Source organism: Dendropsophus ebraccatus, chromosome 5 (assembly GCF_027789765.1).
Source record: "Dendropsophus ebraccatus isolate aDenEbr1 chromosome 5, aDenEbr1.pat, whole genome shotgun sequence".
NCBI classification, from domain to species: domain Eukaryota; kingdom Metazoa; phylum Chordata; class Amphibia; order Anura; family Hylidae; genus Dendropsophus; species Dendropsophus ebraccatus.
This window is the reverse complement of record NC_091458.1, coordinates 51,540,785-51,612,568: the sequence shown is the minus strand read 5'-3', so window position 1 is coordinate 51,612,568 and position 71,784 is coordinate 51,540,785. Positions and strand designations below refer to the sequence as shown.

General features: G+C 40.6%; 2 protein-coding genes across 2 annotated transcripts in view; both read left to right on the top strand.

Annotated features, from left to right (window-relative positions):
• LOC138793554 (aquaporin-2-like) overlaps positions 1-674 on the top strand; it is a 6,303-nt gene extending 5,629 nt beyond the window's left edge. Inside the window, exon 4 of the mRNA XM_069972166.1 lies at positions 453-674. Within this exon, the coding sequence (XP_069828267.1) occupies positions 453-674 (222 nt within the window). The remainder of the gene's footprint in view (positions 1-452) is intronic.
• Positions 675-11,352: 10,678 nt separating this feature from the next.
• On the top strand, positions 11,353-44,148 carry LOC138792570 (aquaporin-2-like). The gene is made up of 4 exons (XM_069970165.1): positions 11,353-11,950; positions 34,314-34,478; positions 40,803-40,883; positions 42,353-44,148. Exons 1-4 carry the CDS (start codon positions 11,591-11,593, stop codon positions 42,548-42,550), a joined length of 804 nt encoding a protein of 267 aa, XP_069826266.1. The 5' UTR covers positions 11,353-11,590; the 3' UTR covers positions 42,551-44,148.
• The last annotated feature ends 27,636 nt before the right edge of the window (positions 44,149-71,784 follow it).

The following is a 71,784-nucleotide window of genomic DNA, read 5'->3' as shown; positions in this document are numbered from 1 at the left end:
TTTTCATTCTGCCTGAACCATAAGTTCTTGGGGTGTTCCCCGATGGAAGAACATCATTTGTAGTTTACTAAGTTACATAAACACATGTAACACAGGGTACACAAAATTCAAAAAATATCTATATAATATATGTTATAGCAGGTGCTCTATAAGTATCCCTCGGGACCCTGAGGAAGCTGCACTTGCTACAGCACATAGCGTTGGACACAATATTTTGGTGATCTCAGGGTTATCATTTAATATATTACACTACTTTACATCCCATGACTGCTGCTGTTTGCATTACTACATATCAGTTTACTGTCTATAAGATGTTAGGCTTATTCCTCACTTTGCTATGGAGTCTAATAATTTGTAGCTGTAGTCAACTGGACAAGCAATACGTCTTTATTGGTTCACAGAGTAAAGTAATGAGTGATGGTCATTTTACCTATCATCTACATTATTCCTAGGTCTTCTGGCTGGGACCAATGTTTGGAGCCACTTTAGGATCCTTGATGTATAATTTCATTCTAATACCAAACACCAAGACCTTTTCAGAAAGAATAGCAATCCTGCGAGGAGAGCTGGAGCCTCAAGAAGACTGGGAAGAGAGGGATATGCGTAGAAGGCAATCAATGGAGCTCCACTCACCCCAGACAATACCAAGAAGTGGCATGACTGAAAAAGTCTGACTCCAAGCGAATCGAAGAGAAGAGAAACTAAGGAGGCTAGTTATAGTGCTTGGGGGTGGACATCTGAACCTGTGTCCCATCTTGTAACAAGTTCATTTGACTACATTAAACAGATGTAGGACATGAATGAATGTGTGAACAAAATGTGTAAATAGCTAAATTAAGGCCCTTTTACACAGGTTGATTATCGGCAAGGAGAGTTGCTGGAAATTCTCCTTCAGCCCATAATTGACCTGTGTAAAAGTGTCAGCGATCAGCCAAGGAGCCAGAAAACCCTCCATCCCAGGCTGATTGCAACTTTTTGTGTTGGCTTTAAAAAATGTATCGCTATCGGCTCCACATCTCCCTGTGAACACAGAGGATGTGTGGCTTATAGCAGTATATTTAAATGGCCGCACAAACAATATGGTGATCATTCATGTAGCCCAGCTGAGCGATTACTTGTGCCTTTTAAAAACACTACAAAACGAGCTGATCAGCCCTATTCTTTGTACTTACAGGGCCCCATATCAGGCCATGTAAAAGGACCTTTAACAAACATAGCTTTCCTACTTGTACAGATATCACAACCATTTTATCTGTATTCAGGCTAGCATTTACAGTGCCCTCAGGTTACAAAGATATAATGACATTTAGCTGATAATATCGCAGACAGTGCTGATTGGTTGGAATCAGCAAGCACATGCTACTAGTAAAATGTCTGTAAACGTTCACAGCCAATCAGGGCATCAATCTGGGGGAAAGTACAACCAATCAGTCGGAATAATTGGAGTAGATCCCCTGACTGGTTAGTAACACATGTATGCATTACACTATTCCAGCAGCTCTTTCTCAGGCTTTCATATGTAAGGACTTGTACCACCTCTACATTTATTATGTGCTGATTATTATTTAATATTCAGTCTTTTTTTTTTATTATTTCAGGGCATCATTTTGAGACTTTGGTAACAAAATACTAAATTATTTTATTGTTGTGGTCTTAAGTTTATTTTCAAAACAGCACAAAATGCTAATAAAAAAAATAAAATAAACCATAACAATTGTAAATGACTATATGTGTACAGCCTAGAATACTGAAGGCACATAAGAAGCAATGGCTACCTTTTTTTTTTTTTTTGCAGGCCCACAAAGAAGAATTTTTTTTTTTTTGTTTTTATGTTGTGAATTTTGCAGCTTAAAAACTCATTTATACTGTATATATATTATATATGACTGATAAATGCCTTACATATTACCTTTGCTAAGCTGTTGTTATATTGTGTATACTAGCTAACAGCGTGTGGCATACTTCTTTTGTAAAGTAATATTTAAAGGAACACTCCAGGAAGGGTCTACAGTGTGTTGTGCATAGTGCAAGACCTGAAAGGAGAGTGAATCACCAGTCATGCATTAGCCCCCTCTGGCCCTGTGAGCTTCATAAAGACATATGGAGACGTACAGGCCATTCATGCTGCAGAAGGAATTTTTTTAAAAGATGGCTTTCTCTTTAAGTCACTGTTTTACCCTAACTAGGATTCTCAGAGCATAACTGGGGATATATACCAAGCTCTGAACTGATGAGGGGCAATATCCCTGAAAGAAGAGAACTGACCACTTACAAATCAAAGAGGTGATGGACCCGAACCAGCATGGCTTTGTTGAGGGCAGATCATGCAGTGGAGAGAAGAAAAAAGTACCTGGGTTGGTATCCTGGTGCTGCCAAAAATTCATTTACAACGAGTGGAGTATAAAAAATAAAATGGTTGATTTATTGGATAAAATCAGTAAAAGTATACATAAAATAAGCAATTAAGCATTTTAAGAGTTCCTTCTCCCTTCATCAGGTTGAAATCCCTTCATCAGGTTGCAAGTGGATTTGTGGTTGGCTGAAGGATAGATATCAGAGGGTTGTTGTTAATGTATTCCGAGCAGAGACTGGTTACAAGTGTTGTGCCGCAAGGGTCTGTTCCAGGTCCTATTCTTTTTAATATGCTTTTAAGTGACATAGGAGAAGGAGGTAAGGTTTGTCTATTTGCTGATTACACAAAAGTGTCCAATAGGGTTGATATTCCTGGAGGTGTCAGTAATATGAAAAATGATTTAGCTTTACTAAATAAGTGGTCCAACCAATGGAATCTGTAGTTCAAAGTTTCCAAATGTAAAATAATGCACTTGGAGAGGAGAAATCCTCTGAGTATCGTGTTGGCAGCTCTATATTAGCAAGGACTTCAGAAGAGAAGGATTTAGGAGAAGTGATAACTTACAGCCTCAAAATGGATGAGAGACATTGTGATCCCGCTGTATAGAGCACTAGTGAGACCGTTTATCCCCATCGTTTATCCCCAGTGTTTAAGCCCATTATTCACATAGGGTGAATCTTTGAAAGACTGTTTAAACAAAGCGATGTGCGAATTTTTAGCGAACGACGATTTAAAAACATGTTCAATGATCAAAATGAACGATTTTTCACTCATCGCTTGATCGTTTGCCGTGTTTACACGGAACGATTATGGCTCAAATGCGATCATTATAGCGAAAATTCGAACGATAATCGTTCCGTGTAAACCCAGCATTACTGAGGGCAAGCAAACATGACATGATGATCAAAGAATGTTTAAGGGCAATATAAGGTTCAGGATGGAAGTGTTTAAAGATATCTTTCAGCACCTGGACCGAACCTTAGGTGCTGACATTGGGTAGTAGGTGGTAGTACACCAGTGAGAATGTTACCTTTGGCTATTTTTTCGGTGGAGGCAATGCTGTACAACATCAATTTTCTAACTGTAATGAAGAGTCAAAGAGGAGTCGCTGTGTAGCGTTTGTGCCATGCTCTTGCATACCTCACCACTTATCTTTGCTGCCCAGCATCTTTCCCAGTCTGCGCAGGTGCTACTGATGTCACAATCTTTGCGCCCTCTGCATTCATTGTCATTGTTGACATCAGTGGCACTTGTGCAGTCTGGGAAGATGGTGCAAACATGCAGGAGGCCAGGTAACACAGAATATTAATACAGAGGGAGAAGGAAGGAGGGGTGAGGCATGCCAGAACGTGGCACGAGTGCTATGCCTTTACTCCTCTTTGACTTTTCATTACATTAGGAGAATTGATATTGTGCAACATCGCTTTCACGAACAATATAGCCAACGGTAACCTGCTAACTACAGTACTACCACCTACTGCACACTGCCAGCACCTCAGGTCGGGTCCAGGTGCTGAGAGATCCCCTTTAAGAATAGACCATCAGTGTTTTGGTCCCTGAAAACACAAAAACTGTATCGTAGTGATAGATTCTCTTTCATACTTATAGTTATACTCCAGGAGCAAATACCACTGTTTATGAGATACACATGCTACCATGCAGAAGGAATTAAAATGCGCCTAACATTATGTGCTTTATTATTATCTATTTAAAATGGTTTAGGAAGCACTAAAATAAATAGAGCAAATGTATTTTATCAGGTAAGACACGAGGGAATGATAAGAAAACGATGGATCCACTAAGGCTTAAATTAAAGTAGGGAGGCAGGTTTAGAACAAATGCAATATATTATGTTTATATCATGAGCAAATTAAATAGGGGGCAATAATATTCCTGTTAAGCTAAAACATCATATTCCTAAATCTTCACCCTGTATTATAAACTGCTAATAAAAATTATCTGAGGAGAAACGATCTATCTATGGAATGTTCTTGGACTCAATCCAAAATTCACAGCGGTGATGAAATACAGAAAGCAATGTCTTATCATGATTATGTTTTTACATCTTACATTTTACGAGGCTCCTTAAACTTAAAATCATCTTTATTTTATTTTTATACATGTTGCAAGAATAAGGAACTCATCTTGCTAAGGTGAAAGTCACTTCAGAAGGAATTAATGCAAGTAAATCCCAGGGCTGGTAGAATACAGTCGGGTAGAATCTGGTACCCTGTGCCCACCTCTACCCCTTAGCCTCTGGCCACTACTATAAACCAACCCAATCTACCATTGCCACTATAAATATGTTCACATGAGCAACAGCACTATCTTATTAAAGCATTCTTAAATTTAATTGACCGTAGTAACCATTAAAATAAAGGGGTTTTCCAGGATTAGAAAAAATGTACCTCCACAAGATACATCAACAAGGAATCAATGAAAGCTTCCCCTGGTGCAAACCTTGAAAAAAAAGGTCAAAGGCCTGGGCAGTTCCAAACAGTGGGCAATGTTCTGGCAAAGGTGGGTGAACTCATCTCAAGAATATCAATGCATCAGTCAAAAAGCCAACATAGCATAGTTTTATTGCATTGCTTGACAGCACTATACAAGAGCCAAATAATCCCACACCATGACCACATATACTTTAGTGATCGGTATAACCAGTAGCCATGAAGGCCGTATAAGTGACTACATATACACCCAATGACTCAAAGATGACATGTTGTCTGATTGGAGTTGTTTACTTTCCCTTTTTTTTCCCCTTCTGACTCAGATGAATGTGAAGACATTTCCCAACTGTAAATCGTCTCTGCAGAATATAGTGCTCCCATTAGAGTACAATATGTCCTCACTAATAATAACCCATGCCACTGGCATTTGAATACTGGTGGCTGACGAAGTTGGATACAGCACTAAGGAGTCCTGGAAACCATGGATACAGCCATAAGCCATAGGTTGTGTCCATGGTTTCCAGGATTCCTTAAGGCTGCATCCAACTTTGTCAGCCAGAAATATTTAAATTCTGAGAGATTGCATTTAAGCATGCTCGAGTCGCGCTCATTTCTAGCCTTCATATAATGCCCCCACTTTTTCCCATATAGTAGTAATGCTCCCTGTCTCCATATAGTAATAATGTCCCCTACCCATTAACCCCTTCAAGACATAGCCCTTTGATGCACAAAAGTCCGGGTCAAATTAATGCAATGTTCCTCCCCGCCTTCTAAGAACCATATCGCTTTTATTTTTCCACCTACAGGGCTGGTTGGGGTGTCATTTTTTGCGCCATGATCTCTATTTTTTATTAATATCATACTGCTGTAACAGAAAAATTTTGATTGCTTTTTATTCATTTTTTATGATATATAATTTTTAAAAATCAGCAATACTGGTGTGTCCCCCCCCCCCCCCGTTTACGCCGTTCACACGCTGTGTGAACAATAATGTTATATTTTAATAGATCGGACAATTGCACGCTACGATATGTAATATGTTTATTATTTATTTATATTTATATTTTTATAATGGGCAAGGGAGTATTTTACACTTTTATTGGGAGGGGGTTTATAAGGTTTTTTTTAATACTTGTATAAAACTTTTTTATTACACTTTTTTTTCACTTTTAACACAGTAAAACATGCAATCATTAGATTGCATATACTGATCTATGCTATGCCATAGCATAGCACTGATCAGTGTTATTGGCAATCTATGTTTAGAGCCTGCCTGAGAGCAGACTCTATACATGGATCGCCCATCCGACAGGACGGAGGTAAGGAGCTTACCCCCACCGATCACTCAGTGACAGATGCTTGATCTGTTACCGAGCACCTTAAACCCCGTGATCGGTGTAGATCACGGCGTTGAAGGGGTAATGAGAGTCGGCTGTGGGATCGCAGCTGACTCTCATTACCTGCGGCCCTGGACTTTGATGTAAGCAGGATCGCTATGCTCCTGCTCACATTATTAACTCCGTCACAACAAGAACGTATATATACATTCCTACTGCACGGGGTATGTGCAGTAGGAACGTATATATACAGATTGCTGACTTGAAGGGGTTAATAATGCCCCCAATTAGTAATAATGTCCCTACTGTGCCCCATATAGTAATAATGCCCGTGCCAAACAGGAGTATCTATGCCCTAACTTTGCACCACCTCTCCATCCCTCCTCCCTACCCTCTTCATCATTAGGAATGCTCCAGGCAGATTGCCTCCTATTCCCCACCTGTGGCAGCCCGGCACATGGGCTGGATAGTTAAGGACCTGTGCAATGTTCAGCATGGAGAAAATGTTTTCAGTGGCATTCCTAATGCTGAAGAGGGTGGGGAGGAGGGACGGAGGGGTGGTGCAAAGTTAGGACACAGATACTCCCGTTTGGCACAGGGCTTCAAATTTTAAAGTATTTTTTTAGAATAATAACTGCATCACCTGCCGAACGAACCACAAGACAGATCTTGGATTAAAAACAGCTATCTGAAGGTACAAGTGGTTTGGGGGGGGGGGGGTCAGATTGTGGATACAGAGTCGCTTTAAAGCTTGGTTAACCCCTTTAACAGCTTTTGACTAAAAAATGTGGACCCTAGAAACATTTTGGAACATGAAGAGAAAGGAGGACCACGATCGGCGCTGCTCATGTGGACGGAATCTTTATTAAGAAAGCACAATACAACAGCTTGAGCAGTGGATCGTGGTCCTCCTTTTTCTCCATATGCCAAACTGATTCTGAACCAGAGGGAATCTCCAAGCCAGATTGTGACCTTGGCTGCAGCTCTTCATAACCCTACTCCTGCTGGGGTTTGTCCACTTAATACTTCTATCGATGTTGTGTTCCATGTACAACCCAATCAGGTAAACGGGTGTTTATTCTTCTCTCCTGTTTGGTTTCATCCTGTTTCTCTGCACTTAGCGCTCTCCTTCTTCTTTTCTACAATCCTAGAAATATGACAGTAACAGGGTATCGTATACATGTTATTTTCAGTCTTTGTAACAAGGATACAGTTTGCAACTAGAATTGAAAGACTTCTGCGCTTAATTATTTAAATGCACTGTGCAAAGTGGAAATGTTCCATCCCTACAGGGCATTTCTCTTAAATACTGTATGTGCAGCAAGTGTACTGGAGTAATTCCACTAAATGCAGGCTATTTCTTCTGGATGTTCTACAGATCCTTAAAAATCTGTTGATTAAAACCAATTAATTTCTCTAGATCCTTCTTGGCTCTTAACATTACATGTGTCTCATTTGTGCAGGGTAGTGTATATACAGAGGGCTACCGGTGACACATAGGGCTCCATACAATTTATTTTATGTACCAGTGAGGCATAGGGTCTCCATGCAATTTATGTATTTTATGTAATTTGCTGTTTTACCTAGAGAAAATGTTAGAAAAAAGGTGGAAGCTGTAGTGTGGGCTATTTGTGATTTTTTCTTGTTATTTAGTTTTGACGGGTTGGTATATTAGCCCAGGTTAGCCAAATACTAAAAGAGCTGATCTGCTAGATCTGAGCAGCTACCTAAGTGCTGTAAAGTGATCAGAAAAAAAGTAAGGTAAAAAAACACTTCTGTCTTGCCTCTGGAGAGTCCAGCTGTCTCTGACAGTCACCCTTCTGCAGCTGCACAATTTACTGTGCAGCTGCAGACTTTGCAAGGACATTTAAGAACATCATTCAGTCGTCCACAAGAGGTTAAAGAATCATTTTCTAATCTTGCAAAAATATGGATAATATTTTTCTTTTTTTTACAACTACTTGTGAGATATGTTAACATGGAATATGCATTTTTTTTAAGTCAACCTATTGACTTGCCTGGGCTAAAAACAATATCTTTATGGATCCATTGGAATATTCTGCACATTGAAAAAATAATACCCATATAAAATAATCGCCAAGGAAAAGCGAACAAAACCATTCAAATGTATTAACATCTAGAAATGAGCGAAGCAAATTCTCAGTGATTCGTTCAACAAATTTGCTAAATTTGCAACATGGCAGCTGCAATGGCGGCTACACATGTTAGCTTACAGTACTGTCCTTTGGCAAAAGCCCACTTTTACATGCGCCGACAGCGAGCAAGGAGAGGCGAGCAAGAGCTGGGGGGGTGCAGGGAGCTGTGGGAGGGCTGCCCGGCCGATCGTCAGATTGTTTGGGCAGCCCATAGGAGACAGTCTGCTGCACCGCTCCTATTACACGTAGCAATGGCAGCAAATCGTTGCCAGACTGATTGTTGGCATTTAAGCCTGTTAACAGACAACGATCAGCTGACATTGTGCGTGTCGGCTTATCGTTGTCTTCTATTACACAAAACTATTTTATTGGCCGATATCGCTTTGTGTAATAGGGCCTTTAGACAAGAATACAGGCACCCAGACACCTTTTTTCCATAAGGTGGCACCCTAAATGGTTGCCTAGACAGTCCTATTCCTTGTCTTGACACTGCTCAGCATTACTCTGTGCATGAGTGAAGACAAGAGTAATATAAGTGTAATGTAAAATTTTAGAATTCTAGTTGCCCACGTACATATGAAGTCTCAGTACACTTTTATCCTTTAGCTCACAGGTAATTATCCATTGTTATTCTGCTGCATCAGAAATTAGCATTGGGTGATTTCTGGCGATGTGATTTACCAGAATTATGCAAAACTGATAATAGTTCATAATGAACCTTGTAGTAAAACATTGGATAATCAGGGAAATAGTAGGTGTGATTAATTTGCCAGCATTCCAATCATAAATCCAATTACATTTTTCTATATGTTAATTCTGAGACCTATAATTTGCATATGCCCGATCCATCTCTACATCATCTTGACAATAACTTTATATCTCCACTCTGAGAGCTCTTTTACATGGGCCGATGTAGTGGCACAAATATTGGCTAAGGCTTTACGAACGATCACTGCATCCTGTTTACTTCTTAAAAGTTTCCTCCACGGTCTTTCCTCTTCTTTTTCTCTCATAGCCCCCCAGTGTGCTTGTTGGTGGTGACCACTCAATATTGCAGTGATTCTTACTGTCAATTGCTGCACATACACTGCCCTCAGGTACCAAAAACACACAGTTGTATGCAAGGCCAACCTTAGGGTCCTATAACACGGGCCAATAGCGGCCCGATCAATACTGTAAACTGGACCTATTACATAGCCTGATAATCATTTAGCAAGGGCTGTACAGACATTGGTAGTGATGTCTGTGCAGCCCTTGCCTTTAGTGTAAAATAATAAAAGATTAACTCACCTTACTACATTTCCCGTTCTCTGCAGCTCTGCCTTCTGTTCCAGTCTCTTCACTGACTGGCCATGTCCGCTCAGCCAATCACAGGCCGAGACAGGCCATGGCCAGTGATCAGCTGAGCAGCCGGCAGCCTGTCTTGGCCAGAGATTGACTGAGCGGCCCTGGCTTGTCAGTGCAAAGGCCAGAACAGAAGGCAGAGCTGCAGACAGCGGGGAAGATGGTAAAGGTGAGTTAATTTTTTATTATTTTATATTACAATCATTAGCCATCGGTAGCGCATCGCTCCGATGGTCGTTTCATCAGCTGATTGTTCTCTCTATTACACAGAACGATAATCGGGCCCAAACTGTTAAAGGGAAACATAAATACATACATATAAACATACATACATACCGAACCTATTGATATGTACCTGTTGCAGCTGAGGTGCTCATTCCAGCGCCGGCCTTCTTATTCTTCTATGTGCTGCCATTTAGGAGGTATTTCTTCATAATTTTGATAATTGTTTCAGTGCACTGGGGGGCGCTCCTTGGCCCCTCAGTGCACCGCTCTGCTTTCCCACTGGCTTGTACGTCCCCATCTCCTTTCTCCGAGGAGAGACGTGCCTACTTATCCATAGATGAATATGCATAAGTAGGTGTGAACGTATGAGCCAGTGGGCGGGCAGGATGGTGCAGTGGGGGGCTGTGGAATGCCCTAAGTGCACTAGAAGGACTAATTATCACATTTCTTTTGGAAGAAAGAAACTCCTAAGTGACGCCAGTGGCAAATAAAATAGGTTTACCACCATCAGAATAAGCAGCCCAGCCGTAACGGGTACATATAAGCAGATGTGTCATCACTCTGAAGGGTTAATCTAATAAATCTATGCAGATTCCTTAAAAAATATCTTTAAAATTAAAAGGGAATCTGTTGGATGGTTTCACAGTACCAGTTAGGGGTTACAAGCTCTTCTGCTTGTAAATCCAGCATTTAAGGATACAGAGGATAGATATCCTGCAAGGACAAATATCCGGGTTGTCTCTCTTATATGTACCTAGTGGAATACAGACCTTTAAACCATAAATGATACAGCCAATGTCCAAGTGCCTTCACAGCGGTCCATTAAGTATAGAGCACCTAGGGGACGAAAATACAGTCAATATACATGGGACAATCCGGGTTTAGTACTTAGAGTCGGCAGCCTTATCCCTTGTTGTAAAATCTGGTGCTATAAAGAACATATAATCCCACATATCATCCCATGTGGACTAGTGGTTGTGTAGTTCATGATGGCCAATAGATACTGGGTGAGCTCTATGGAGCACAATAATTTGTGCATAGTGATTAACCACCGTGGCAGTTGAACAGAGTTGTTGTTCATGGAGGAATTCATTAGATTACAGTATTGAACTGTCTAGAATTTTAATAGAAAATTCCGAATACAGACAGTATGAGAATATCCTGCTGGATGGTATTTTATACACTGCACATTGCTTACCAAGCACTTAATAGTAAGTAGATCCATGTTCTAATGTGCTGTAATTGTCATGCTCGTGCTCTCACTCAGCTTGTGTCTAATCCTTTATAAACTGTAATATGAATGGTGCATATGAATCAGACCACATTTACAGTGTAAGATTGCCATGTTCTGGGGAACCTGTTTCTGGCAATTGGTGTAAACAGTCATCATAGTATAGTGTATAAGGAGGATGTAGTTAAATCACATGGATGCAAATACCCATTTCTGTATCTAGCAGAGCAACCAGTGACTTCTTATATCCATATAAATACAGGAGGAGTGACTATTGCAGCCTGGAGCTGGGAACTTTCTGCCTGCAATGGAAAGGAGCTATCATTTTCTGAGGACTGGGTGCCACCCCTTATAACTCTTGCAATCTTTTTGCCTTGTATATAATTTGTGCAGGATACTTGCACGTATCATTTACTGAGATCACAAGAAGACAAACATTTGAAATAGGAACAACCAGGTTTTATCTTTCCACGTTTCTACATTAACCATTGACGATGAGGGAGATGTGCACCGGGCCCTTCACGAGGGCATTTGTTGGAGAACTTGTTGGTACTTTGATATTTGTCTTTTTTGGCCTGGGTTCTGCAATGAGTTGGCCATCAGCACTTCCAACGGTTCTGCAGATTGCCTTCACTTTTGGCCTAGGCATAGGGACTCTTGTTCAAACCTTCGGCCACATCAGTGGGGCCCATCTCAATCCAGCTGTGACGGTGGCTTTCTTGGTATCATCACAAATCTCGCTCTTCCGTGCAGTTTGCTATGTTTGCGCCCAGCTCTTGGGAGCCGTTATTGGAGCCGCTTTACTCTATCAGTTCACTCCTGAAGAAGTTCACGGTAGCTTTGGAGTCAATATGGTAAGTTTTTACGTTCACAATTCTTTTTTTATAGTTTAAGAGGGTGCTTATTGTATATTATCTAATTGTCAGTCATTCATTTATTATTCTCCTTCTGTAAGTGTCTGCTACTGTACATGTATTTTATTATCTAAGATATGTTCTATAATTGCACTTCATGTTCAGAATCCTCCCAGAAATGGCAATTTCTTGCCATGGCAATGGCATTGTGCCCTCCACGAAGTGCTTCTTAGATTACTCTCCTAGTCCCTGAACCTTTCAATGCTTGGATCAGTACACAGAAATAACGTATGTGCAGAATGATCTGCTACCAGACAAATTGAAGCTTTCCTGCAGGCATAACCAAAAGATCCTTTGCGGGTCTGAAACGCATTGCTTGCATAATGAGCCATTGAAACTAACATCATTACTGTGCAGTGTAAGACTGGGTACACACTGCGTTTTTGCTATCTGTTTAGCATATCCATTTTTAATTGGTCACTTTTAATGGACAGAAAAACACTATTTTTGTGTCCATAAAAAAAAACACGCATCTGTTTCGAACCGTTTTTTTTTTTTTATAATGGAAGTCAATGGAAAAATTTAGATCCAAACGGATGACACACAATTGCGTCCGTTTTTGCATTTGTTTTTTCCATGAAACGTATATGTTAAATGGATTGCAATAACGCAGTGTGAACCCAGCCTTAGTCTATACAAAAAGGAAATGTAACATTCAGGAAAGGTCTGGTTTTTCCAGTTGCACGTGGTTGTGCACATATACTATAATAAGAGGTGACATTTTAAACTTTATATATATGGGATGTCTTAAGAGCTGGTTAATTCTACTTTTTGTCTAAATATGATTATGTAAACAGATCTAATACACTAACCTATTAAAATACACTGATAGTTTGATCTCAGGGTGTAAATAGTCATGGATAGATATGTGCCAACCTTGAGCATGCTTGTGTTTGTCTGAACCCGAGAATGCAGCATTTGATTAACGGTGGCTGAAGAAGTTGGTTGCAGCTCTAGGGAGTCCTGGAAAACATTAATGGCTGTATCCATGTTTTCCAATCTGCCCTAGGGCTGCATCCAACTTTTCAGCCATCGCTAATCAAATGCTGCACGCTCTGGTGCAACCAGGGTATGCTTGAGGTTCGCTCGACTCTAGTAATAGAGGCTGGTCCATTTTAAATCATTGTAAAGATTTAATCCCCTTTGCAGCCACAGATGAGGATATGAGGATATGAATCAAAGATATCAGTAGGGTGTCCACAACTATAAGTACTAGTGAATCTGTTAATTCTTTGCTGCTACTTTGACAATGGGCTCTTCCCTAGAATGGTCTTGATTTCCACTACAAAGACAGTGGCGTGTGACGTGGACTAATCCATATCCTTATTTCAGCCTACATTTTCTTGTATTAGGGAATTACGGCCCTGTAATAGGGATTTGCCAGTTGTCAAAATATTGGTAATGTATGTTTTCAGATCAACTTCCAGCTGACTATGTAACAGAGCAATCTAAACATATATTTTCTTATATAAAATAGTGCGGAATTTCCATATTTACATGTAAACCTATGTTTTTAAGAACATGACAAATGTATGTTTAGCTTAGCTAATAAACTGAGCCTATATCCCTCCACCGATGTGTCTGGAGGTTGAATATAATGGGATTCTTTCATAAGTTAATGTCTGTGAAAATATTGTTAAACTAAGAAGGAATAATAAAACGCCCAGCTATAAAAGATGGAAAAGAAACATTGCCAGGAGCACAGTCTGATTATATCTCACAGTTTTGTAAGACGACACAATTAAATCTTATGCTGCTGCAGAGGATGAACGGCCATTGTTAAATGCTGAAATAAAATGGGACAGAAAGAACAAATATCCTAAGAAATTGTATTACAGAGATTCATTGACATTTATATCGGGTAACATTGGTTAGTACTTTGAAGTTAATGGAATGATGGATGTCCAATGCACACAGTGTATAAAATCATGGACGTCTGTGTGGACGTCAAAATAATGATCATGACTAGAGATGAGCGAACCGGGTTTGGGCTCAAGTCCACCTGAACCCGATCGTTCGGCATATTAGCTGAGGGTGCTGAACTTGGATAAAGCTCTAAGGTTGTCTGGAAAACATGGATACAGCCAATGACTATATCCATGTTTTCCACATAGTCTTAAGGCTTTATCCAACTTCAGCAGCCACCCGTAATCAAATGCTGAAAGTTTGGGTTTGGATGGACTCGAGCATGCTCTAGGTTCGCTCATCTCTAATCATGACAATTATTTTCAGACGTCTATTGGAAACACTGGACGTTATTTTTTAGTTTTTAACACACAGGGGGAGATTTATCAAACTGGTGTAGTAGAATTGTCTTAGTTGCCCCTAGCAACCAATCAGATTTCACTTTTCATTCCTCACAGATTCTTTGAAATATGAAAGGTGGAATCTGATTGGTTGCTAGGAACAAATAAGACTATTCTACTTTACACCAGTTAGATAAAACTCTGAGATCGCTAGGGGGTTCGGAGGTCAAACTCCCGATGCTCCCAATCGACAATCTTTTCAGTACAATATAAATATATATATATATAAACATATATATGTAGCACAGTTTATTATTATTTTTAGTTGTAAAATTGATAATAATTAGTAAATTAAGTAAATGGCTTTTCTCTTTATAAATTGTACTCACATATTCCAGTCAAGAACTGAACAATTTTTAGGAAATGATGTTTAGACAATCTCAAACTAGAGCACGCCCTATCTGTCCCCCATGGTGGTGATTTTCATTTTGCTGGACTGGAAGTATTTCCTGTCACTGCTTCGTTTAAAGGGAAGTGATCGTGTCCCTCATGGTGTGTAAATAGTTGTCGTACACAGTTCTCCGACACTGTGATTGGTAGTCTTTGGCATCTTCAAAATAACACTGTTTAATTCCTGTTGCCGGCACCCGTTCCTGGCGCACATTAAATAGGGATAGGGGCAGAGCTAAAGGGGCATATAGTCACGCTGCCTCCACCCTCCTCACACTTGATTGACACCCTGAACTTAAGATGACAGTCAACGGTAAGTGGTTGGAAGGAGGGCAGAGGAAGCATGACTCTGCCCCCATGCCTACTTATCAGGTGCCAAGAACGTGAATTATTTTGAAAATGCAGATGAACAGGGCTAAAAGGAATTAAAGCAATGGCAACTGAGCTGCAGTAACTCATCACAGCCACTACGCATTCAGTGGAGCCATCTGGTTCCTTTCCTATTCATTGTAAATACACAACAGCTAATTGTTGGCGATGCCGGGAGTCATCTCTGATCACCTTACCCCCAAGCTTCTAAAACCTTAAACAACTAGCTTCTTTTGCCAGATGAGGTTTAATCGGTAAGAGAGAATTACAGTACATATTACTTAGGGTTTATGTAAAGACATTGGTGTAATAAATGGTCCTGCTAAGTCCATCATAGCAAACTTCCACTTTTTTCTTTGTATATCCACTCTATTAATATAAGTTAGGGATCCCTCTTGGATAGATATTAGGTAAGAGAGCCCAGCATATAGAAGTTTATAGTATATACCGAAGACAGATACAAAATAACAGATACCTACAAAATGTTGTTTGATGTTTAGTATTTGTTGTTTGCTAAGAAAAGAATCAGAGCACGGTAGATGGCATTCTAGAAAAATTTCCAGAAGACAGGAAAATTGTGTCCTCGCTAATATATACAAAATATAAAATCATTTAGAACTGTATAGAGAACAAAGTTTTAGGCAAAGTAAAGTTTACACGTGGTGCTTTGTGAAGAATTATGCAGAGAGGTAGGACAGAATTTGATGGGTTATTGTTATCATTTTGCTCTTTTTCTATATGAAACTTGCGGCTAGTGGTATCACTGAATGCCATAAAAAGAGATATCACATTCAAGGAAACAAAGAAGAGGTATAGCTCAACTGTGCGGGGAAACTTCAGAAACATGAGGAGGATTTTCGTCAGCAAAGACTAAAAAAATCATAGCCCTTTCAAATCTACCAATCAAATAGATGAGGTAAGGAGAAAAATGATTAGTCTGCCCCAAAACAACACAATTAATTTTGCAAACACCACTACACTGCAGTAAAGTGACCAGTTAAGCCTATAAAAACACAAAAAAACTCAGTGATGAATTCCCCCAATAAAAACGCCATACATCAAACTTAAATACTAAAAAGAAAGCTTAGATCAATCTCCTCCTTGTTCTGTGTTGAGGGTGCGGGCAGTACACAAAGTCACAACGGTTGGCACACAGTTGCCAATTTATATCAACAACCAATTATTTAAATGAACGCACAGTCTGCTCCCAGCAATAATGAATAAACATGTCATTAACTTATAGGTTATGTTTACACATAGTAAAAAAAAAAAAAAGTATCAAAGTACATTCATAATTTTAAGTGAAAATTAAACAATGCGTAAACAGGTGATTTCCCCCCCCCCCCCCCCCAAAAAAAAACCCAGGTCATAAATAATGTGCATGTTAATTATATAGATGGCTGTAATCAATTACGGCCATTATTCTATACTATGCTATTGCATTGAAAATACATACATACATTGAAATTACCTTAAAGGGGTATTCCAAGAAAAATTAACTTGTCCCTTATTCACAGTATAGGGGACAAGTAAGAGATCACAGCATGGTCTGACCTCTGAACCCCCCCGGCGATCTCCGTATCACCCCCTTTGTGTTATGAATAGAGCCACGGGTACGGCACATGACCTGCGGCTTTATTCATTCTTATGGAGGTGCCGGAGAGCGACGAATAAGCACTCTACTAGCTTACTTGGCTCCTCCATAGGAATGAGTAGAGCCGCAAGTGACTTGCCGTACCTGCAGTTCTATTCTTAACACAGAAGCCGGGAGGTGATACCGAGATCGCTAGGGGGTTTGGAGGTTAAACTCCTGCCGCATTCTATTGGATTTCAAAGATAGCTTAAAGGAACACACACACACAAACTGGTACCTAGTGAAGGCCTGGATTGGGCAGTGCATGACACTAGGATTCTATCTTTTGTGTCCACTATAACCTAAATTGTGGTCTGCCTAATTATCCTTGCATTAGGTATAACTAAGTGCACAGTTTTTTGTGTTTGTTTTTTGCTGGAGTTGTTGTTTAAGTTTCTTTTGTGCTTTGTTTTCATGGACTACACCAAAGTCATATATATTCCTGTGACTCAAATTGAAATACTCCCTGTCCTCTAGTCGTGACTTCAGCTTATTATCATTGGTCATCTTACTTTTTCGATGTAAATTATAATTGGGATATGTCACAAAATTAGGCTTTAATGATGGATGACACTTTTGTACTTGTAGGTATGCCAAAAAGAATTTAAAGATCCTAACCACTGCCAATGTTCAGCTTTAATTGACATATTTCTCCACCACTTCCTGATTTTAAGGTGATATTCCAGGTTTGCATCATGACCTTATTCATGGCTGTTTCCATGTCACATGTAGCTTCATAATTATAGATCCTAATGGGCTGAAGTCTAGTTTTCAATTACATCTTTGACTTAGTTTATTGCAGCAACTCCCCTTGATGATCACTTACATGATAATTGGTTGCAGTTGAGCTAGCAATTACCCTTGGAATGGTACTGTTAAATTTATTTCAATACATTGACATTGATTGACATATCAAGGAAAAATACTAAGCTTAAATGAGCCCGTGTGCTTGTAGTGCTGCATTACTAGGGGGGGATCTGCTGCATTCCCTATAGAGAGACCAGTGGCGAAATTTGGTGGGGGCAAAGGGGGCGGTCGCCCCCGGGCCCACTCAGGCAGGGGCCCACTGAGGTCTCAGACTGTTAATGCTGTCTGCAAAAGCTATTGCTTTTGCAGACAGCCTTAACACATGTCTGTAGTGGCCGGGGCCCCCAAGAAGGCAACAGCACCTGACAATAGCGGGCCCCCTGCTCCTGAGGGGCCCGCTCAGCTGTCGGATGCAGAGCCCGGCCAGGGCTGGATCTTCTCCCTGCATCTTCCTGCTTCTTCCTCACACGCTGCTGCTGGCCCCTCCCCCTCACTGTCCGACAGAGCTGGTATGAGGGGGAGGGGAGCTGGAGGGATCCTCACCGTCTATGGCTGCCAGGGAGAGACTGAAGACGTCCAGCAGCAGCTCTGACAGGGAGTGAGGCTGCCGAGTGCTAGAAGATGTCAGGTACTGAGTGAGGACTGTGAGAGGAGTGACAACACACAGACAGACAGACAGACAGAACCACATACCCACCCCACTGACCAAATGATCAGGAGGAGATATATTATATATATATATATATATATATATATATATATACACACACAGTATATGTCTCCTGCTACTCACTTGGTCACTGCTGTTTATATACGGTATGTGTATATATATATATATATATATATATATATATATATATATGACCAAGTGAGCAGCAGGATATATAAGTGATAAGTGACCGGCAGGATATATATACATATATATATATATATATATATATATATATATATATATATATACAGCTCTGACTTGCAACAGCTGGAGGGACTGAGTGTGACATCCTTGCTGTAGTCAGTGTGTAATGGAGGTCACCCAGCTTTCCCAGTGTCCTGTAGTCAGCATAATGGAGGTCACCCAGCTTTCCCAGTGTCCTGTAGTCAGCATAATGGAGGTCACCCAGCTTTCCCAGTGTCCTGTAGTCAGCATAATGGAGGTCACCAAGCTTTCCCAGTATCCTGTCGTCAGTGTCATGGAGGCCACCCAGCTTTCTCAGCATCCTGTATGTCAGTGTGTAATGGAGGTCACCCAGCTTTCCAGCATCTTGTACTTAGTATGATGGAGGTCACCCAGCTTTCCCATCATTTTATAATGGAAGTCACACAGCTTTCCCAGTATCCTGTAGTCAGTATGATGGAGGTCACCCAGCTTTTCCAGCAATAGTACTCAGTATGATGGAGACTGCACAAGGGTCTGTACTAGGGATGGTCCGAACCCGCTGAGGTTCGGGTTCGGCTGAACCCGAACGCTCGGCATCGGATTCCCGCTGTCTGCCCGCTCCGTGCAGCAGGAGGACCGCCTGGAAAACTGGGATACAGCCTATGGCTATGGCTGTATCCCAGTTTTCCAGGTGTTCCTCCCGCTGGATCCGCCCGCTGCACGGAGCGGGAAGACATCGGTAATCATTGCGGATGGTTCGGGTTCGTACGAACTCTGTTCGGACCATCTGTAGTCTGTACTAAACAGAGGAGGAGAGGAGTGTACTACACACGGGGGCATTACTATAGAGAAGACTACACCCCAGAGAGGGGGGGCAATACCACAGAGAGGCCTATACTACACAGAGGCTGCATAGAGGGGGCTACACTACAGGGGAGTTTGTATAGAGATGAGGATAATGCTGGAGCGAGGAGCCTAAAATGTCTCTCTAGCAGATCCTGTGGAGACAAGTCATGGTCGGAAAAGTCTTCATGATGGCCGGGGCCAGATGGAGACCAAAGGAAAAGTGAACAACCTTAAATATAAAAAAAAAAAAAAAATCGCAATCCATGCAGAGAAGCCGCCTTCTGTGAGTGACTGAATGATGTTTTTGTATTTGGTAGAACACCGCTCTATGCCGTAATTAACACACTGCTTCTTCCAAGTAACCCCAATCTTCATGAAAGCCCCCCTTCCTTCCCCAGTGCTGAACTGAGTAAGGTCCGGGGGCCAAAGGCCCCCCACATCGACTCTGATCGCTAGCCTTCCTCCTCATGCAGCACCCACACTCTCTCAGAGGCCAGGCTAACTTGTGTCCCTTTTTTAGAGCTCTTACCATGGTGAACGCTCTCCCTCCCTCTACTGCTTAGCCCTTACCACATTTTCACAAGCGCCCCCAACACATTTGACCCCCTTGCTATACCTGCTCCATCATGTAGTTGCAAATGCAGGTATCTATACACCTTATGCTAAAGTAAGTTAAAGGGGTACTCCAGCAATTTTTATTTTTTAAAATTAACTGGTTTCAGAAACTTATATAGATTTGTAAATTACCTCTGTTTCAAAATCTCAAGTCTTCCAGTACTTATCAGATAGATAGATAGATAGATAGATAGATGATAGATAGATAGATAGATAGATAGATAGATAGATAGATAGATGATTGATAGATAGATAGATAGATAGATAGATAGATAGGAGATAGATAGATAGATAGATAGATAGATAGGAGATAGATAGATAGATAGATAGATAGATAGATAGATAGATAGATAGATAGATAGGAGATAGATAGGAGATAGATAGATAGATAGATAGATAGGAGATAGATAGGAGATAGATAGATAGATAGGAGATAGATAGATAGGAGATAGATAGATAGGAGATAGATAGATAGATAGATAGATAGATAGATAGGAGATAGATAGATAGATAGATAGATAGATAGATAGATAGATAGGAGATAGATAGGAGATAGATAGGAGATAGATAGATAGGAGATAGATAGATAGATAGATAGATAGATAGATAGATAGATAGATAGATAGGAGATAGATAGATAGATAGATAGATAGGAGATAGATAGATAGATAGATAGATAGGAGATAGATAGATAGATAGATAGATAGATAGGAGATAGATAGATAGGAGATAGATAGATAGGAGATAGATAGATAGATAGATAGATAGATAGGAGATAGATAGATAGATAGGAGATAGATAGATAGGAGATAGATAGGAGATAGATAGATAGATAGATAGATAGATAGATAGATAGATAGATAGATAGATAGATAGGAGATAGATAGATAGATAGATAGATAGATAGATAGATAGATAGATAGATAGATAGCAAAAGTAATCCAACAGCACTCCGGAGTAGTGAAGAAAAAAACGTGTTTTTTTATTCCATTTTCAAAGATGCAGCACAGCAAACAATAGCAAACCGGTCTTCAATATACAACGTGAATGTCAGCAGCACTGCTTGAGCTTGGTTAGGTGGGTGCCAGCTGGAGAATCCAGACCACGGATTGGGAAAATAGCAAAAGTAATCCAACAGCACTCCGGAGTAGTGAAGAAAAAAAAAAAAAGATAGATAGATAGATAGATAGATAGATAGGAGATAGATAGATAGGAGATAGATAGGAGATAGATAGGAGATAGATATATAGATAGGAGATAGGAGATAGATAGATAGGAGATAGATAGATAGGAGATAGATAGATAGGAGATAGATAGATAGGAGATAGATAGATAGATAGATAGATAGATAGATAGAAGATAGATAGATAGATAGGAGATAGATAGATAGGAGATAGATAGATAGATAGATAGATAGATAGATAGATAGATAGATAGATAGATAGATAGATAGATAGGAGATAGATAGGAGATAGGAGATAGATAGATAGGAGATAGATAGATAGGATAGAAGTGGATATCTAGCAGCTCATCATATATCTTTGATTGTACATACATGTATAATCACAACCAACTCACCCCTTTTAATGTCTAAAAGCATATTACCTATACCACTATTATTTTTAGGCAAAGATAATCTGGTTAAAAGGGTTCTCTAGAATTAAAAGAAAAACAGCATATTTGTTTTCTTCCAAAAACAGCGCCACCCCTGCTCTTAGGTTGTGTGCGGTATCACAACTTGGCTCCATACACTTTAGTCGAATACCACACACAAACTGAGGACAAGAGTGGTGCTGTCTGTGGAAGAAGGCAGCTATATTTTTCTAATCTTAAAGGGGTTGTCCAGCGATAAAAAATTATTCACAGAATAACACACATTACAAAGTTATACAACTTTGTAATGTATGTTATGTCTGTGAATGGCCCCCTTCCCCGTGTCCCACCACCCGCACCCGTGTACCCGGAAGTGTGGTGCGCTATACATTACCTGTCACGTGCCGCCCACGGTCTCCGATCCTCAGCAGTGACGTCTTCTTCGGGAGGCCAGCGGATCTTCCCGAGTGCCGGCCGCCCTCTGCCGCGTCATCAGCCGCTCAGCCGCGATTGGCTGAGCACAGTTATGCTCAGCCAATCGCGGCTGAGCTTCGGATGACGCTGCAGAGGGCGGCCGGCACTCGGGAAGATCCGCTGGCCTCCCGAAGAAGACGTCACTGCTGAGGATCGGAGACCGTGGACGACACGAGATGCGGTGAGTATAATGCACCACACTTCCGGGTCTAGCGTGGGTGGGGGGAAACACGGGGAAGGGGGCCATTCACAGACATAACATACATTACAAAGTTGTATAACTTTGTAATGTGTGTTATTCTGTGAATAATTTTTTATCGCCGGACAACCCCTTTAAGCCCTTTTACTTTTTTTGTGGTTCTATATTTCAGATGTAGAAACCTCTTACACTGCTCTTTATCCTTATTCACTATAAGAAATGTAGAAGAATATTCCCTATATTATTCAGAAATCCGTGTCACCTGCTGAGATTTCCTATGGGTAACAATGGTTGGGGGCCCACTTAGACTCACTCGCCCCCCCTAGGCTGAACCCCTAGCTACGCCCCTGAGAGAGACGTATAAACCTGAGTAAAAGAGACCCAACAAGTTTTCTGTTAGTTGTAAGGGTAGTTGCAATGAAAATATGCAGCCTCCTTACCTCACTCCTGTCTGGAAACAGAAATAAAGTTGTAGAAGAACAAAGGTACCTAATTTAAGAGGAACTAGGATTGAGAGCGCCTTGCAAGAAGAGCTCACAATTGTGACTTGGTTTAAGAGCATTGCTTTGGTGTAAGAGCTCCCTGGGTGGGAGGGGGAGTGGGGGAGGAGCATGGTCTTTATAGCGTAGTCCATAGCAATGTATTTTGACCCAGGATGTCTCCCTCATCTTCCAAATCATAGCAGATCAACTTCAGGCTGGTGCTTGCATCAGGGGACAGGACTGTGGAGGTAATCTCTTCATAGCTGAAACCCCTCTCTACCCGGACAGAGAGTGCTGTTATACTGTGCCCACATCTGCCCTGCTCATTCCTTCATGCTTCCTGCAGTCTCTGTCAGTCCTTGTGTTCTCTCCCCATTCTCTCCATCCCTGCTATAATCTGCCTGCACTTACACTCAGCTATACACACTGCTGGTATGGAGTGCCTGCACTTACACTCAGCCATTCACACTGCTGTATAGAAAATTTCTATTACTGTCCTCCTGCACAGCTTTGTGATTATCACTTCCTTATTGGTCCATGCTGAACACGTCCCCCTTTCTCATTGCTGTCATGTGACCACACAGACCTCTGACAGCAGCCCTGCTTCTCTATTCTAGTCTGTTTATGCATTATGGAGATCTGCAGCTCCATCCTGTATCTACAAACTGCTGCTGTTTTTTTCAGGTTTATGCACTTTTTACACATTATATTCCACATACACCTTATTTGTTTCTAAATGTTTGTTTCATTTGTTTTACATGTTATGCAGAATAAAAAAAAATATATTTTTGTTGTGTGGAACTAATTGTCTGCAATTCAATAATTTCATTGGGAAAATTTGCTTCGGTTTAAGAGTGATTTGGATTACAAGCATGTTCCCAGAACGAATTATGCTTGTAATCCAAGGCACCACTTTATTCTAGGTAAAGTATTTCTCTTACTAACTTGCCTGCTAGGCAGCCTGGTGGGTCTTCATTTGCAGATGGTCTTAGTAGAATGGGTCACCTGTGAACAGGTGGGGTAATACAGCTCATAAATCACAGACATGAGGGGTTTATAAAGATGCTCCATGTCACAAAGGTGGGCTTTAACAGGTCTGCTGTGGTATATAATAAGGAAGTGTATGTGAGTATAAGATGCAGGTAGACAACACAAGCTTAACTGAAACAACAATCTCTCCTTATTTGTTGTTGTTGTTATTATTATTATTATTATTATTATTATTATTATTTATTTATTTATTTATAAAGCGCCCTTAATTTCAGAGTGCTATACAATAGATAGGGGTAACAAGCAGGAACAGTACAAGATCAGGACTCACTACATGAAGGCAAAAGACAGGCTGGTACATTGGGGAAGAGGACCCTGCCTGCAAGGGCTCACAATCTATAAGGTACAGGGAAAGAAATTGGAGGTAAAGTGCAGCCAGTCAAGTGTGATGAAGAATTATTATAGGTTGTAGCCTAGTTTAAAGAGATAGGTTTTCAGGTTACTTTTGAAGGACTTGATGGTGGATGAGAGTCCGATGTGTCGGGGTAGTAAGTTCCAGAGTATGAGGGAGGCTTGGGCAAAGTCTTGGAGGCAGTTGTGCGAGGTGCGAACAAGGAGGGAGCACAAAGGGAGGTGACTGAAGGATCGAAGGTTGCGTGAGGGACGGTAGCGGGATATCAGGTCAGAGATGTACGGAGGGGACAGGTTGTGGATGGCCTTGTACGTCATGGTCAACAATTTAAAGTGAATACGTTGGGTAATGGGGAGCCAGTGGAGGGATTGGCTGAGGGGAGAGGCAGAGGCAAAGCTAGGGGAAAGGTTGATTAGTCGGGCAGCAGAGTTAAGGATAGACTGGAGGGGATCAAGGGAGTTAGCTGGAAGGCCAGAGAGGAGGATGTTACAGTAGTCCAAGTGGGAGATAATGAAAGCATGGACCAGCAGTTTGGTGGAGTCAGGGGTGAGAAAAGAGCGGATTCTGGAAATGTTTTTAAAGGTGAAAGTGGCAGGAGGTGGTCAGGGCCTGAATATGTGGTTTAAAGGACAGGGCTGAGTCAAAGGTGACCCCGAGGCAGCGGACTTGGGGGACAGGAGACAGAGTGCAGCCATTGATAGTGATTGACAGATTAGAAAGCGGGGTGGAGCGAGATGGGGGAAAGATGATAAGTTCTGTTTTGTCCATGTTGAGTTTTAGAAAGCGGGAAGAGAAGAAGGAAGATATGGCCGATAGACACTCTGGAATCCTGGATAGCAAAGAGGTGGCATCCGGACCAGAGAGGTAGATCTGAGTGTCATCGGCATAGAGATGGTACCTGAAGCCGTGGGATTCTATGATATGTCCCAGGCCAGAAGTATAGATGGAGAAGAGAAGAGGCCCGAGTACAGAGCCTTGGGGAACACCAACAGTAAGGGGACGAGGAGAGGAGGTGGTGTGGGAGTGGGAGAGACTAAAAGTGCGGTTGGAGAGGTAAGAGGAGATCCAGGAAAGGGCTGAGCAAGTGACGCCAAGGGATGAGAGAATTTGTAAGAGGAGAGAATGGTCAACTGTGTCAAAGATAGGTCAAGGAGAAGGAGCACAGAATATTGGCGTGAGGTTTTGGCAGTTAGCAAGTCATTAGCCATTAGCAGAGAAGAGAGTTGAAGGTGTTAAACAGTTGCCTAGGGTTGAGAGATAAGGAAAATATGAGTGAAGAAAAGTGCAAATGAGGGGGGGCAAATGAGGAGATTAGAGAAGAGAATATTAGGAGGTTGTGGTCAGAGATGTGGAGAGGTGTGCTGGTGAGGTCAGATATGGGGGAGAGACGGGAAAAGATAAGGTCCAGTGCGTGACCCTTTTTGTGAGTGGCCATAGATGACCAATGTGTAAGGCCAAAGGAGGAGGCTAGGGATAGGAGTTTAGAGGTGGCTTATTTGGTTGTGTCAATGGGGATGTTGAAGTCGGCCGTGATGATGGTGGGAATATCCGTTGAGAGGAAATGCAATAGCCAAGTGTTGAATTGGTCAAGGAAGGTGGTTGCGGAGCCTGATGGTCGGTAGATGACAGCTACTTGGAGGTTAGAGGGGGAATAGATACGGATAGAGTGTACTTCAAAGGAGGTGAGGGGGAGGGCAGGGAGAGCAAGGGTTGGGGTAAAGGAGCAGTTGTCCATTAGCAGCAGGCCAACCCCGCAGATCAGAGGGAAAAAGAGCTGGAGAGATAAAAAGGTTGTTACTTGGTGTGGGAAGTGGAGGGTTAAAGCAGAGTTTGAGGATAATGGAAGCAAAGGTAAAAGCCCAAATAAACATTGTGAGCTAGGAGAGGGATCAAAGATGAGAATATGGCAGAGTGTTACCTTTGGTTCACTTCTGGTTTCAATTCTGGTATTAATTTTGCTTTTCACACTTAGGCTGGGTTCACACTAAGTATATTTCAGTCAGTATTGTGGTCCTCATATTGCAACCAAAACCAGGAGTGGATTAAAAACACAGAAAGGCTCTGTCCACACAATGTTGAAATTGAGTGGATGGCTGCCAATATAACAGCCGTTCTTTTAAAATAACAGCAAATATTTGATATTAAATGGCGGCCATCCACTCAATTTCAACATTGTGTGAACAGAGCCTTTCTGTGTTTTCAATCCACTCCTGGTTTTGGTTGCAATATAAGGACCACAATACTGACTGAAATATACGTAGTGTGAACCCAGCCTTAATGAAAAAATCATATTAGATTATTTCCACAAATAATCCAGAAGAAAATAAAATTCACTATTTTATAGGTTAGAGCTATGTTAACCCTGAGGTTAGCTTGTGAAATATGCCATAATCTCTGGTTCTCTTTGCTTAGCCATAAGGTAGCGGTTAAAGGGGTTATCCAATTAGGTAAAATATACGTTGAATCATCCCCCCTCCTTGAGACTAACAATTCATTCTATCAGGGGCGTAGCTAATGTCTCCTGGGCCCTGGTGCGAGAGGCCAACTTGCCCCCCCCCCCCTCCTTTTACGACCAAGTAATGCTATTGGTGTGTGTGTATATATATATATATATATATATTATATATATATATATATATATATATATATTATATATATATATATATATATACACACACACCAAGACAGATATTACCAATAACACCAGCATATTGGAAGAGAAAGTATTATCACTGTACATATTACCGCCATACTGTTAGCGACCAAATCCTGTATACTGAGACCAATATTACCAGTATATAGGAAGGAAACATTACTGCCACACCACAACCACTACCATCAGCACCATATTGTTACTGACCAAATCCAGTACACTAAATCACCATATCCAGTCATATAGAGGTGGCCCCAGCTCTACACAGGCTCTATACACCATATACATTACAGTGCAGTTATATCAGGTGACTCACAGGAGACGTCTTCTCTGATCGGAGTTCTTTTCTTTTCATCTTCTCCATCCGTCCTGGGCCGTTATGAGAACTTCTCTGAGCCACGAAACCACAGAATCTGCCAGACAGACATATTAGTCTCTTCACACTGGCACCATCCTCATCTCTCTACAAACTGCACTTCTGTATTGGCCTCTTTACACCCTCATTTAGTGGGTAGCCCTGACTCTATGTGACCCCCTAATAATATATGCCCCCCTCTGTGTATTCCCTCTCCCCCTATGTTGCCCCCCTAAATAGATGGCCCCTCTCCCCCCATGTTGCCCTCCTTATAGATGGCCCCCTCTCCCCCCACCCTCCCTTATAGATGGCCCCCTCTCCCCCCATGTTGCCCTCCCTTATATATGGCCTCCTCTCCCCCCTCCATATAGATGGCCCCCTCTACCACCTCCCTTATAGATGGCCTCCTCTCCCCCTCCTTATAGATGGCCCCCTCTACCCCCTCCCTTATAGATGGCCTCCTCTCCCCCTCCTTATAGATGGCCTCCTATACCCCCTCCCTTATAGATGGCCCCCTCTCTCCTCACCCTCCCTTATGGATGGTCCCCTCTCCCCCCACCCTCCCTTATAGATGGCCCCCTCTTCCCCCCCTCCCTTATAGATGGTCCCCTTTCCCCCTCCCTTATAGATGGTCCCTCTCCCCCCCCCCCTCATAGATGGCCCCCTCTTTCCCCCCACCCTCATAGATGGTCCCTCTTCCCCCCCTCATAGATGCCCCCCCCCCCCCTCATAGATGGCCCCCTCTTCCCCCCTTCCTCATAGATGGCCCCCTCTTTCCCCCATCCTCATAGATGCCCCCCTCTTTCCCCCCACCCTCATAGATGGCCCCCTCTTTCCCCCCACCCTCATAGATGCCCCCCTCTTTCCCCCCACCCTCAAAGATGGCCCCCTCTTTCCCCCACCCTCATAGATGGTCCCCTCTTTCCCTCCACCCTCATAGATGCGGCCCTCCTTCCCCCACCCTCATAGATGCCCCCCTCTCCCCCCCCACCCTCATAGATGAGGGGAGGGGGGGGATGGATGGATGGAGTGAAAAGCTCCAGGAAGGTGGGATGATTAAATGTTTATTTTATCTAACCAGATAACCCCTTTAAGGTTTAAACATACATGCAATTTTACAGATTGGCCTTCAGTGGAATACTTATAGCACCTCAACTTGTCTACAGTTTCCACCTACAGGGTGTGGACTGGTTATTGTAGCTTCCCTAGCCGCTCTTACGTTTTCTAGGCCCTTCGAGAAGCCAATTAAGATCTGATATGCCCCAAATTGCTTATATACACACTGTTTTCCTTGCTTGCAAGGTAACTTGGTTCTCATTACCAGTAAACCTAAAGTAAAAACTAGTTAGAAACCCATTTGATACCAGTTATTTGCTGTGTTTTCTTCACTGGGGTATAAGCCCATAAGCACGGGCTTTGTACAGACTATATACCCCTCACTCTTTGAATGCTTGCTCTACAATAACTAGACCCCTCCTCTGGTGTCAGTGAAAATCATCCCAGCTGGTACTACAGTACCGGCCGGAGAAACTTTATTTGTGCTGAATTGGGATGCTGGCACATCCGTGTGTGCCTGCATCCCAATTCACCATAGCACACAATGGGAACTGCGGCCGGAGCCGCACTTTCCGTTGTGTGAGCTGACAGTTCTGTGCGTCCGCCATTCATTAAATAGCGTAGAAATATGTGGAAGACGGCACTTCAGTGGCGGTGGTGCTCGAGGTGAGAAAAATGTTCAGATATTAGGAAGAGCCCGGCACTCACCAAGTAAATTATGCTCCTTTATTGTAGTGTAGCAAACATATGGTACAAGGACGCGTTTCGGCCAAGCATGGCCTTCATCAGCTTAGGGGTGTACCCCTAAGCTGATGAAGGCCATGCTTGGCCGAAACGCGTCCTTGTACCATATGTTTGCTACACTACAATAAAGAAGCATAATTTACTTGGTGAGTGTCGGGCTCTTCCTAATATCTATTCATTAAATAGCGGCCACACAAACCTGATATGTCAGTTTTTTCTAGAGGCCGGAGTGTATACTGTTGGGGAGATTTATCAAACATGGTGTAAAGTGAAACCGGCTTAGTTGCCCCTAGCAACCAATCAGATTCCACCTTTCATTTTCCAAAAAGTTTGTGAGGAATAAAAGGTGAAATCTGTATAGTTGCTAGGGGCAACTGAGCCAGTTACACCATGTTTGATAAATCTCCCCCTATGTGTATACACTCCGGCTGGGATTCCATTGACTGCAGTGCAACATAAATTTACTATTAATTACGGCCGATGTTGCAAATCGGCAACAACTGCTATATTTCATAGAAAATTTACGTTGTGTGAGCCTTAAGCTGTTTGCTCTGCCATTACACAGCTTCACAACTAGATGTCATTAGAATTCACTTGATACAACACACATCACTTTTACATAGACGATGTAAAAAAAAACTGCAAAACATAAATGTAATACAGTGCAACAGCAATAAAGAGCCGGATTTGACGTAGAGTGTCTGACAACCAGGGAAGAGACTACGTAGTGGGACACTGCAGTAGATTTGTACTGAATTCATTTATGCCTCAAAGAAAACAATAAATTGTTGCTCTGGATAGTTCCTGTCTCGGACAGAGGTGGCAGCAGAGAGCACTGTGTCAGACTAAAAAGAAAAAAACATTTCCTGCAGGACATACAGCAGCTGATTTTTTTTAATAGATTTAATAGAGCTGATTTTTAAGAAAAAGCAAATTACAAATCTATATAACTTTCTGAAACTAGTTTATTTGAAAGAAAAAGATTTGGGCTATGTTTACACTAAGTCAAAAATATTGAAAAGGCGGCCAATTTTGCTATTTTAAAAAACGTCTATTTTAGCCCGCGATTTAACTGACTGCAATGGCAATGCATTGCAATCAATGGAAAGACGGACTTCCAATGCACACAATGTCTTGAATAACAGACATTTTTACCGCGGACGTCAAAATAATGAACTTGAACGTTATTTTTGGACGTCTTTTGCAAACAGCAGATGTTTTTTATTAGTTGTTCACACACAGTTTTTCTTTTGTCACCGTTCTTTCTCTGTTTTTACTATTAAATTCAATGGACTTTTCAATTAAGCCACACCCAAAGGCCAATTAGTAACCAAACTAGAATAATGTACCAACAGCCGTCATTAAACTAAGGGGAGGCCAGGCTACTAAATGACGTTTGTCATTTTAGACTCAAAATGACGGACGCTATTTTAAACGGAGCTGAAAAAAACATTTTGTGAACATAGCCTTTCTCTGTATAACCCCTTTAATGGTTCACTATGATGTTTTTGCTAAGAATTTAACCTTGAAAAAAAAAAAAAAAAGAAAATATATTAAAATAAATTAGATTTAATTAAATAATATAAGCGTTAAGTATCATATTAAGTAAACAAACAGAGTAGCACGATTCTAAGATAGGTTGCATGTGGTATTACTGCTCCATTCACTTAAATGAACTGCAGTACCACATAAAAACTGGGAACAAAAGTAGCACTTTTTCTGGAACAATAGAGCTATGTTTATTTAATCCTGGGAGGTTTTCCGAGATCTGGGTGTATTTAAAAAACTCTCTTTATTGCAGGATGTCTACATTTGTAAATATGCTTACAGTTTGAAAAAACCTGCTTCTGGTACCCCCTCCACTGGTTCTTTAGGTAGCAATGCCATGGAAGCCAGTAATGTCATGGCACTATATAGGCAGTAGGTTAGGGCTTACATTTCATGGCATATTCTCTTTTACATGTGCATAAAAATTCCCAACTTTACCCAGGTGTAAACTGATTTAATAAAACAAACAAACAAACAAGTGCCTTATAACACTGAGACTACCTTTTCTCAGAGTGTAACACAGCCCTGGGCACATTGCCGAAAGACATCCATATAATTATTATCATTAATTATTGTCATCATTAAAGTCAATTAATATAATATAATGTGCAGGCCTCTGTCAGCAACTAGCAAGGTGTTTCTCAAGGTATGTCCACATGGGTTGGGTTTTCCTATGCAGTAGTGGACTATAATAGGTCCATTTCGGGTGGCAGCCCGAGGCCCTGAGCTCCTGGAGGGCCCATGGCTCCCCAAACAGATACATACTTTAAGTGGTGTATTATCTCCAGTCTACAGTTCTGCCATGATTTGCATAAAGATCACTGCTTTTTCATCGCAAAACTGCAGCCAGGAGACAATGCAGTAACATTAGAGAACATACTGAAGGACCTTATCATGTGACAATGATGTCACCACAGGTCCTTAACAGGCTGTATTATGGAGGGAAAAGACTAAAGCTAGTGCTACCAAAGTTACAGTGGGTTAGGGGCCCAAAGTTATAGTGGGTTAGCCCAGGGCCCATAGTAAAGTTAATCCGCCTCTGTGCCTATGCTATATCCAATGTGTTTTACAAGAGCATATGTTGTGAAAATCCAAGAATCCTTAAAGGGGTTATGAAGCACTACAAAAACATTGCCACTTTTCCCCCTCTCTTGTCTACAGTTCAGGTGTGGTTTGCAATTAAGCTCCATTTACTTCAATGGAACTAGGTTCAAAACCCCTCCCAATCTGGAGACAAGAGAGGGGGGAAAGTGGCCATGTTTTTGTAGCGCTGGATAACCCCTTTAAGTAGAGAGATGTGTTTTTGGAGCTACAGAATCGCTTTAAATATAGCAACATAGAGGAGAAGAGTTTAGCGTGTTATGGCTTTTGTGACTGGGGAATTAATCCTATATTATGAATGTGCATCAGTAGTGCTCCATGTTTCACAGAGCACTTCATGAAGATAGCAATCCGATGCGCACTACAACCTGAGCTTTTTATTTGCATCGCGGATCACGGACACTTACACATGTCATTAAAATACGTTGGTCCTATGTTGTGTCCACAACTGTGGACAGAACTACATATGTGTAAATAAGGCCTTGGGCTGCAACTGGTTTTATAAGAGCTAGACTGCTGTGGGGAGTCTAAGGGATCCCATAGATATACCCCTTAACCCTCACAAAGAGGTATGGACCTTGCTATAGAAAGATCCTTAGAAGTGTTACCAGTAGTGATGAGTGAATTTTGGAGAAGAAGTATGTGGTGAGGTCCTCAGGTGTTGAATACTGTTTTTTCTTAAAGCAGTATTGCCAAATAAAACTTAGACACATATGTAAATTAAATAACACATAATCATTTAGTTAATATTAAAATCAGCATTAAAAACATTGGGTAATAAGAAATCAATAATACAGGGTATACACACAATAGACAACTTTATAGGACAATATATAGATAAAAGTAGGTAGTGTATCTGAAAAAACAGAATTTTGTTTGATCGAATAGATATTCGATCGAATGGTGAGATATTTGAATATTAGATATTCGTACAAATATCCCGTGAATATTCGATAAATATTCGATAAGTGTTCAAATCCCCCAGCTCCCAGTTTGTACCTCCAAGTGGTCGAATAGATGTTTTTCAATAATCGAATACTTGTTCCCATAGACTTTAATGGGATCAAATATTCGCAGGATATTCGTACGAACATCGAATATTCGAATATCTCACTATTTCCTGATCACTAGTTACCAGTTGGCAGCTGGACACATCAGCAATGACAACAGAAAAAAGACCAGATGTTAAACGGGGATACAGAGTGTTTTCTGGACAGGAAAGGGGAGCGGAGAGCTGAGATCATAGCACAGAAAAGCAGAAAGAGGGTCTTGGGACTAGGATGTGGCTACAAGGCTAAAATGTGCTCACCGGGCATTAGGACAAAATTCAGTGTTAGAGATCAATTAGTTGGTACTCCCCAAAATTGGATAATTTATTAACAGCTCATAAAATTGTAGTGCTTCTTCACTTTCCAGGGGCAAAACCTGTTTGAAATAAAAAAAAAAAGAAATATTTTCTGATACTGTTCTGTATAAACACTAGCAGGCATTAAAAGGGATACATTTTAGATCACTAATAACTATCTGTTTACCCATAGCCATACATATTATCCTAACTTTAACAATGTATTTGCCTTTAAAACAACTCAAAACTACTTAGATACACTCCTATGTGACCTAACAGTGTTATACAGGGATTTAGACAGTGTTGTACATGAGTTTTAGAGCTATTAGAGAAGTTTGGGTTCAGATCAAACACCAAACAGAAACATCAAGACTTGGTTAAGTACCAAAAGAGGAAAGTCAAAAAACAAGCCTAAGGTTGTATTAGGAAAACAGGGCAAGTAACCACGAACAGGCACTAATCTGAAGGACGTTTCTTGTTTTTTACATGAATGGATCGTGCAGTGGTCCTTTTTTTTAACCGACGCCACAACAAGAAATTCTTTCCCCTCTGTGACGCGGCTCCATTGATTCCATTGTGGAGCCGTGTCACAGAGGGGAGATCATCACACTGTGGGCCGTTGGGTCTGCCCCCAGTGCTTCAGGCCTGGCTTTTGCATGGGAATAGACTAGCACTGTGCACGGGAATCGGGCGCTGGTTCAGAAATTTTTTTTTATGTAAAAAAACTTAAAGCTATGCACAGTACCTGATGGTGCATTGGCTTCAAATGGGTCTTGGGGATTTTCCCAGCAATGAGAAGTAGCCATTTTGTAATTTTGAAACTTCTTAGCGACAACCATATAATAGATAGTGTGTCTTTCCCCTATTATCTTTATAAAAAAATCTACAGGAAGATTGAGCTTTCAGGTAGCTGTGCAACATGGGAGTTAATGGTCAGTAATACATCATCAAACAAGCACAGTATCTAGTATTTTGCAAGTATTGGCAGGGAAGTTGGCATACCAATCATAATATAGACCTTTAGCCATACAGAGGTATCATCTAGTAATAAATCCTTAAATGATGATGAGATGACTCAGCTGACTCTGTCCTAGCCTAAACAGCAAAGTGGACAAGATGCTAAAGCAGGAAATGTAAGCCCATTATGTTGGTTACAATGTGTGGTATGTTGTTATTTGGGGGTGGGGGTGGGGGGGGACAACATTTAAAATACTAACTTTATATAATTTTCTGAATATATTTTGAATTGGCTCTATTCAAGGGCATTTGAATGCAACTCTATTACTGAAAACTGTTGAGAATGTTTAATTTTATAGCACAAATAATTTGTTCTGTTTTAAAGTAACTAAAGATGCCGGTCTGTGATATATCACTATGACATGGATAATTCAATATAAACTATTAAATGAAAATAATATCATCTCAATAAAGCTCTTCTTTCAGTAAATAAGAAAACAGTAAGTAATGTGATCTCAAATTTGTGATTTTTATTATCTCTGTATTTCCAGCCCAGTAATAATGCAACCGAAGGACAGGCTGTGACTGTGGAAATCATCCTGACCCTCCAACTAGTGCTGTGCATTTATGCCTCTACTGATGACAGACGGGATGACACTGTAGGGTCTCCATCACTATCTATTGGTCTCTCTGTTGTGCTGGGTCACCTAGTTGGGGTAAGTTTTGTTATATATCTTGGGGTGTACATTATGCTATTAATGCAGCATTGATTGATGCATTAATGGATGTATTTTATCTTTATTTTACTTGTGTTAGCCCCTTTCCCCGCGGCATACATTCGGGACCTTTAAAGCCCAATTAATTTTTTGTTCGTTTTTTCATGGTTGCCTCCCAAGTGGTGTAACTTTGTTTTTCCACCTACATAAACATCTCAGGGCATATTTTTTGCAGGACAAGTTGTACTTTTAGGCTATGTTCTAATCTAAATTACAGCCATAATTTTAACCTCAAAAGAAATTACTGCCATATTTTACCTTTATTTTAGAGTGTATGAACATAGTCTTAATCGACACTATTTGAGAATACATTTTTGGGTACCAGTCTGCCTTTACTTTATTCCTGTAACGTTTTAATTTTGTATTGTTCTGTTTGTCACTTTTATATCACTCTGGGAAAAAGGAAAGGTCAAATTATTATTTATTTATTTATTTGGGGGGGGGGGGGGGAACTTACGTAACAGTGATTTTTTTTAGATGACTACTATAAAACACTTCTCTAGTCCTCTAAATCTGACAAGCATTGTAACTGGCCAAGCTGCAGACACAGCCAGGTGCTCAGGCATCCATTGCAGGCCTGGGGGCATTGACAAGGTTACCGTCTGCCATGGAGATCCACCGGCACTGGAGATCATGTAATCCGGAAGCCGATGGGTAGTTGCTGTGCTGCATTCTTTATGTATCACGGACACGATCTGACCATGGCATGTAAATTGTTAGTCTACCAGGAATTGGGGTTTCTCCATTTTATCCTGGTAGATACAGTGGAAGCTCGGAAGTGATCCCCACTTTGAGAGACCCATGCCACCTTATGCTAGTCTCACCTTTAAAAGGCGTCGACCTTAAATGGGTGCCCCGAATGACTGACTTGAAAAGGTGTAGTGGAGGTCATTAAGAGGTTAACATAGCCTAAGACAGCATGGCGACAAATATAGGCACATGACGCGTTTCGATAATTATAACTTAATCATAGAACCTGCGTACCTATTCACACACGTCATATTTTCACATGTATGGTGTTTCTATTGTATTTGGTATCACCTAGGTTTGAACACATGACCGATTTAGGTCTTCTAAATATCACTTGTGTGAATAGGTATGCAGGTGGTATGATTACGGTATAATTATTGAAACGTGTCAGATGCCTGTGTGGATGACTTAAGGACATTGGTTTTACAAGAACCGATTACGCTGGCCATCCTTTTCCTATTATTGGTGTATATATATATATATATATATATATATATATATATATATATATATATATATCCTGCTAACATTTACCTCTATACTTACCTATACAGTGTATGTATATATATATATATATATATATACACTACCATTCAAAAGTTTGGGGGTCACATTGAAATGTCCTTATTTTTGTACTTTTCAATGAAGATAACTTTAAACCCACCTTGTCAATGTCTTGACTCTATTTTCAATGTCTATGGTGGTGAAGACGTGTGACTTTTCATGGAAAACACAAAATTGTTTGCATGTCTTACAAAACAAATAATCAGACTCAGAAGATGGACAGATTTTCTGACATAAGTTGTCCTACTAATGTTCTTTTAAACAGTAAAATGTCATTGCTGATGCTGAAACCACTCTTAAACCCATTCACACGTGTAGTACTAAACACTGCCCCATCCCTTTTAAAATGGCCCTATCTATTGCCTGGATGTAGGATTTTAGTATACAGAGCCTTAGAAGAATAAAAGATATAGCATAGGTTATTGCTATCATTGTGCTGTTCAAACATTTCAGTGGCAATTCTGTAGTGTGAACGGGACCTTTACCTAAAATTGATCCAAAGAAAACTTTTTATGCTGCAATCCAGGGTCACATGTCCAATTTCCATAAAGGAGAGCTCCAATGGTGAAAAGGCAGGTCTCTCTTTTAAAGTGGCCATTTCACGATTAAAGGACAACTCTAGCGAAATTTTTTTTTGGGCTTATTTAACACACATTACAAAGGTATATAACTTTTTAATGTGGTTAAATACCCGGTCTGGCCCCCTTCCCCCACTTTCCGACCCCCGACCCCCCACCCCGGAAGTTAAAGAATGTATACATTACCTATTACGGTCGTCACGGTCCTCTTCTCTGGTGTCGGGTGACGTCAGAGCTGGGGGGCGGTCCGGGTCTTCTTCCTCTTCGGCGTCTTCATTGAGAGTGAATGGGAGAGAAAAGGCTGCTGGTGCACATGCGCACCAGCAGCCTTTTCATTGGCTGGAGCGCATCACATGGCTTCCAGCTTGCTCAGCCCTGATTGGCTGAGCTTGCTAGAAGCCATGTGATGCGCTCCAGCCAATGAAAAGGCTGCTGGTGCGCAAGCGCACTGGCAGCCTTTTCTCTCTCATGGACCCGGAAGCAAGAGACATCGCTGGACAGCGGACGCAGGTGACGGTGAGGCGGATGGTGGGCGAATGGAGTGGCGATCATCACCGGAGGGATGGTGAGTATGGTTTCTGTGTGTGTCTGTGTTTTTTTTTTTTGGGGGGGGGCGGGGTCCCGCCGGAGTTGTCCTTTAAGTGGATGTTCAATGAGCATATTTTAAACGGGGGATTTAGAAACAGACCTCATGGTCTGCATAGCAGGGTCTACCGCACTGTACTCTGACCCAGGAAGTCTCCCTCACCTTCCAAATCATATCAGATCCACTTCAGGCTGGGGCCTACATCAGGGGACAGGACCGTGGAGGTAATCTCTTCATAGCTGTAACCCCTCGCTCCCTGGACAGAGAGTGCTGCTATACTGTGCCCACATATGTCCTGCTCATTCCTTCCTGCACCCTTCAGTCTCTGTCAGTCCATGGTCCATGCTGAGCACCCCCCCTTCCCCATTGCTGCCATGTGACCACACAGACCTCTGACAGCAGCCCTGCTTCTTTATTCTAGCCTGTTGTACTACGCTACTGCATTATGGGGATCTGCAGCTCCATCCTGTATCTACAAACTGCTGTTTTTCAGGTTTATGCAGTTACCATACATTATACTTCACATGCTGATTGCTATATTGTACAGTAACTTATAAAATGACATATCCAGCTGTTTCTAAATGTTTGTTTTACATGTTATTCAGAATATAAAATAATTTTTGGGGTGTGGAACCAATTGTCTGCATATTGACGATTTCTTATGGAAAAATTTGCTTTGGTTTAAGAGTGGCTTTGGATTACAAGCACGGTCCCGGAACCAATTATGCTCGTAATCCAAGGCACCACTGTATGTATATATATATATATATATATATATATATATATAGAGAGAGAGAGAGAGAGAGAGATATTATGCCAAAATAATATGTAAAATTAATTAGTAATAGAGATAATTTGGGCAGTAAAGTGAATCCTTTTCTGAACTTTACTTGTTCTCCACTTGCTTAATTCTTAATGCAAGTAACTTGTGAGAAACTCCTAAAATTGTGCAATGCATAGTTCTACTCTAATTGACATTGTATAGGATAATACACAACATGCTAATAGCTGTGAATGTGATCCCACAGACATCAGGACTGGTAAATCATGCACGTTCTTGCAGACCTCAGGCATGTGAATAAACATTCATTAATAGTGTATAATAATTCCCACATGTCATTGATGACTGTGTAAACTATTCTGCCCATGATACATCATACGGTATGAGTTCTGAGCAGATGGAATCCTGGAGGAGAGATGGGAATTTACATGTCAGATCTTCTCTGAAGCTGCCATTAACTTTTACAGCCTATCATAACTCTGTATCACTGAGCTCAATATATCTTGCCATTGATGTTCTAATTCTAATAAATGCTACAATATTTTTTTTTCATGAACTGGAAACGGTAAAATATCAGTCTGTAGCTCGGAGCTAATAATATTTATATTGAGCTGCTGATCTTGTTTATTTCCAAGCTTTGAAAGAACATTGAAAAATAGGAAGCCTTTAATAGTGTCCGTCCAGCCCATCCAGTCATCACCTATGGGGCAAATTCTCAAATGGGATTTATTTATCCATACTGGTGCAGAAGTAATTCACTTGTGCAAAATATGATTCAATAGGGTTTTATTATCTCACATTATACATTATTTTAGGTATCATAGTAACTGATATATCAATGGGACATGCTGTCACTTACTGAATAGTGGGGTCTCATGGCCAGCAACCCCACCAAATGTTCAAGGTCATTTACAGTGTTTCCCATCACATTGATGCTCCCCCTGCCACCTACGTTGCAGGGACATACAACACAGTTCATTTCACTTGAATGGTGAGAGCAATAGCTGGTTGAAGGCTGCACCATAAACATTGAGAATGTTATGACATATACATCCCTTTAAATAGGGTCAGTTGTATTCTACAAAAGTGAAAGGGATTGTCCAGGTTTAGAAAAACATAGTTGCTTATTCCCAAAAGCAGCACCACACCCGTTTTTAGGTTGTGTTTGGTATTACAATTCAGCTACATTCACTTCAATGGGACTGAGCTGCAACTCAATAACCAAACTATGGGCAAGGCTGGTGCTGTTTTGGGGAGAAAACAGACATGTTTTTCTAATCCTGGATGACCTTTTTAAAACTGGTGTAAGAAAGTTATACAGATTTGTAAATTAGAAATACAAACTCAAATAAAGTGAGTGTTAGTGACACGTCGCTTATAATCTGGCTTGTAGTGTGCTGCTGTGGATGCTCTTAAGGGAACAACCCGTATTTCCCAAAGTTGTTATAATAAATGGTACAGTATTTTAAATGCATCTAGCGCTTCTACTCAGAACTTTCATTAAGCCAAGAGAATAGGGTGACTTCGTAGACAGTCTTTATATCTTATTTAAAACAGGAGATGATGATCGTTCAAGCTGGGAGCGCACCTTGGGTGGTTGCTCGACTTCTTCCAGCTTCGGCGGTTCGTGAAAGTTCTCTGTGACGGCACAAAGTTTGCTAGGGAGTCTCTCAAGGACCACAGTTCCTCATACGCGTTTTAGCGTAACCTTACGCCTTCGTCAGGGATGTGGAATCGTTCCTTCCTTTCTCTTTTTATAGCTTGCGGACCGATTCCACATCCCTGACGAAGGTGTAAGTTTACTCTGAAATGTGTAGGCGGAATTGTGGTCCTTAAGAGACTCTGTAGCAAACTGTGTGACGTCACAGAGAACTTTCACGGAACGTCGAAGCTGGTAGTCACACAACCGGCCAGGGGGGTGCTCCCAGCGTGGACGATTATCATCTCCTGTTTGTAAATTGGATATAAAGACTGTCTACTAAGTATTTTCCCTATTCTCTTGGCTTGATGAGAGTTCCGAGTAGAAGCGCTAGATTTGTAAGCTACTTGTATAAAAATAAAAAAAAAATAAAAACAGGTCTTCCAGTACTTATCAGCTACTGTGTTTCCTGCAGGAAGTGATGTTTTATTTTAAGTCAGATGCGGTGCTCTTTCTTTATACCTCTCGCTTCCAGGGGTGGGGAGGGGGGGAATGGGTAGTTAGGAAGGGGTGGGGGGGCTCCGGCCTCGGTCTGGGCACAGACGGGTCCGGAGTTTCTGGGTATGGGGGAGGGGGGCTTGAAGGCTGGGATGTTACGCTATGTATCATTTACTTGTATACTAAATTGTGTTGGAAATTATTGTAATTACTGTATGTTTTTTCTTCTTTTAAATTGGGGGAAAAAAAAAAAAAGATGCGGTGCTCTCTGATGCTGCCACCAGTGTCCCTGACAGCAACAGTCCAAAGCAGCAGCAAATCCCCATAGAAAACCTCTCCTGCTCCGGACAGTCCCTGACATGGACAAAGGTGGCAGCATGGAAACTAGGAAGATTGGTTCACTTCCTAAAGCACATACAGCAGCTGATAAGTACTGGAAGAATTACCCAAGCAATTTACATATTTGTATAACTTTTTGACACCAGCTGATGTAAAAAAAACCCTTTAAGATTGTCAGTCGGGAAAGCCCATTTTGAAATACCCTATTAGCACCTTTTTAGTTAATATCCTCGGCATGTTCTACTATCACATGGACGGAACACTGATTTCAATCTGAACTCTGAAATAGTTCTTTTATAAGCTTAATAGTATAAGGGATAAGATCGAAATATGTTTATTAAATAAAAATGACCTTTATATGCCACGGCTTATACATTTATCTATGTAAATAATTGTAATGAGTAATATGTGTAGAATCTATGTGTGACGGTTGAATTGCTAACATGGTTACAGACAATAACATCACTATAATTCTCATTAGATGAGGTCATGTTCCAATCATAAACTGTTCTTTTGTCCTTGAATTTAGATTTATTTCACCGGCTGTTCGATGAATCCGGCTCGCTCGTTTGGACCAGCTCTGGTAGCTGGAAATTTTAGTACACACTGGGTAAGAGATCCTAATGTAAAAACCTTAAAGGGACCTCCTAGCACAGCCATTGCCGGATCAGCAGCAAAGTCGACACTTAATCCGGATGTCTGGGTTGGATATGCATTTCCATCACATGTGATTGGTAACCATTAGAGTTGAGCAATCTTGAAGCATGCTTGGGTTCGTCCAAACCCAAGTGTGCGGCATTAGATTACTGGTGGCTGCCGAAGTTTCATGCAGCCCTAGGGAGTCCTGGAAAACATGGATACAGCCTATTCGAACCTGAAGCGTGCTCCAAGTTTGCTCAATTTTAGAAACCTTGGATATCTGAACTGTCGGATTAAGAGTCCACTGATCCAGTATAGGCCATGCTGGCAGGTGCCCTTTAACAATATGACAAAGAACAACAATGATTAGTGATCCTGGATCTCAAGCGGACATCTATATTGGGACCTGCACAAAGCTGCTAGATATCTTCAAAAATCGGTTGAGTAAACCATGTATCTTGCTATTATTAGCACTACGCATTTCAATCCTCTAACAACAATGAAATAAGCCACTGAATTATGGTAATAATAGAGTGAAATTCTATGCACATAGAAGGTACCAAATGGTCAACATAGTCACTGAACTACTATTTGTCTTGTTATAATACTGTATATTAACATGGCATTATCTGTTAATCACTACTTTGTCATTCACTTAATAGTAAAAAAAATTGTAAAAACACACAAAATTAAAACATTTTTTGGCGTGCTACAATGCATCATAAAAGTACATTCACTTCATAAAGTGTTGAATTAACCTTCAGTGGTGCTTAAAAGTTTATAAACCCTTCAATTTGTTTTATATATCTACATCTGATTTCCACAGTCCTAAATGTAGGTAAGAAGAACCAAATGAAATATATTAGTTAAAGGAGAACTCCGTCTAAAATCTATTTTTAAATATGTTATTTCCTAAGCAAAGTTAGACAAATTCCTAATGTACACTAATTATGGGAAATGCACATATAGACATATAGAGCTATGTCCCTCAATTTAGTAGTTCAGGCAGGCCTCAATTTCTCAAAAAAAAAAAAAAAAAGTGACGTCACGACCTGGGTCTATACCTGATGTGCCCAGCAGGGGGCACATATGTAGACATTACATGTAAAAAAACAGGGCTCTTTCTGTGCTTTAGGAACAAAATTCAGCTTCACTTAATAGCGGCTGCAGAAAACTGACATGTCAGTTACTCGCGGTGCCGCTAGGGATCCCGGACGGAGTGTATACTATGTGTATACACTTCAGCCGGGATCCTGTGCTTTCAATACAACGTGTGTACTGTATAAACCATGGCCGTTGTTGCAACCGCCATGATTTCTACAACACATATGTTGTGTGAACATAGCCTGATATTGTACCCCTATCAGTATATTTATAATCCTCTTACTATTATGTTTAAATGGCAGGTGGCATTATCTAAACATATTATTTTCTCTGCAGATCTTCTGGATTGGACCTCTGGTTGGGGCTATCCTGGCTTCCTTGATCTACAATTATGTACTATGTCCACAGGAACAAAGCTTCCGCGAGAAGCTGTCTATGCTCCTAGGACGAATGTCAGCTATGCAAGACGATGAAGATTGGGAGGAAAGACAAGAACAGCCCAGGAGAAAGTCAATGGAACTTCAGACATTGTAACATCTACTCCATTTGATTGATAGGAAAAGAACTGTGATGTCACGATAACTTGTCATATAGTATAGAAAGCTATCAGTAAGATACAGGATAGGTTAGAAAATCTTAAAGAATGAAGGATGTACATAATTCCATGTAAAATACAGACAACCAAATCTGTGCACATGTTAAAGATGGTGTGTGAACAATGGGTGTCATTGACACAGTGCTTGTGGTGGGGAAAAGATAGTAAGCAAGTGATAGCAATAATGTGGTACTTATTATCCACAAATGACTAAGCTCTGATGCTTTGAAAGGAGTAAAAAAAGGCTATGTCCACTATTGCAACAGTTCTTTTGTATTGATGAAATATTTGTAAAATGACAAATAAAGCAACTTTGCAAATAGTCTTCATAGAGGTATTTCTTCTATTCTATGTATTTAATTGCTATGCAAATGTGTTTTCTTCCTAATAAACTTGAAACAAACCCTATGTACCACCCTCCCTCTGTCTTGTTTCCTTCTGTCCCTTTTATGTTAACCTATTAAGTGTGTGATAGGAAATTGCAAAGTTACTTTATTTATCATGTTTTTAAGCACCAGAGCATTAAAGGGAAATTATCAGCAGATTTAAAGCATAAATCCTGCTCATATGTCCCTATAGAGCACGGGAAGCTGAGGATGAAGGTATGTTTCTTACCCTTATCGTCAGCACAGTTTTCCTGATATTAGCAGTTTCTTCCTTATGTTAACAAGGCGTTTTAGTGCACTGGGTTTGGGGCTACCTCCCCCAGTGTATCAATCCGCCCACGCCCCAACCGGCCCACTCTGCTAATAGTGATGAGAAGGGGCAGGCCAGTCTAGGTGAATCAGTGCACTAGTCTCTCCACTAATGTGCCAAAACGCCTCATTATAGGGAATAAACTGCTATTATTAATTAAACCAGGATGAAGGTAAGAAACATATCTTAATCCTCAGTACCCAGTGAGCTATGGGGAGATAGCAGCAGGTTAGATGCTTCTAACCTGCTGAGTTTTACTTTAAAGGAAATTGAATCTAGCCTTTAATATATATAGATTATTAACTGAATTTAACTTTTGGTACAATGGATTCAAAGTTATAGGTTTTTGATTCCATCTGTAATAAAGCAGTTGGAATTGCCATTTTGTTAAACTTGCATTGCTATACAGGGGGTCACTCACATGCAGACACAGAGGTCAGATACAAGGTGGTGGCTTTTTATATGTTGCTCTACTATATAGCTTCTCTGTGGTACAGAAGATCAGCTGTGTGACACTACCGTCCATCCTCTAGATTAGTTATGCTGCGGTCTTCCCTTACATGAACTCGTCTTATGGCCCTATGATCGGCCCAATGCAGTGTCACGAAAGAGCACCAGTCAGCGAGATCAGCGCTGGTTGAGCCACCACAAGGCAACCAGGCTACATAAATGATTGCTGCAACATCATCATAGTCAGCTGCACATTCCCGATTAGACAGAAAGATGTTGGGCTACTTATGATGATTTAAATGCCCACATAAAAGATGTGATCAGCCAGCGAACAAGAGATTTCTCATTAATCGGCTGATCGCTGGCCATTTTACATCTTTACTTATTTGCAGAGTTGTATCTCAGAAAACACAGTAGGAGCATCACAGAGGGATGTGACTCAATTGTTCTGTTTAATAGCGCAATGTGTTTCGGTCTGTCTATTGAATCACAGACCGTTGATAAATGTCTGTAATTCAATAGACAGACTGAAACGCGTTGCGCTTTTAAACAGAACAATTGAGTCAAATCTCTCTGTGATGCTCCTACTGTGATTTTTCTGGTCTCCTAGATGTCGACCTGCACTGACCCTCCTACAGGTTCCTCCTTGGTTCCTGTGATCTCTTCTGAGATACAACTCTGCATGTTTCAAGCAACCTTCGGTGGCGGCAACCCGAGGGATAGCTGCGGTCCCTGTCTGAGTGACATCATATACCTACAGTAGAGTTGTGCCTATCATTTGCACAACTGCACAAGGTGAGTGTGTCCATCTTCCACTGGAATAGACACAATAGCCCACCACTTTATTGCACCAGGAGTTGCCAATGCTTTGATCCTATTACTCAATGTTTTCCCCCTGAACTTGATCCCAGTCTGCACTTTCCAGCAGTCATTGTACCTATATTCAGACTACTGAGTAACCTTCTACCTCGTGTAGTCCCTGCCCACCGTGTCATATGGCATCTTTATGTCACAGAATGGATTACGAGAAGATGCTACAGCAGGCCAGGCCCATAATAAAGACGAGTGTCACATGGTCTGCGTCTCCAAAGGGAGGGGTAGTGAGCGAATTGGAGACTAAGTGAATTGGAGCTGCGGCGGTTCACACACTTCAGAGGGGTGAGTCAGTTCTAGGATCTGGAAATCGGCACAACAGCTGCAATAAGAGTATATTGTGATCCAGCATTACATGCCATGCTGCTCACAAGTTATAAATAATGTTTGGAATCCGGAATACCCCTTTAATTGTATACCACTGTCTGGAATGAAACTGGTAAATTCTATTACTGCTTAACTACAACCTAAGATGGCGACTTTTTTTAATTATGCATTTTTAAACTATTTATTTTGTTTTTAGGACAATGTTTCACATTTTCTATGGTAATTGTTTCTTGGCTTAAATGGGGGACTGGTGTGCGGGTATGCCAGTCTTAAAGCCCCGCCCCCTTTTCCCTGGCCAGTTTTATTAAGAGGCCGGCTGGCCAATCCTGCATTGGGCAAAAAACTACACCTGCTCTGGAGCAGGTGTTGATTTTTGACAGGTTTACACCAGCTTCCAGGTGTAAACCATGATAAATTAGGTGCAAATTAGGCCACACCTCCTCCTCGTTTTGCCATGACTGGTCGCCCATCAACACCTCATTAATAAATCTCCCCCTTTGTGTTCCTTTGCTTGTGACTCTACTACACGACCCACCTTTCTTTTATTTTATGTTTATTGGCAGAGCCTTGACATTCCCCAGTTTTAGGCTATGTTCACGCAACGTAAGAGACCGGCCGTTCCGTGACTTAAGTACCGGCCGGATGATCTTTCCTGCCGCAGGGTTCTGATGCGGGCGCATCAGAACTCCCCATAGCACACAATGAAGCAAGCGGCCGGAGCCGCTCGCTTCATTGTGTGAACTGACAGGGTTTTCTATGGCCGCAATTCACTGAATTGCGGTTTGCAGAAAACTGACATGTCAGTTATTTGTGGCCCCGTACAGGATCCCGGCCGAAGCGTATGCAATGTGTACGATCCCCGGTTGGGATTCTATTCATTCCAATACATGTTTTGCATAAATCACGGCCGTTCTTGCAAATTGCAACATACTTTGCAAAACATACGTTGAACATAGCCTAAAAGTGGATATGCAAAGGTTCTGTATGGAGGTAAGTATGGCTTCAGAGCTATTGCCTCCAGTGAGCCCATGGAATGCCAGAACAACTAGACCACAATGAGGGTCCTCAAAAAACAACTAAATTTTCATCAGTATCAATAAAAGATACTCTGTCATTCTAGTTACTACCATAAATGTTTGTATGCTAATAAAGAATGTGACAGCTCAAATATATATTTAGTTACACACACACACACACACACACACACACACACACACGTGAGAATTCATTTAATTTAGTTGGATAATTGGTGTCATCCAAGAAAATAAATCACAAAAACCTGAATTTATTTTCGATGGATATAAACATTGTTTACAACACATGTAAATGGGAGTGTGTGAATACAACATTTTACAGGGTTTCTGTGAGGCTATGTTCCCATGTCGTCAAAATGCCGGCCATTTTTATTGGATGGACGTTATTTACCAGCAAATAACAGCTGTTATTTTATAACAATGGCGATATTATGTAGTCATTATAAAATAACGTGTTTGCCATTAAATGACGGACATCCAATAATAACGACCATCATTTTAATGGTGTGTGAACATAGCCTTGTGCTGCATTCAGACAACATTATTGGGTATATGTCAGGCTGTCCCTCAGTGGTACAATGGATGAACGGTACAATGGGCGAACTTATTCTAATTATCATTACCTTTGGTCCATTTCCTAAAGTTTGAGATTTCTATGCAGGACTCAAAAATACACAAATAAACTACATTTGGCACACTGAACTCAATATCCCGCCTTGAAACATATCCTGCACCATCTTGACATTTTGCTCAAGGCAGGAGTTTTAACACCCTCAGCATGATCATTGTTAGTTTAAATCCATAAATTGTCCCCCTCCCTCTCAATGGCTCTCTGTGCAGTTGCCTACTTCACCTTTCGGTTAACCTATTTACATGTATTACTATCTTCTGCCCACTGTCCACAGCTGTGGCTGGAACTTCAGAGTCGGTCACTGAAGGTCTTAGCCAATCACTCCCATCAGTCCTGTGACGGTCAGCCTACAATCACCTTGCTGCCACTGTATTGGACTATAAACGGCTGTTGCCTTAACTGCGCACAGATAACCAGACATCTACCATGCCTACTGTTTCGATCCACTCCCTACTAGATTTTAAGCCCTTATGGGCAGGTCCATTTTGCCTCTGTATAAGGCTATGTTCAAACACTCAAAATGGTGGCCGTTGTTATTTTATAATTATGGCCATTGTTATAGGAACAACGGACACTATTATAAAATAACGTCAGTTTTTTGCCGTTAAACGACGGCCTTCCAATAAAAATGGCCGTCATTTTGATCGTGTGTAAACATAGCCTTAGGGTCCTACTACACAATGTGATTATCGGCTGTATTTGGCGATTACCATCCATTCCAGATGATAATCATTTGGTGTAATAGGTCATATTGAAAGGCAACGATCAGTTGACAGTCGACCAAGTCGCCGCTCACTTGTTCCCTGCAGTGAGCGGGGAACAAGGAGGAAGCCTGCGCCCTCCTCAGTATCGTGCTGTGTAATACGGCCCGTAGACTGTAATTTACTATGTTTTATGTTCATTAAACTTTTGTTTGTGTTATGATACGTATTTTAACTACTTATCACACATACAGCTTTGGACCAATAGCACTCTAAAATTAAACATTAATAATAATAATAATAAAGTGTTTATTGTGTTCTTTCATGTACATTGTTGTCAGAGGCAGGGCCGGCGTCAGCACAGGGCTTACCTGGGCATATGCCGGGGCCCACAGTGCAGAGAGGAGCCCGGTGCTCTAATGTTCAGCCTGCAAACTGTAATGCTGAACACCAGAAGACACAAGTGATGGAGCAGGACCTGCACAGAGAGAGAAAAGGGTGAAGGATCTGATCACATCAACCTTACAGTATGGAGAGCAGAGAGGAAGAGGGAGAACACTGAGCTATAACAGCTGTGTGCCTGTATTTGAGTGTGTCAGTCAGTCCCACTCCGTCAGTTAGTGTCAATATGTGTTTGTGTATGTTAGTGGTGTCTCAAGTGATGGATGAGGGACTTTGTCGGCCCTTTTGCTCAAGGGCCCACAAAAACCTGGAGCGGGCCCCGGTCATAGGCATAATTTGAAGCTTCTGGTCTCCAGTATAATATTCTTCTACCATATGCCATTTATAATAGTGGTGCCATCTTAAGTAGCAGAGGGACCTTTGACCAGATTAGGCACCATGACCTGGTTGTGACTGCTGCCTCTTAACCCATAAAGCTTTGCCTCTGATTGCTTTAGAGATTGATAAGTGCTGTACAGGAAAACATGAGCTTCTGACCTTTTTACCTGGTACATTTTGTACACAGCACGCAAACAGTTAGTAAATAAATAAGGCAGGATTATTTGTTACTTTTAATGCCTATACAAATGTGTCATTAAATGTAAATGGAAAGTCTTCAGCAATTCCAATGAACCATAACATGGAGAAAATCCCATATACACAAAGCATGATTAAACATGTATGCAAGAATGATGCTCATGAATGTGTGAAAGGAGATATGGAAATATGGTAAAAATGCGGCTTATAAAAAAAAGCCTGATGCTAATGTAAAAATATGTTTAAATTATTATAGCAAATAAAAACCAAATAATCAGAAAACAGCACAGAAGTTGATGAAAGTTCAACCAATGTAGGCTTTTATTAACCCAAATGGGGGGAAAAGCATACAGCAGTAGGAACACTGCTATTTACAAAAGGGATAGCTGTCCTGAGCTTTATAGGTGGCCTTGATCTACCTTTCAGGTACAGTGTAGATCATCTTCAGCAGACAAACTGGATCAACATGCATGTACACGGCCTAGGCTTTCTCATGTTCTCTCTCATTCTCTCCTACACATAGAAACCCTGTCCAAATTTCCTACATTTTGTCCTGTTCCAGCTGTTACTAGAGACAGATTTTTCTTAACAGCGGGCAGTGGACATCAGATTGCAAGGAGGGAAGACACCTAGTGGTTAAGACTTTAGAGCTGTTGTTGTGGGGTAAGTACATCCACATACAGATAGGCAGGGAGATTGGCTCCTATAACTAAATTAAATTCTGCCAGGATTAAGAAAACAGTTGCTCAGTCCATTATGACCCTCTCAGGCATTTGACAGGACAGACTCTGTACTGTTAGTTTGGTAGCAATCTAACATGCTGGTTTTAGGATTACTTTGACCTGCCTCAAGTATTTTTTAAACTAGTACCTTTCCTGTCAACTAATACACATATTTTTTAAGTCTTCTGCCACTTCCATATGCCCTTATTACACATAAGGGAGTGTGGATCTCATGGCACACAAGAAGTATACAGCTGTATACCCTCTGTATGACGTATTAGAATGCACATAGAAGAGTAGTACCAGGTTGTTGTTCTTTTGCCTTGGCACACAAGGAGTATACAGCCGTATACCCTCTCTGATGTATAATAAGAATGCCCTACAGCAGGCAACAGGCGTGCGACTTTATTATGTGGCACACAGTACACAAAACAGTAGTATTACGCTTAGATTTTTTGCCTTGGCACACAAGGAGTATACAGCTGTATACCCTATACAGACAGAAACACTGCAGCCTATTCTACAGTGAAAACACTCCAGCTGCCTGTCTGAACACACCTATGTGCATGTGCTGCTAGCAGGTCTAATATCAGTATATCTTTAGATAAATGTGTTCCATCTATAGCTTTTGCCCTAACAAGGGCTTTTGGGGGTCTCTACTGCCTAAAATCACCTAACACCTGACTGTCCCTGCCACCTACTGTCTCCCTGTATAGCTCCAAGTCTCATCTGAAAACGAATTTCAAATCCACTATTCTATGTTTGTACAGGTCACATGGTTTAGCCAACCAATGAATGTGGGTGATTTTTTTCACTGCTTGTGTGCTCCTAGTGCCTGCCCCCCCCCCCCCCCCCGGCATAGTTATTGGTCAAAAAAAAAAATGCCAGGGAAGGTGGGAGGGAAATCAAATTTTTACTGGGGTTTTAAATACTTGTTCGAAATCGAGTATTCCGAATAGTATATTATTCGATCGAATACCTACTCAATCGAGTAGTACTCGCTCATCTCTGCAGTAGTTATTTTATACTCGAAATAACGGCTGCTATAACGGGCATTGTTCGCAGCGTTCGTCAGTATATAGGACATTTGTTGGTGGCTGTTATTTAGCGAACAATGGCCGTTATTTTAAGTTTTTTACACATTTTTTATGTCCTTTTATCGTCTTTTCAACTAAATTCAATGGACACCCAAAAGGGTATTGAACTCGGCCATCATTCAACCTAAACTTAATATAATGTAGCAATGCCTGTCATTGCAGAGACAGTGTCATGGGCGTGGTGTATCCTGTGCTCCGGGCCGGCTGCGCACCGCTTCCCTCTGCACTTCAGTCTCAGCTGACGCCGGAGCCCACATGCAGGGGCCCGGTGCCAAAGTAACATCGGCGCCGGGCCCCTGCATGTGCAAGGTGCCTTATGCCTCCATGTTCCTGCCCAGTCTCCTCTTTGTCGGCATGTGCATCCCCACCTTCTAGGGTACGCAAGCATCCGCTCACGGTGACTTAAAGGGACAGTATGTCCCTAATTGGTTGTGCAATTAATCACCTTCCCTATAAACCTACACCTGCCCTGTCATTCCTTGTTGAAAGCTGCACTTTACTGGCCGCTGCTAGTAAGCCAAGCCAGGGGCGGCGACCTGGGGTAGCCTGCCACAGCAAGTCCATCCTACCTTGCGGTGGGCACTGATGAAGACCTGCAGCCCCTTAGACTCTGCTCCCTGGTCCGGCTTACGCCATCGCTAGCGGTGGTACAGCGGATCCACAACTCCAATTGTCACAGTCAAATTGTCACGCCAAAGCATGATAAACAATGCCCTTTATTTGATACTCAAAATAAAAGCCGTTAACAGTCGCTTTGTAAAACATAGCTGTAAGAATAAATTTTTGGTAGATTATAAGCCGTCACAGGCAAGGTTCTCCCTCTGTGCCAATCTGTCATTTACTTTTTTCATGTTGAAAAAAGCCCTACACTATGGCCGTTTATCCAGTACTAACCTCCAGGTAGACGTTCTATCTAGGTTGAGGTTTATTTCGGATAGAACGTCTACCTGGAGGTTAGTACTGGATATACGGCCATAGTGTAGGGCTTTTTTTTCCAGTCTATTTCAGATTCTATATATCATATGCGCAGAACAGGTACAATTACTTTGTTTTTTGTTGGTTCCACTATTGGGATATTCAGGTGATCCCATCTGTCCCTAGTACACAGCTAGTTCACAAAGACAGAGCTCGAGTACACACCCACCTGTTTTCACTCTACTTTTTTCATGTTGTTTCTTCATTTTCTGTTACATTCTGTATGTTAACCCCTTATAATATGTATAACGTTCTGGAATCAAGGGCATTTTGAAAATAAATAATAATTATAAGTGATTCACAAATAATTAGGAGTCACATAGGCAATCACATGGAAGGATTCTAGACTCTGGGTCCACTGAATTTATAATTTTTCACGAAAAAAGATAAGGAAACCTACGCCAGCTCTGAGTTGGTGTGGATTTCCTCGGTGCACACACTGGTGCACATGGGAATTGTGTAAAGGCAGTGCGCCTCTACATAAATAAGCCAAGTGTTGGCGATGCAGGGACATTTTTAAGCCCAGCGCAGAAAATGCCAGACTTAATAAATGAACCAAGCCTCAGTGGTAAGTTGCAGATCTCTTTGCGTGGACATACCCTTCCAAAGATTAAAGTGATAATAAACAAATAACTAACATATTAATATTTTACCACGGATGCCAAGCATAGTTTACATTTACTGTAGATACTTGGACATGTAATATGTTTTTTTTACAATAAATATGACTTGTAATGGAATTCTTAATAAGCACACTGCAGTTACATTCTTCCTATGAGTATGTAACAATAAAAAGTTAATATGTAACTAGGCACAAGAAGGTCCTTTGAGAGCAACTGAGTGTTGCTGCACTTTGCATACATAGGCTTCTTTAATTTAAACAAAAATATTTCATCTTAATGATTTGCCTTTCAAAAAAGACGACCTATCAGGAGGACGAGAACTACCCTAAACTGCCACCATACTTAATTACAGTACCATGTTTCCAAACTTGCTCCTATTGGTTGCAGGAAAAGCAGTAATGACAATTTTTAAATTCTAAAATGGTATTCCCATCTCATCTAATATAATTAAACGTGTAAGACTTGTCAAGTTAAATATTTTTTACAAAAAACATTAATTTAGCCATAAACACAACCATATGAGGGTTTTTTCCCATACGTGTACTTGGTGACTAGTGACACCAATAAGTTCATTGTAAAGGTACCATATACTTATTTTCTTGGGGAAACAAATGCAAATCTAGAGAAGTCTCATTTTTATGCAGTTTACGTTGCCATCAAATCGACATATTGGGATTCACTAAGATTTTCAGATTTTCAATAACCCTACACATCAACGCTTTAATTTTGCAAACCTCCATATTTATTAATGTGTCCCTTGCTAGTAAAATTAAAATCTGATCTTCCCACCACACTAGAATTGGCTAATTTTTAGAAAAGAAAAACTGTCGAAAAATGATGGTTTCTTTGATAAAATGTGGATTATGGCAGATTTAAAGGAACACAGTCACAACACGCCTGAAGCACACCTACTTTTTAGTTTTTCTGAAAAAAACAAGTTGGGATTCTGGCATTTTTGGTGCACACCGTTAGTAAATAGGGCGGAACAGTAAGCCAGCAGGGAAAATGGACACAAAATCATCACTCAGCTCCATTATCCTAATTCTGTGGGTAGATTCAATTACAGTAGTATGCAAACATGTTTCATAAGTAAAAATAAATTCTTACAAGTTTTTGTGGTCTCATTGTATTTCCTTGAAGAAGTGCTGACTTTGAACCTAATATCTGTATATTGACCCCTTTGATGACCTGTATTGCCGACCCCAAGTTCCACCTTCTACATTCACTCTCTTGCCCGTTCTTGACTCCACCACTACCTGATCCCTGTGTACCATACCTAGACTGTTAACTTTGCTTTCTGGTCTGTCTCCCTGGTACCAAGCACGCTTAGGAACTGACCTGGTATCCCCTAGCAGGGGGTGAAAAACCTAGAGGACACCTAAACTTCACTCCTGAGCATGGCCCAAAGCACTTTTAGTCAACAAGCTGTTTTAGTCAACAATAACATACCTACTGATGCATTATGACAGGCATGCGCTTGCTAGGTTCACCTTACTCATGTTTAAATGTAGTTGAGCTGGGTTTGCAGGGATGGATAATTGCTTATAGTGCCTTTATTGCTGTTATAAAAGTGGAAAAAATGGTAAGGCATTTTCAGGATTCTTTGAGGTCACAGAAAGGGGATCTAGGTACAAAAATACTGGAGGTGAGCACATTTTAAAAAAAAGATTGCAGGTAGGGATGAGTGAAGCAAACTTTTCCATGTTCCAAATTAAAAATTCTCAAAAAATAAAAGAAAAAAAATCATATGTTCACCTCACTGCGCTCCTCCAGTGTCCTCTTTTGTGCCCCTTTGCCTCCAGAACACTCAGCCAATTACTGACTTAAGGCCCTATTATACGGAACGATTATCGGCCGTATTCGGCCATTACAGACGATAAGCGTCCCGTGAAATAGAAGGCAGCGATCAGCTGACATTGTTCATGTCGGCTAATCGTTGTAGCCGTTTGTCTTTCAAACATGTTGAAAAACAAATGACTGTAATAGCAGCAATATGCTGCCATCGCTCTGTGGAATAGGAGTGGCGGTAGCAGACCGCGATAGCAGACCGCCACTATCCTCTATGGGTAGTAGCAGACCGCCATTCCTGCGGTAGCAGACCGCCACTATCCTCTATGGGCTGCCCAGACAATCTAGCGATCACCCGGGCAGCCCCCCCGCAGCTCCCCGCAGCGCCTCCCGCACTCACCCGCTCGCTTCCGCTGCGTGTAATAGCAGTGGCAGCGAGCGGGAGAGAGCAGCAAACGAGCGCTGATAACTGTCGGTAGGACAGCTCCATGGCCAGTAATTGGCTGAGCGAGCTGGAGGCACGGGGACAAGGATGAGGACATCAGGGGAATATGGACAGGTAAGTTGTGTACCAAAACTAAACAGCTAAACAATTTTTCAACTGTTTCAGTGCGGTTTGTTAAGGTTCGGTTTACAAGTTCGTGAATTTTATTTCAACATTTTCAAAACTTTGCTCATCTCTAATTTCAGGTGTTTTTGTACGGTTCACTTATCATACTTTATATATATATATATATTTGCAAAGTTCATAAATTTTTGTTCGTAAGATTCAACTCTAAGAAATACACATAAATATGCTGAAACATATTAGGCTAAACTAAATTTTCTAGAACAAGTTTGATACTTGTATCTGCCAACTGATTTAATTAAGCGACACCTTGTGACTAGAGATGAGCGAACTCTTCAAAAGTTTGTTCCGACCAGACTTCCGGATTTTTTCGGAAAGTTCGGTTCGACCAAATTTCCGATTTCTTCGGATTTCATAGTTTAAAGCATCTATATGATACGGGGGTAGTGAATTTGGTTAAATTTAGGGCTCTACATGTCAGTAACATCATTATCTTTTTGATATCTCAAAGTCAATTTTTTTTTAGACTTCAATATTCACCATTACAGGGTCTCTGCAGGAAACTCACCATTACAGGGTCTATGCAGGAAACTCACCATTACAGGGTCTATGCAGGAAAAAGGTCACAAATGCAGTGAGGGAGCAGTAGTAGTCATTGGAGGCCAGAGGAGGTCCAGCAATAGTCATTTGAGGCCAGTACAGGAGCAGCAATAGTCAACATGGAGACCAGGCAGGAGCAGCAGTAGTCAACATGGAGACCAGGCAGGAGCAGCAGTAGTCAACATGGAGACCAGGCAGGAGCAGCAGTAGCCAACATGGAGGCCAGGCAGGAGCAGCAGTAGCCAACATGGAGGCCAGGCAGGAGCAGCAGTAGCCAAGTATAGAAATTATCTACATGTATAGCACTTTTTTAAAGACCTTTATGCTATACACCTGCACCAGGTATTTTTGTCTCTCAGGATAAGACGGATGTGATATACACACTATCAGAAGGGTCCAAGTATAGAAATTGTCTATACTGTATATATAGCACTTTTTTTTAAAGACTTTTATGCTATACACCTGTACCAGGTATTTTTGTCTCTCAGGATAAGACAGATGTGGGAGTGTGTTGAAAACACAGAAACAAAGCAGATCTTTCCATTATAAGTTTACCCTGTCAGTTCCACTCTAATCCCACTGATTTTCCTTAAAAAAAGACTGATCAAAAGACTGACAGAAATACTATGTAAGAACATGGCCAAAAATGAATGCAGTTACACACTATCAGAAGTATAGGACTTGTATATCTGTACTGCACGTTTTGGTTCCGTGCACCCTTTTTTTTGTCCTATGCCTAATCTATCTATCTATCTATCTATCTATCTATCTATCTATCTATCTATCTATCTATCTATCTATCTATCTATCGCCCTCTCTATATTTCTCTCTCAATCACCAGATGTTTCTCCTCTTCTCTTTCCTTTCCTACAATATCTTCTCAGTAGTCTGTAGTACACAACAGCAGCAGCACCAGCAGCGTTTTGATAATCATGAGCTGTGTGCACTGCAGCCAGTAAGAACCTCCTTCCTCTCTCTGTGCAGACTGCGTAGTGCAGTCATGTGACCGCTCCTCTTAAAGCAATACCGACGTCACACAGGGGGTGGGCTAGTGCAAGATCCCTGCTGATTGGATGTGTTCCGGGCATCATGGGAAAGCGCTTTTCCCGCCCGGAACACTTCCTGCTTTCTAGAATGGCGGCTGCCTTTTTAGAAAGGAAGAAAAAAAATATCAGAGCGGATTTCCAAAAATCCGCATCTGATCGGACTCGGATTTTTGGAAAAATCCGAACCGGATCCCATCTCTACTTGTGACCAAAAATAACAAACATACAGACCCAGTAGGCGGTAGGTTGGGGATCGGTGGGTTGGGGGGGAGAGATAAACCATATTTACCTTACTAATTCCCAGTGCACCACACTGGGCTTGTGGTTGGTCGGAAGTGTGGTGTACCAGGCACCAGGGTTCCATCACAAAGGCACTGTGGGGGAGTGAGGAAGGTAAATATGCTGTCCTAACACACACACATACACGCACATTTGCTTAAGCACACATTTTAAAAACAATATTGTAGACGATATACCTCTTTAATGTTGAAAAAAAAAATTGAAGTCAATGAAATTTATTGGTTCATTGGTTGTGTTGCTTTTTGGATTGTTCTCCAGTACACTAGTGCCCCTAGTGTTATCATGAAGAAACTGCAAGTTGTGCTACATTTATAATGCTGACAGCTTAGATGGTGATGAAACGCATGTCTGAACTTTTGTACAGCATGCTACTTAACCAAACAAACCTAAAAGCTGATGTCATTTACGCACAATGCTCTTAATAAAAGCAAATAAAACGTAAAAACCTCTCCCATCATTGCTATGTCAACCAAAAAAGGTCTGTCTCCCATCTTAAATATAACATAAACAAAGTCATCACGTGGATCTGAAACGTAGAGTACTATTAAAAGAACAGCTCATTAACTTTCTAGGAGCTAATGATATCCTATAGGCAGCAACAAGGAGGATTTGTGTTCTTCAGGTCCTGCAGCTGGAATACAGATATTACAATGCGGCCAGATTGCAGCCTCTTGAATGATAGCTTTGCTCAGTCTAAAGGTCAATAGATGGATTCATACTGTAGGTCCCATACTTGCTTTCCATTATTACTGCTCAATTATGTGACTAGGGTGGTCGATTGCTAGCAATACATGTAATTACGATTTAGTCATTGAAATTTGATTTTAAGGGTTTGTTGGGTGCTATTTAACTCTTAGCCCCGTAAGCTAAGTGAAGGCGCAGTGATGTACAGCCTTAGGAGTTGAGTCCTAATATATCTGATATATCTGATCCTGGCTGTTTAACCCCTTAGATGCCATAGCCAATCCCATCTGTTTCCAGGCTTAGTAATTGCTCCTGCTTAGTAATGGTACTTTCTATCAGATGGCTACACTACTAAGCCAAGACTTATTAAAAACATAGACACAGACACACAGACACACACACACACACACAACCAGTTGTAAAGGAATAAAAAAACAACAACAACCAGTTAATTGGAAAAAAAAAAAAATCTACTGGGCTGACCGAGTTCTCGAATATGATGTAGTTCACAACAATCATTGGAAAAAGAAAAACAAGATTATTTAAAAATAAAAATGTAACCAAAAGAAATACCATACTTACCTTTTCTGGGTTCAGTGTTATCTCTGCTTACTGCTCCAGGGTTTTCTGGGCAAAAGCAGAAAGTGTGCCCGATTTTGGCTCTTTCTGGTCATATGTCAATATCTGTTTTTTTTGCCCAGGAAACCATGTGGCATTAATCAGAAGTGTGCCTGTGTTTAGCAGCTTGTGAAGGTAATGATAAATGATTGGGAATGTATCCTATCTGCATGGTATTCTAGGAGGCTTTTTTTCCTGTGGAGGTCCTATATACAGGGAATAAAATACCTATAGCAGGGGGAGCAAGCTGACTACAGTGGGGGCACTATCTAAAGGGGGCAAACTAGGTAGAGGGGCTCTATCTGCAGGAGAAAAACTAACTTCATATAGAAAAAAGAACATATTAATAAAGTATTAAAACGTGTATTAAATAAAGAGAATATTAATAATACAATTTGTTGATATAGCACCTCGACTATTAGTAACAAATATTGAGTAAAACATCTACTGACAGTAAAACAAAGGAGGACATTTAGAGATTAACATTTATAGGAAATTAAGATAGTAACACAATAGGTACAACCTGTTTACTTTATACCTGAGACCAGTCAGAAGTCCTTACAAACAGGATTAGACACTTGCCCTGTTAATATGTACGCTAATACTGATATAAAGAGTGCTGCAAGGAACGTGTGGAACTTATAGGGGTTGTCCAGCAAAAATCTTTTTCTTTCAGTTCAACTGGTTTAGGAAAGTTATATAGATTTGTAATTTACTTCAACTTAAAAATGTCAAGTTTTCTCATACTTATCAGCTGCTGTATGTCCTGCAGGAAGTGATGTTTTCTTTCCAGTCTGACACAGTGCTTTCAGCTGACATCTCTGTCTAAGGGCCAGTTTCAATTTCTAAAACCAGTTGATTTGAAACAAAAAGATTTTCACTGGAGTACACGTTTAATAGACAGTACAGATAAGGGAAATGGTTGTGGACAACAAGTTATAGGCAGAAAAAAAAGGAATTGCAGAACGGCACTGTGTGGCTCCAGGCTCAATGTGGGGTGCAGTCATATCAGAAAAAAAGTACTGGAGTGCCGTATAATAACATACGATATTGTTTGTGTTGCCTTATGTTTCAAACAAAGAAGAAAGGTAGACTCACGTTTCAGTTGCTTGATACTGTTCGTTTATTTCAAACATTTCCGCATGGTGGATCCATGCTGGTAGCTAGTGGGCTCTCAGGTGTGCATAGGACGGAGTGGGCGTTCCTACTGCCGTGACGCGACGTTTCGGGGCGGACCCCTTACTCATGCGTACTGGCTAGTGGGACGTGCTCCTTCTTATTCACCTTAGCCCGACCCTATTCGTGTCGTCATTCAGACAAGGTACAATAGAAGTTATTCTTAACATGGCATTTCATTACATGTAAATAAATCATAACTGATAATAAATCAGTGCTATTTATATTATGTTGGCCAAGCCTAAGATGTAGAAAGTAAGCCGGGGCTCGATCTCCGTGTATGTTACAAGAAGGATTTAAAGCTACATATCTCATTTAAGCCCTGTGGTTCAAGGCTGTTTAAGGTCTTAATCCAATAACATTCTCGCTGTAGCAACTTTTTCCTCACTTCTGTCTGTGTGCCTATTGTGTTAACCTGTTCCAGAATCACCCATTTTAATTCATATACATGATGGCCCATGAGTTTGAAATGTCGGGCAACTGTTGTCTCACCGTATGTTTTATCTTCTTCTTTGATGTCTTTTTTGCTGTACTTCCTTATCAGTGCTCTATGCTCGTTAAGTCTAATTTTAATCTGTCTGCTTGTTTGCCCTACATAACATTTACCACAGGGGCATTTTAACATGTATATGACGTTCTGGCTATTGCAAGTGAAATAACCCCTATGTGCAATGGTATGTCCTCTTGTGGGATGTTGTAAATTTTCACCTTTTATTATTGCTGAGCAATTTTGGCAGTTTAAGCATGCAAAGGTGCCTTTTTTCTTGGCACGTAAGAATCTTTGTGTGCTGACTTGTTTTTTCTTTATGTCTCCCCTTACTATGTGATTGGCTATAGTTCTTCCTTTTTTCAGGGCAAATGTCGGTGGTTCCTTAAAAATCTTCCCGAACTTGGGGTCTTTTTGCAACAGTCCCCAGTATTTAGTGACAGTTCTTTTAACCAGATTGGTGTGGCAGTCGTACTTAGTAACGAAAATCAGTCTTTCTCCAGTTTTTTGTCTATCCTGTGTGGGTTCTTGTTGTATTCGTTTAATCTGTTGGTGATTGTATCCTCTTTGTATGAATTTTTGTATCATTCTATCTCTATTATCCAGTTTTTCTTTTTCTACACTAACTATTCTCTCCACTCTTCTTAACTGACTTTTTACTATGCTTTTAAACACTTGTGGTGGGTGATAGCTTTGTTTATGTAAATAGTTGTTCCTATCTGTTAACTTTGTGAAAAGTGTAGTGTGTACTTGCCCTTGATTAATTGTTATCTGTACGTCTAAAAAATGTATGGTCGTAGGGTGATATTCCATGGTGAATTTGATGGTATTGTGGCATTGATTAAGGTCTTGTACAAATTGCAATAAATTATCCTCGGAGTCATACCATAGCATGAACACGTCGTCCACATATCTGAACCAGGTGAACGACGTGTCCATGCCAGGGCGACTCACGACATACATTCTCTCAAAAATTTCCATAAAAATATTAGCCACGCTAGGGGCTACGGCTGATCCCATCGAAACTCCATATATCTGGAGAAAAAAATCTATGTGAAACCTGAAATAATTTTTGGACAAAGTGATGTCCAGTAGTCCCATAATGAAAGCAATCATGGCATACACGGAGATCGAGCCCCGGCTTACTTTCTACATCTTAGGCTTGGCCAACATAATATAAATAGCACTGATTTATTATCAGTTATGATTTATTTACATGTAATGAAATGCCATGTTAAGAATAACTTCTATTGTACCTTGTCTGAATGACGACACGAATAGGGTCGGGCTAAGGTGAATAAGAAGGAGCACGTCCCACTAGCCAGTACGCATGAGTAAGGGGTCCGCCCCGAAACGTCGCGTCACGGCAGTAGGAACGCCCACTCCGTCCTATGCACACCTGAGAGCCCACTAGCTACCAGCATGGATCCACCATGCGGAAACGTTTGAAATAAACGAACAGTATCAAGCAACTGAAACGTGAGTCTACCTTTCTTCTTTGTTTGAAACATAAGGCAACACAAACAATATCGTATGTTATTATACGTCACTCCAGTACTTTTTTTCTGATATGATTGCATGTGAACGGGCTAGTGGCAGCCCTGATATCTGAGAGTGCACATCACCGGGGCTGATCAGTTATATATACAAGGCACTTGAATTTTAGTTCACACGAGACACTTTTTGAATTTTCAATGTGGGGTGCACAGCGTCGTGGTCCCAGACCCCGGTCCCAACTTCAATAAACAATAGGAAGAGGTGGTACTCTGGAATAGCGTAAATAAAAGTGTTTTTTGTTTATTCACCCAATGTGAAACTTTCAATCTTCTCAAAGAGATCTTTATCAAGCAACTTTACTTGATATAGATCTCATTGAGAAAATTGAAACGTTGCACAATGGGTGAATAAACAAAAAACACTTTTATTTACTTTATTCTGGACTGCGCCTCTTCCTATTATTTGTTTAAGTTATAGGCAGATGTATTCCATGAAATGAATGTCTAGCAAAAGAAGACACTGTTCCAGGGCAAGCCAAAAGCTATGAATGTTAGAAGATAATTAGAGATGAGCGAACCGGGTTTGAGTTCGAGTCCATCAGAACCCGATTGTTCGGCATTTGATTAGCTGGGGCTGCTGAACTTGGATAAAGCTCTAAGGTTGTCTGGAAAACATGGATACAGCCAATGACTATTTCCATGTTTTCCACATAGCCTTAGGGCGTTATCCAACTTCAGCAGCCCCAGCTAATCAAATGCTGAAGGTTCGCTTTTCTCTAAAGATAATACGTTTCCTACATCCTAATTTGATTGCTCCACCTTTAGAGGTTCCTATCTAGTAGTCAGTGCACACAATGTCTGGAGTACCCACTGGGGGTGACAGGTTCCCTTTAAACAAATAGTTTAACTGAATTCATTTTTGGCCATGTTCTTACATAGTATTTCTGTCAGTTATTTGATCAGTCTTTTTTTTTAAGTAAAATCAGTGTGATTGGAACTGACAGGGTAAATTTATAATGGAAAGATCTGCTTGGTTTCTGTGTTTTCATCCCACTCCTGGTTTTGGTTGAAAAAAGACTGACGGAAATACCATGTGTGAGTATAGCCTTTATCTGCAATAAAGTATTCTTTTGTGGCTCAAATTATTTTTTCTTTCATTCTCTCTGTGAGGTATAGGTTGGCATACAAAGGCTGCAAGGCCAGATAAATAGGTTACAGTTGTGTTTAGTAATCCCCCTCTTTGGCCGGACGTTTATTTGTGCATCCTCATCTGGAAAGGGAGAAGACTGTGTGTGTGTGTGGGGGGGGGGGGGTCTGTCCCAAACCTTTCACATTATTATATTGCCTTCCAATAAGAATTGCCCTTTGTTTTCTAGAGTATGGGAAAAAACTAAACATGTTAGTTTCTTTTTCCAATTATCTATTTTTTTGTCCCCTATAAAACAATCTCCGTCCTTCACATTGCAGCTGGCAAAAAATTAGATTATTAGTATGAGGTCAATTCCACTTCCTTCATGCAAAAAAAATATATATATATATTTACAGATATCTAGAATAACTATATATATATATATATATATATATATATATATATTATTTTTTTTATTTTTTTTTATTTTTTTACAAGTACCTTATTTTCTTCTCTTTTTAAATTCATACCGAATTAACGAACAAACAAAAAAAGCATATAAAAAAATTCAGGATTTCCTAAACTGTTCACAAATTTCTTCCACCACAAATATATGCTTGTATATGGCTAAACCTGATTTATTAAGCTGTCATACCCCTAATGAAGCCAATGCCACCCACAAAACAGGTTGATTGAACTATATAATTGTTTGCGCAATTAATTATCATTCAGGAATTACTCTATACAGTTAACATTTTATTATTTATATTCATGCTATCTCCATATAATTTATGACCTGCACTAAGGGCATCATTAAATAAAATTAAAAAAAAAAAGACAGGGTCCAGCCTACCTGCAATGTCTGTCTGTGCTGTCTGAGGAAACCTGACAGGCACATTCAGCCTCCCTGCAGCACGCACCACTTGCTCAGCTCTAACATTCCTCCAGGGTCATATGCCTTGGCCAGGAAGTGCCAGAGATTTTTTAATTTTATTCTATTAAAGTCTCAAGTCTTCCAATACTTATCAGCTGCTGTATGTCCTGCTGGAAGTGGTGTATTCTTTCCAGTCTGGAAAGCGGGAGAGGTATTCCATAGGGATTTGCTGCTGCTCTGGACAGTTTCTGACATGGCCAGAGGTGGCAGCAGAGAGCACTGTGTCATACTCTAAAGCAGGGATGGGGAACCTTCGGCCCTCCAGCTGTTGCAAAACTACAATTCCCATCATGCCTGGACAGCCAAAGCTTTGCTTTGGCTGTCCAGGCTTGATGAGAGTTGTAGTTTTGCAACAGCTGGAAGGCCAAAGGTTCACCATCCCTGCTCTAAAAAAAACACTACTTCCTGCAGGACATACAACAGCTGATAAGTACTGGAAGACTTGAGATTTTTTTCAATAGAAGTAAATTAGAAATCTCTGGCACCAGTTGATTTAAAAGATTTATTATTATTATTATTTTTTTTTTTTTGCTGACCTACCCCTTTAAGTCTGTGATGTGGGAGTAAGTGGAAGCAAAAGGCTTCAGCCATCTTCTGCTTGCAGAAAACCACTTTAATTGAACCAGGAAATTCTTTCTACCAGAATATCCTAAAAGACTATCTATAAGACTATCTAAAGACTATCTATCTGTAAAAATACAATAGGTTTTAATCTTGATCAAAGATTCTGTTTTGGTTTTGATTTTTTTTAATACTGGGAAAGTTGTAAAAATACTGGAATGATGACATCAAACCAAAGGAACACTGTTAAAAATCAATAGGATCTGACAGGATTTATTAAAATTGCATTCTGCCTCCATTATGAACAGAAGCAATGATGCTAGTGTAAACAGCAACAAAACAATATTCTAAAACTGACTGCTTGTTCTCCTCTGGCCTTCCATCTAAGGGCCCTATTACACGGAAAGATTATCATGCAAACGATTGCGTCTTTTGAACTGACAATAAAATCGTTGTTAATCTTTCGTTAACCGCAAATCTAATGTACACATCATTCATTATTACGATCATTGTTACAACTGTTTTTATACTTTAGTGTTTGAGTATATGAATGACCCCAATAAAGACTGTAAGAACGATTATAATTACAATCATAACTAAAGATCGTTCTGTATTATGGTGAATGTTTTCAGGTTTTTCGCAAAAGTGCCCGTTTGAGATGATTTATTGGTAATTGGAAAAAAAAGTGCTTTGTCTTATAGGATCCTAACACTCTTGCTTCCCTTCACTATATCCTTAAAGGGGTAGTGCACCAAAAAAAAAATTCTTTCAAATCAACTGCTGCCATGAAGTGCCAGAGATTTGTAATTTACTTCTATTAAAAAATCTCAAGACTTCCAGTACTTATCAGCTGCTGTATGCCCAACAGGAAGTGGTATTATTTCCAGTCTGGAGAGCAGGAGAGGTTTTCTATGGGGATTTGCTCCTTCTCTGGACAGTTCCTGACATGGACAGAGGAAGCAACAGAGAGCACTGTGTCAGACAGGAAAGAAAACACCACTTCCTGCTGGACACACAGCAGCTGATAAGTACTGGAAGGCTTGAGATTTTTTAATAGAAGTAAATTACAAATCTCTGGCACTTCATGGCAGCAGTTGATTTAAAAGAAAAAAAAAAATTAGTGCACTACCCCTTTAACTCTGCTGTCCGACTAATCCACCTTCCCCTCACTTTGCCTCCCTCCTCCCTTCCAATCCCTTTACTGGCCCCCCCATTGCCAAATAAATTTGTCTTAAATTGTTGACCACAACATAGAAGCCCATCCACAACTTGTGCACTTCATACATCTCTGACTTGATATCCCACTACCATCCCTCACGTAACCTCCAATCCTCCTATGACCTCCGTTTGTGCTCCCCCCTGTCCGCTCTTCACACAAACCTGTCTCCAGGATACTGCCTGAGCTTCCCCCATACTCTGGAACTCAATACCCAACAAATACATCTCTCATTCACCATTAAGACCTTCAAGACAAAACTCCTCACTACACTTTGACTAGCTGCCCCCTACTTACCCCTTACCCGGTAAATTTTACTCCCTCATGGGCAGGGTCCTCTAATCCTATGTACCAGTTTGTCATTTACTTTATTCATGTTTCTTGATCTTGTAACATTCTATGTGATAACCCCTTATTACTTGTACAGCTCTCTGCAATCAAGGGTGCTTTAAAAATTATAATTGTAAGTAATAATAAGAGTAAAAACATGAAAAAAAGTCTATATCTAAATATAAAATATATTTTGTTCTGAGTTAGCCCTTATATGGTCCCAGAAGTATAGTCTATTTATGGAAGGCTCCAAGTATATATATCTCAACTAGGGCACTTCACTAGAGATGAGCGAGTACTAAAATGCTTGGGTGCTTGATACTCGAGACGAATATTTCCCGATGCTCAGGTGCTCGTTTTGAGTAATGAACCTCATTGAAGTCAATGGGAAACTCGAGCATTTTTGCAAGGGACCAAAGCTCTGCACAGGGAAGGTTGCCTGAAAACCTGGAAACTTCAGAAAATATCAGCAACAGGACAAATGCACTACAGCTGCAGCTGCAAGTCCAAGCCAGCAGTCAAAAGTTTAAAATTTTTTAGCCCTTAGAAGGACTGTTGGGTTTGTCGTGTTGGATTCCTGCCTAACCGCACACTAATTCCCTGCCTAACACTCCCCCTGACAGACAGCAGCTCTCTCCCTATGCTCATCCAGCCTGCGTCTGAAGCGAGCATCGCGGGACCTGATTCTTATATGCCCAGGTCATCTGATCTGGCCAGCCCATCACTGCTATCGACATGTAGTTTTCTCACGTGATACAACGATCTCCCAAAGACTCTCCTGCTTGATGAGTGGCTGGAAAAAAGCCGCCAAACATGCAGGAAGAGGAAGATGCCATTGTCTTGAGTATTGCAAGGTGCTCGTCCGAGTAACCAGCACCATCGAGTACCCTAATACTTGAACGAGTACCAAGCTCGGATGAGCATGCTCGCTCATCTCTACAGTTCACAAATAATTCCTGAACCTAAATATATCAGCCTAGTACCAATAGTAGGAATATTTCAGTTCATTTGATATGATAACTGCTAAGGATGGTTCCGCCAGTAAGGGGTTAGATAGTCTTTTAGATGGACGCTACTGTTTTAAATTGAAAACCAGTGTAATTGCAAAGTATTTTAAAAACTATATAGTTATCTTAATTTACTAAAATTACATTTTTAAATATTACTGTGTCAAATGCGAACAAATATAAATGGGACCTGTCCCATTAGCAATTTACAATCTATCCAATGGGAAATAGAAATCTCATTCAACATTCAGAATAAACATGATGCTCCCGTGTGGCAGTCACATGTACCCTGATACATATGCCCATTTACAGGTGTATGACTTTTCTAAACATAATGTACCCAACAGGTCCACAATTTTGCAGCGTTGCTAATCAGACATGACGTTCATTCAATGTTTGTCCTAATAACAGCTTTACAATAGCTCATCGATAGTAAAGGTATTAATAGCATATAACAGACGCACAGCCATATACCATCAAACAATCATTTATCATGTCAAATCATAATAGGGCACAAACAGCCCAACAACTAATTAAATTGCCCATGTGATAATTAATATCATGATACCAGCTGGATATACAATGCCTGTATGCCTGACAAGGAGGTATGAGGATTGATTTATGTTACCGAAACTCAGACTTTCTTCTACCATTTTAGAACCTCTAAATACAATTCCATGTGTCTTTCCATGAAAAAGAAGCTTGGATCACCATAAGACTATGTTTACACATACTCCTTATTTTAGTCAGTATTTTTTTTTAACCAAAACCGGGAGTGGGTTGAAAACACAGAAATTGTAAAAAAAAATTATTTCTTATAGTTTGTCTCTGTCTGTTTTACTCCTGATTTTGGCTACAAATAGTGACCAAAATACTGACAGAAACACTGACCAAAATGCTATGTGTGAACATAGCCTAAGGCATTTGGGTGTGGGGTTTATAGCTTTTGCTATAACCCAATAATAATAATTAAAATTACAGCTATGTTCACACAGCGATTGTTTTCTTAGGTCAGCCATCATTTTAAGGCAAAAAAATTCAGCTGTATTTTGATAATTACGGCAGTAATCATCTTTAGGCTTTCTGTTAATTGACTTTGTTTTATGTGGACCAAAATGTCATGTAATTTTCATATTTTAAGCCTCACTGAAGTCACACTACGCCACTGGTAAACCTGCCCATTTATTGAGCACTTTGGAAGTTTCTATGCACAACCACACTGGATATAATGCCACTTCTGGATATACTATAGATGTCACTTATTATTTGTTTTCTACATGGAAAGAAATCACAGGGGGAGATTTATCAAACATGGTGTAAAGGGAAACTGGCTCAGTTGCCCCTAGCAACCAATCAGATTCCACCTTTCATTCCTCAAAGACTCTTTGGAAAATGAAAGGTGGAATCTGATTGGTTGCTAGAGGCAACTGAGCCAGTTTCACTTTACACCATGTTTAATAAATCCCCCCCACAGTTTTTTTAAACTACACCCTCCCCCCCCCCCATTTAAACAGTGAGAAAAGTTAACTGCATGCAGTGGTAGAGGTCAACTGTTCAGTTTTTTTGTGCCGGAAAATACATCAAAACTATGCAGTTGTTCACAATGTAAACAAGCCCCTAAGGTCCCGGTACAACTTACATACTTTGTAGCCGTACTCGCCACTTGCGGCAAGTTTTGACATTGGTGCAGGGTTTATGGAGCTCTCTCAACCATTGACAGATGATGTCGATGGAGGTAGGGCTTGGACATGATGGAAAATCACCTCCCAACCCCTGAGTTCTTAGAGAGATAGGCTGTAGCTGGCTAAGGCTAAGTCTTCACTCACAGTAAAATTAAAACCAAATACAGTTCCCACAGTATTTTTGCTCAGTATTTTGGTCAGTTTTTTGCAACCAAACCAGGAGTGGATTGAAAACACAGAAAGGCTATGTTCACACAGTTGTAATTGAGAGGATGGCCGCCATTTAATAGCTAATAACGGTCGTTATTTTAAAACAATGGCAATTGTTTTAAAATAACTGCAATTATTTGCCATTAAATGACGGCCATCCTCTCAATTTCAACAGTGTGTGAACATAGCCTTTCTGTGTTTTCAATCCACTCCTGGTTTTTGTTGCAAAATACTGAGCAATTATACTGTGTAGGAACATAGCAATATAATGTGCTACTTTAAAGTCTGAAAAATGTCAGTTTGTGCACACATAGTGAAATATCTATCATCTATCTATCTATCTATCTATCTATCTATCTATCTATCTAATCTGTGCACAGATGATTATTTTTCTATAGACTTTAATGAAGCACATTACTGTGTAAAATGAAAGACCTTAAAGAGTCACTGTCGTATTTTTTTTTTTTTGCAGAAATCAATAGTCCAGGCGATTTTAAGAAACTTTGTAATTGGGTTTATTAGCCAAATCTGCCATTATCTGCATGTAAAAAGCCTTTTCCCAGGTCCCCCCCTCCTTCCTCTTTTTCATCCACTCTGAAAAATCTGAAAATTGTGACTTGTTGCAGGAGACGTACCCTGTCTGTTCTAGGGAGAGGGGAGGGGGGAGGAGGAAGGAGGGAGTTAGCCGGCAGCAGAAAGCAGATAACAGAGGATTACAGGCACAGAGCTGGGTGACAGCTGTAATCCGAGCTCAGACAGGTCACTGGTGATGGTCAGTAGAGATATCCCGTGAGGGATTTGTAGATTAACTCTTTGTTGTCCTGTTTTGGTCTTTTCTTTAGCTCTCTCCATAGGAGAACAATGAAGACAGGGGGGAGAGCTTCAAACTGCTTTTTAATGATAAAAATGCATTTTTCGGATAATAAACCCAATTACAAAGTTTCTTAAAATCGCCTGGACTATTGATTTCTGCAAAAAAAAATTTCACGACAGTGACACTTTAAATTTGATAATTTTTTTGTTTGTTTGTTTCACCATACAATTTGTGGTATATTGAAAATAATTACTACAATGTACAATTGGTCCCATGCATATTTTTTTTTTTTTTTTAAAGAGTTATGACTTCTAGAAGGTAAGAAAGAATGTGAATAAGTTGCTGCCTCATTAAGGGGTTAAAAATGATGCCATATGATAAATGGTAATTATTACTAATTTATTAACCACTAACATATAATACAATGTGTCACATTTTCAGGATCACTTGGATAAGTAGAGACATTCCAAAGTTATTACTGCATAGGGTAACATGTCAAATGTAAAAAATGTAAATGGTTTATATAATGCCCAACTGTGTGGTCTTAAAACATACCTTTTACTATTGCACCAAAAATATTTCCTAATATACTGTACTGGCAGCATGGAGAAGTTCAACAAGATGAGCAATCTGTCCTAGTAAGAGGGGTATGTTGCTTCTCTAGAACCATAATTACTCACACAGCTTTTATAAATGGTTTATGTGTGAACAAAGACTATCTCTTGATCATTTATTCTTAGGGTATTATTCCACAAAGCGTTTTTTTGACCATCAATGATTAACAATAAACGATCTCAAACTACCGCTATGGCGAACAACCTGAAATTGTTCACCCAATTACATTGATGTTTGTTTTTGCGGTCATCCTGTCATCGCTACTGCGAACGACCGAACAACGTCTTATTACATGCAATTGATTTGCAAACGATAATAATAGGTCCAAATTCTATCAATCAACTAACGATTTCTCGTTGGTCATTTAATCGTTGTCTGCTATTACACTAAATGATTATCGTTCAAATCTGAACGATCTGATGCTTTTTTGAACGATAATCGTCCCGGGTAATACCACCCTTACACATGTACTCTACATGTCCCCTAATTAAATTTTATTCAATTTAATCCTCCTACTGTACTTCGTAAACAGTGTATATTTTGTTTTGCTTTAGGGGGAATTTTTCTCTGAACTGCTAAGGGCTCCCCTTTATACTTGCCCCCACAGACTGGACCTTAACTGTGACAAAATTCAGTGTCACTTACTGCATCATATTAATAGGGTTATCCAGGCTTAGAAATATATGGCCGCTTTCTTCTGGAAATATAATGAAATTGGTCCTAAGACCTAAGAGTTTAGAACATCTAATCTGTCATTCCACCCTGTGCAATCACGTGTAGAAGTAAAGGATGTTTCAAGATCTGGTTTTACGTGGTTTGATAATGCTATATGATATCAGTAATTTTTTTACGGGTAGGTCATATGAATATTTATTTGTGATGGATCCAGTTGTTCTGTTTATTAAAGGTTTGCCCAAAACACATATTGGTATATTATACCCCCTCCTGATCCCTCAGTGACAGATGCTTCATCTGTCACTGAGCACCTTAAACGCCGTGATCGCTGTAGATCACAGCATTTAAGGGGTTAATGGGATGCAGCTGCGGGATCACAGCTGCCTCTCATCACCTCCAGCCCCAGGACACTGATGTGAGCGGGATCGCTCTCACTGCAGTGCTCCCGCCCACATCAGTAACCCCGTCAGTACAGGGAACGTATATACACTCCTACTGCACAGGGTATGTGCAGTAGGAACGTATATATACATGTTACTGACGGGAAGGGGTTAAATGAAGCATCTGTCACTGAGGGATCAGGACCCCCGGAGCCATGCTGCAGGGGTCCCGATCGCATGTGCCGACAGGAGGGGGCAAGCTCCTTATCTCCGTCCTGTCGGTTCAGCGATCCATGTATAGAGTCTGCTCTCAGGCAGGCTCTAAACATAGATCACAGATAACACTGATCTATGCTATGGCATAGCATAGATGAATACATGGAATCTAATGATTCTTTTACAGTAAATAAAAGTGTTAAAAAAGGTTTTCTAAAAGTATTAAAAAACCCTTATAACCCCCCTCCCCCAATAAAATAAATATATAAATAAATGAACATATTACATATCGTAGCGTGTGGAATTGTCCGATCTATTAAAATATAACATTATTGTTCCCGCACGGTGAACGGCGTAAACAGGGAAAAAAAATGCACCAGGATTGCTGATTTTATTAAATTATATATCACAAAAAAATTAATAAAAAGCAATCAAAAATTTTCTGTTACACCAATATTATAGTAATAAAAACTAGAGATCATGGCGCAAAAAATGACACCCCAACCAGCCCTGTAGGTGGAAAAATAAAAGTGCTATGGCTCTTAGAAGGCAGGGAGGAACATTGCATTCATTTGACCTGGACTTTTGTGCATCAAAGGGCTCTGTCTTGAAGGGGTTAAACAATAAGTAATTTTCTGATGGGTTCAATCCCTACACCATACCCCACCCCAAGGTCCTACACTAGGCACAGCACTGTGTATCATTTTATCCTGACATAAAGACAAAGGTTAAAATTTATAGTACAAACCTGAAATGTTGGTCACAGTCTCTATAAAAGACGATGCTGGAGGTTACTACAGTATTTTGGAAATTCAGACTGTGGCCATATTTTGTCAAATTACCGTATATAATATAATAAGGCTTGTTAACTGTATTGTGTGAATAATGGTCATTTTGCAGATGAAAAGTGTCAATATAATTCTTATGTCCAGTGTGAGAATGAATCCACTCTTACATGGACACATGGACATGACTGGCATCAAAATGAGTCAGGAAACGCTGCTAAAATGTCATGTAAGGTAGTCCGGTTGTTACGGCTGTTAACTATGGCGTATGTCCATTTGGTAGAGAACGATAAATAAAACTATAGGGTTGTAGATGACTCACACCTACAATACCTCCTTAATTAAGGTAGTTCTCATCCACAAGCTTTTCAATAACAATAATTTTTGAACATTAACCCATGTGACTATAAACCTGCCGCTGTACTTATGAACCATCGGATCTCAGTAAAAACATAAACATTTTTAGGAACTACATTTTACTCTGGTAAATATGGCATGTAGATGTTAGACAGCTATAACATTTAGAGGCCTCTGATGGACCATGACACGTTTAGCCAGTTTAGTGCTAAATTACAGCTGTGGACAGCCAAGAACTTGTACAGAGCCATAATAAGACTGTGTATAAAGTCTAAAGTATGAGGCTGCGAAACACTTCCTCTAAATAACTACGATGTGCCATTTTATCGAGCTGCATGTGCTGTCACGTTACACAATGCACAGGTATGTGTAAATACCAACATGCTAATAAT

Bases quoted from the DNA above. Each gene is read 5' to 3' on its own strand.
- LOC138792570 (XM_069970165.1), top strand. From the start codon at position 11,591: ATGAGGGAGATGTGCACCGGGCCCTTCACGAGGGCATTTGTTGGAGAA. The intron at 11,951-34,313 runs GTAAGTTTTTAC...CTGTATTTCCAG, and splicing joins GTAGCTTTGGAGTCAATATG to CCCAGTAATAATGCAACCGA. The intron at 34,479-40,802 runs GTAAGTTTTGTT...CCTTGAATTTAG, and splicing joins TGCTGGGTCACCTAGTTGGG to ATTTATTTCACCGGCTGTTC.